Genomic DNA, 72,089 nt, shown 5'->3' on the forward strand with positions numbered 1-72,089 from the left:
TTTTAATGCTCTGCTCCCTTGATATTATTTAAAATAAAAAATTATTAGAAGAATTTGTGAACAACCAGCTCCCCATAAATGTGGGAAAAAGAGAATAGGTAATTAAAGTGCAGCTTTTCTGGCTGAATGTAATAAATGAACCCTTAAACTCACAATGATAAGTTATATTAAACATTCATTGGTAAATTAAATTTCATTTTCATTAAATAATATCTTCTATGCACTATGAAGTCAGAGGTCCTTTATATTCATTTATGGCAAATTCTACTTTTTCAAAATCTTCAAAAATCTTCTTTATGCATCAGGATTTTCATATATTTTATCATATTTCCTAGAGATATATTTGTTGGTTGGGAATTATTATGTTAAATTAACTGCAAAAATTTCCTTGACTAAGAATCATACAAGTATTTATTGCTGATCTGATCAGTGTCTAAGGTAATAGATTTCCCCCAGGTTTTACATTGTTGGCCAACAACTTTCTTTTGGGTTCCTCATTATGAACCCTGTTTCTTGCATCTTCCTGGCAGGTGGGCAGCCATATTGCCTACACAACTAAAGGGTCCATCTTCCACCACCTAAGTAAATAGGGCCTGTTATCTTGATGATACAACTAAGTAAAGGGGAACTCTGGGGTATTTATATGTTAATATATAGAGAGGGCTGTATTTCATTATTTTTATCTCTGAAAAGTTGTATGAGTATAACCAGATGAACTTAACCATTTCCTTATTGCAGTGTAATTATATTCTCCACCAATATTTCTTATTTCAAATTGTGTTTCAGAAGCATGCTTGCACAGAATACTTTGTGCTTATTTGTATGTCTCTAGAACACTTAAATGTAGAAGTACTTTTAATCCCCAGGAGATATATTCCTTCCAAATGTTGTACACAGCTTACATCTATCCAGGGTGTGTAAATGAATTATATTAGAGCAGATTTCTTAGCCTGGCCCCTGGCAAGCTCAGTGCAATTCCACCTCCAGCAAAGACATTTGAGAATCACCACAACAGGCCCCTCCCCCAGAATATCAGCAAGAATATCCAGCCAAAACCAAGCACTAATCAAGGAGAATAGCAGAACTCTGGAACTAGGGGAAAGCAATGGATGGAATTCATGGCTTTCTCCCCATGATCGTTTAGTTTTACAAAGTTAAATTAAAAATTTTTAATTTTATTTTTTTTTATTCTAATTTTTTTTAACTTTTCCTCTTACCTCTTTCAACATTTTTTAGTTTATCTTAATAATAGCTTTCTTAAAAAAACTTTTAAATCTTCATTATTATAGTCATATTTTATCCTTCATTGTATTTAACCTTATTTTTCGTATACATATAGGGTTTTTTTTTTTTTCTAAAAAATTTTGGTATACAATTTCTTCTAATAGATCAAAATATACCCTAAATCTAGCACAGGGCTTAGTTCTAGTCTCCAGTCCAAGCATATTCTCCCTCTTTTTTTTTTCTTCCTTTTTCCAAACATCTTATCAATTCCTTTTTAAGAATTTTTTAAAATTTTCATTTTTACAGTCATATTCCATCCCTTCATCATGTTTACCCTTATTTTTGTATATATATAAGTTTTTCTTTCTTTAAAATTTTGGGAGGGTGTTTCTTCGAAGAAACCAAAATACACCCAAAATCAAGTGGTGGCTCTGTTCTATTCATAAGTCTATATATATATATATATATATATATATATATATATATATATATATATATAATTATATAAAAAAGAAATTTAAAATTATATAATTTTAAATTTCTTTTTACCCCCCTTTCTCTCTCTCTGGTTTGGAGTCTCTTCTGATTTGGTTAGCACACATTTTTCTGGGGTCTTTGCCACCCTTTAGTATTTTATTATCTCCTTCATATATTCTTATCTGGATAAAATTACAAGGCAGAAAAACTCACTACAAAAAAAACAAAACAAAACAAGAGGCAGTACTGATGCCTAGGGACCTAATCAATCCAGACACTGGTAATATGTCATATCAGGAGTTCAGAATGACAATTCTCAAGGTGCTAGCTGGGCTCAAAAAAGGCATGGAAGATATTAGAGAAACACTGTCTGGAGAAATAAAATCCCTTTCTGGATTAAAATCTAATGAAGCTGAAATCAAAAAAGTATTAATGAGGTGCAATCAAGAATGGAGGCTCCTACTGCTAGGATAAATGAGGCAGAAGAGAGAATTAGTGATATAGAAGACCAACAGAGAGGGAACAAAGAAGCTGAGCAAAAGAGACACAAACAACTACTGGACCGCAAGGGGAGAATTCAAGAGATAAAGTGATACCATAAGACAAAACAGTATTAGAATAATTGGTATTTCAGAAAGAGATGAAAGAGAGAGAGGGGGGCAGAAGGTATATTGGAGCAACTTATAATAGTGAATTTCCCTAATATGGCAAAGGGAACAAGCATCAAAATCCAGGAGGCACAGAGAACCCCCCTCAAAATCAATAAAAATAGGTCCACACCCATCCAATCTAAAACTGCTAGAACTCATACAGGAATTCAGTATAGTGTCAGGATATAAAATCAATGCACAGAAATCAGTTGCATTTCTATACACCAACAACAAGATAGAAGAAAGAGAAATTAAGGAGTCGATACCATTTACAATTGCACTGAAAACCATAAGATACCTAGGAATAAACCGAACCCAAGAGGCAAAGAATCTGTACTCAGAAAATTATAAAGTACTCATGAAAGAAATTGAGTAAGACACAAAGAAATGGAAAAATGTTACATACTCTTGGATTAGAAGAACAAATACTGTGAAAATGTCTATGCTACCTAAAGCAATCTAAACATTTAATGCAATCCCTATCAAAATACCATCATTTTTTTTAAAGACATAGAACAAATAATCCTAAAATTTATATGGAACTAGAAAAGACCCTGAATAGCCAGAGGAATGTTGAAAAAGAAGCCAAAATTGGTGGCATCACAGTTACAGACTTCAAGCTCTATTACAAAGCTATCATCATCAAGACACTATGGTGCTGACAAAAACAGACACATAGATTAGTGGAACAGAATAGAGAGCCCAGAAATGGACCCTCACCTCTATGGTAAACTAATTTGCCTAAGCATGAAAAAATGACCAATGGAAAAAAGACAGTCTCTTCAACAAATTGTATTGAGAAAATTGGACAGCCACATGCAGAAAATGAAACTGGAGTATTTCCTTACACCACACATAAAAATAGACTCAAACTAGATGAAAGACCGTAGTGTGAGACAGGAATCCATCAAAAATCCTTAAGGAGAACACAGGCAGCAATTTCTTTGACCTCAGCTGCAGGAACTTCTTCCTAGAAACATTGCTAAAGGCAAGGTAAGCAAGGGCAAAAATTAACTATTCGGACTTCAAGATCAAAAGCTTTTGCACAGCAAAGGAAACAGTTAAAGAAAAAAAAAAAGACAACTGACAGAATGGGAGAAGATATTTGCTAATGACATATCAGATAAAGTGCTAATATCCAAAATCTATATAGATGTTATCAAACTCAACACTCAAAGAACAAATAATCCAACTAAGAAATGGGCAGAGGACATGAACAGACATTTCTGCAAAGAAGACATCCAGATGGCCAACAGACACATTAAAAAGTGGTCCATATCACTCAGCATCAGGCAAATATAAATCAAAGCCACAATGAGATATCACCTTCCACCAGTCAGAATGGCTAACATTATCAAGTCAGGAAATGATAAATGCCAGCGAGGATGCGGAGAAAGGGGAACCCTCCTACACTGTTGGTGGGAATGTAAGCTGGTGCAACCACTCTGGAAAACAGCATGGAGGTTCCTCAGTAAGTTGAAAATAGAGCTACCCTATGACCCAGGAACCGCTCTACTGGGTATTTACCCTAAAGATACAAATGTAGTGATCCAAAGGGGCATGTGAACCCAAATGTTTATAGCAGCAATGTCCATAATAGCCAAACTATGAACGGAACCTAGATATCCATTAAGAGATGTAATATATATATATATATATATATATATATATATATATATATATATACACATATATATATGTATATATTAGAATACTATGCAGCCACCAAAAGAAATGAAATCTTGCCTTTTGCAACAACATGGATGGAATTAGAGGGTATTATGCTGAGTGAAATAAGTCAATCAGAGAAAGACAACTATCATATGATCTCCCTGATATGAGGAACTTGAGAGGCAGAGCAGGGGGTTTTGGGGGTATGGAAGTAAAAAAAGGAAACAAGATGTGATCGGGAAGGAGACAAACCATAAGAGACTCTTAATCTCACAAAACAAATTGAGGGTTGCTGGGGGGAGAGGCAATATGGAGAAGGTGGCTGGGTTATGGACACAGGGGAGGGTATGTGATATGGTGAGTGCTATGAAGTGTTTAAGCCTGATGATTCATAAACCTGTACCTATTGGGGCAAATAATACATTATATGTTAATAAAAACATACTATGTATACAGTAACTAGGAAGGGAGGGATTTTATGGAGGACATTGCATAAGGGATAGACTCAAATTATACCTATGAACCTCTGAGTTTTCTAATTTTTGAAAGGAAAATATATAACAAGTTAAAATAATGGCTGAAAAGAGTAAGAATTACCGTTAACATCTACCCACATAGACCTTGATATGGAATGAGAAAAAAAAAGAAGAAAAAATGTATGCAACTACTTAAAAAAAAGAAGAAAAAAAGATGTAACTACTTAAATTGAAGTTAAAATGATAAGATTGCTGTTTTTGAAGATGGTTTCCATAAGTCAAGGAAAGAGGAAAATATCCAGAAGCTAAAAAAGGCATGCAGCAGAATTTTCCCAGAGCCTCCAGGAAAAAATACAGTCCATGCTGACGACAAGTTGATTTTAGCCCAGTGATCCCTATTTACATTTTGACTTTGTAAAATGCAATGTAATAAATCTGTGTTGTTTTGAGATGCCTGGGTGTCTCAGTCTGTTAAATGGCTGCCTTTGGCTCAGGTCATGATCCCAGGATCCTGGGATTGAGTCCTACATCTGGCTCCTTGCTCAGCAGGGAGCCTGCTTCTCCCTCTGCCTGCTCTGTCTGCCACTCCCTCTGCTTGTGCTCTCTTTCTCTGACAGATAAATAAATAAAGTCTTTTTAAAAAATTGTGTTGTTTTAAGGCACTAATTGTTGTACTTGTTACAGCAGCAATGGGAAAATACTACACATACTGAAATAAGCAAGTAAATATATACTTAATCTCAGTAGGTGTGTGATTGAGGACAAGGAAAACAGATGAGGTTTTAAATGGGACTCTCCAATACAGCAGTTATCAGCCATGTACTTGAGCAGAAAAAGAGAAAAGAGATTTTGTGTAGACAACTGGCCACTTTCATCACAGTAATACTAATAATTATTCAAAATGGCAACATAACCAAAAAAGATCCAAGGCTAAAAACAAAATGAGACAAAGAGTGATATGAAATTTTGATATAATGAGTTTTCCACCCAAGAGATTAAAATGATTCTAGATGCTGGAGAACATAATGGCCTGATAATTTTTGAAACAAAACCATAAAATGATACATAAAAGGCTGACAAATTCAATACACTTGTAAGATAAAATATAACTCAAACAAAAATAACAAGTGACAGAATGGGTGAAAATATGTACAACATACAGCACAGTTAAAAGATCTTATCCACAATATGTCAATGTTTCAGTAAATGGAATCTGAAACAAAAGTAAAGGAAACAAAAGCAGAAAAACCAAAGAGGCAACCTGCTGCAAATGAATGGACATTTTGTTGAAGAGTAACAACTGACCAATAAATGTATGAAAGCTTTGCCAATGCTAACATTACTCCTAATGCTACATCTAAAATTAATTCTTGACAATTTTATGACTAGTCTAGGTTGAAAGAGAGAGCAATTTGTATTGTCTAGGAGTAAATTACTAGTGTCTTGATTTAGACAGAATATCCGAGATAAAACAGGAGAAGCAGACATCACTTTCTGAAAAATTTCATTACTTGAACCTGTGAAGAGTTGGAAGATAAAATTAAGCTAAATTGCTACTTTATAGCTCTTATCTTTAGGCTGACCAGAAAGATGAAGTCCAAATTTATCATACTGCTAAAGGATGAATCTAAGATCAGTGATATTTCCCTTGTATTTCTTTCCTTTTTTATATAGGAAGGAGATACTAGACATATACTTAGAAGCTGGATGGCGAGCCAAATTTAAAGTATATGAATTGACATTTTCATTGTAGAATATTTTTGTTGATAATATAAACTATTCTTAACACTGTTAAATTATTTTTACCTTGAATTTTATTTTTCCTGGCATCACAGTACAAGAATCTGAGAACACAAGAATATTGTCCAGTAGTAACTTTTCTAGCTGAGATTTTTAGGAGGCATGAAATAAGTATTCTGTTAAAAAAAAAAAGTTCCTGTGACCTATTTTCATAATGTTCTGAATATTAAGTTAGGCTGATACTTTAGTTGTATCTAAATTCTTCTGCTTAATATTTTTAAGAATATTTTGGGGGCGCCTGGGTGGCTCAGTGGATTAAGCCGCTGCCTTCGGCCCAGGTAATGATCTCAGTGTCCTGGGATCAAGCCCCACATCGGGCTCTCTGCTCAGCAGGGAGCCTGCTTCCCCTTCTCTCTCTGCCTAACTCTCTGCCTACTTGTGATCTCTCTCTGTCAAATAAATAAATAAAATCTTTTTTAAAAAAAAGAATATTTTGTTCATAATATAAATGTGCTCATTATTTCAAGTATTTTATGCCACTCCACATTTGTTATAAATATGTCATACCTTTTGTTACTGAAAGTAGAGAAGGTAAGAATTAAAAACTGATAATGTACCCAGGTTAAAAGCTTAGTTCAGAAAGTTAAAGAATCTGAATATATTGTACCTAATTTCTAAATCTACAATAATATAGCCTTTAAAAATGTTGAATTTATTTTGCCTTAAATTAGAGTCTTTAATTTTTATTCCTTAAGATCAGACATCTGCCTTAAAGGTTGAGCCAGTTGTGATATCATGGCATGATAGATTTTTGTTCTTGTTTTTAACACTAGTCATCTCCTTTATTAGTAACTCCTAATCCATTTTTCTTTTTGACCTCTCCACTGGTCTTTGGGGAGCCCTGTTATCTTGTCATCTGCCTAGCTTTCAATGTTATGTCCACAGTATGTCCAATCTCATCTTAAAAACATGCTTTATCTCTTATCCTCAGTGGCTCCCTTACTTTAACTTGTTTTCTTTTCTGAAGCTGTGCCCTGGGTCTGATGTTGACAATTATTTTGCTACAATCACTTCTGTATCATTTTCCCTCATCAGTACTGCAGGACTGATCAATGTCCCAGTCCCCATATCCCAAGACTAATTACCTTACAGTAATCTAAATTGAGTTAAATTTGCTATCTCTTAGCACAACCAACTAAAAAGGAAAATACTGTGAAACTTCACTATTACTAGTGGGTATAACATTAAAAAAGATGGAAAAAATATTTTACAATTAAATTTGAAATGTACCATGGCAAATACACACCCACATACCATTAAAAAAATATAAGAAGTACTTCATGATTGTTTAAGTAACAGTTTTGTATCACATAATTCTTTTTCACCTATAAAGGAACCTACAATGTTGGGCACTATGAACTATTGTCCTGACTTTACACAAAGCTTTCTTGGAGCAATTTATATTGTCTATCTATAACACCCCTCAGAATAGCACATTGCAAATACCTATTGGGAAAACAACCTATCTCAGGCAAGCCATGTGTCCTCATCCTCATATGCTCTACTCTATTGATTTAACTTTGCATACTTTAAATCAGTAGCTGTCAGTGTGGAATATAGAGAGTATTTATATATTAAAAAAAATCACCAGGGGAGTTTTCCAAATTTAGCTTTCTGGGTTTAACACCACTTCCCAATGATTCTGATTCAGTAGGTTTAGAGTAGGGCTAAGAATATGCATTTTAGGGGTGTCTGGGTGGCTCTGTCAGTTAAGCATCTGACTTTTGATTTCAGCTCAGGTCATGATCTCAGGGTCATGGGACTGAGCCCCTCATCAAGCTCTGTGCTCCATGCAGAGTCTACTTGTTCCTCTCCCTCTGCTCTTCCCCTGTGCACACACTCTCTAAAATAAATAAAGTCTTTAAAAAAAAAGAATATGCATTTTAAAGCACCCCAGAGTATTTCTTAGGTACTCTGACATTTGAGAGCCATTGAATTACCAGTAAATTCATTCATTTACACAAAAGAGTTGTTTCCAAGGCACAAAACAAATTGTGGTCTAGGGGATGAATATAAGGCCTTCTATTATTATTTTTTTAACCTAAAAATAAGATAGAACTTAGGCTTTAATAACATTTAATGTATTGAATAGAACTAGTCTCCTTACGTACTCACACGGCCTCTTGGTTTGTGAGATATCCTTAAGTGTTGGGTTTCCACAAAGCATAGGAGCTGTATGGGCCATTTTACCTTACTTTTCTGTAAGTTGCATTGTAAGACAGTTTCTTTGTATTCTGTTAAGTTGTTTCATAAATTGTGTTCTCTAGACCTAACCAATATTTAGAAAATGGAAAGCTGACTTAATAATCTTTCTAAAAAAAAAAAAAAAAAAAAAACCAGTAATAAAGAAGGATAAATATTTTAGAACATGTTACCTATTAAAAGAAGTGGTAGATCCAGTGTTTCTTAACTGGACAACTACACTCAAAGAGAAGACAAAAACCCACTGGCAATTTTTCAGAAAAATAATGAAATTTATTTTCATGTTCCTTAATAATGAAGACAAAGGCCATATACTATTGCTGAAACATTTACTGAAGCATTAAAATTAGCTAGAACAGTACATGGAAAACAAAATGCTTTCTTTTGTCACTATACGCTGTTGACAGGCACAAGAATATATTATTGATGAGTTTAGAAAAAAATTGCAAGGAAATTATGCACTATGGGAAATTTTACTGTAGAGTTACATGACAGTCCGAATATTTTTAATGTGTCTCACTTTATTTTCCAGATTTTGGTTCACAAACTCATATCTCAAGAAGTGCTTTTTGGTAAGCTACTAAAAGAAAGGTGAGTTGGAAAAAATATGTTTTTTAAAATAAACAATACCTAAAAAGTATTTTGAGAACAAGCTAAATGTTCTAGGTTCAAGCTGCAAAGGTCATACCAGGCATGAATTTCATTCACGGTATTTTTCAGAGAAAAGCAATTGTCCCTTCGCTCAGGTAGAAATCAGGTGCAAAAATTATACATGCTAACACCCAGGTCATTAATTTCACAAAATGAGATCTTTAAAATGTATAGTAGACTTATAAATAGTTTATAAGTATACAGAGAATAGCTATGAAGATCTTTTTAACCACAGATAAGTATTCTGGTTATCTCTTAGCGAAGTAGTTAAAATAATTGAATAAAAATGAATGCCGTTTTTTTCTTACAAATATAATTATTCCAAATACATTGATTCTTTTTTGATGATAAATATCTTTTAGTAGTATACTACTTGATAGATGTTTTAGAAAATATAAACACAATCCATCCCTAAAATGTAAAGGTCATGCTTTAAAAATAATGTTTGATGAAAGAAATTTCTGCTAGTAAGAAACACTTTAGAAATATAAATATTTGAGTATTTTCTAACATTTTATGGTTTTATTAAATAAAATAATTTGTATGATTTCAAGCAATATGTTTAATCTATATACTTTTAATAAGGTTGAAACATATTCTATTTTAAAATGTTTCAAAATTACTATCTTCAATAAACCTTGAAGCCACTTATTCATATAAAACACACATGTTTTCGGATTCATTTATAAAAGAATATATGTTTTTGAAAATAGGATTTTAACCTCTCAATTTTCAGAGAAGTTCGTACATACTTACACATATAGCATACTTTCAAAAATAATATTTTGAGTTTTATCCAATACTATTCTTCTAGCCATATAAATTTATGCATATCATATATCTTTTGATATATCATTTTCAGCTATCACAGCTAATACAACCAAGTTTCAAAATAAACTAAACTTAAATACAAGCCTTCAAATTACTTTTCCAATGTGCTAAACATGAATATTCAGAAATAATAGAGCACAGTGCTGGTTAAAATATTAAATTATCTATAGTGTTGTGATAAAGGAAATTTTCAACTTTTAATGTTTGTGGGTCCTGCTTGTTCGCTCCCCAGGAAACTATACTTAAGGATCAGAAAGACTTCATCAAATTTTAAAGCATAAGCTCTATTCCTGCCCTGAGCACACATTGTGTATCTGCTCCTTAGCAAGTAACCTAAAAGAAATATTTCAAACAAAAGAGTAATAAAATATCTTCCTAATTTCTGTTCCCATACCTCTGAAGCATGCAGGAGCATAAAATAAAGTTTATAATTTTCTGAAATGTCCTTTTTCATGATGATTTGTAATTCTTGATGTAAACACCCCCCCCCACACACACACACACACAAAAACCCCATATATAACCCTGTTCTTTTTCCAGAACACTCTTTCCTTCTCCAGGGCACTCTCTTCTTTGTGAAGATTGTGTATCATGGACAGTTGTCCTCAGCTCAAATAAAGCCTCTTGACTTGAATTTTCTTCTCTTTTAAAAAATTTCCTTTCAGTATTGAATTAGTACTTTGTACATGTTTGCTTAGTAAATGGTACTTTCTAATTCTAATCATTTTCACATTCTAAATTTCACAATGTAATCTGTAGGTACACATGATTTCTAACTATGTTTGATAGGAAAGAGTAGGATACGGAAAGTGACAATGGGAGGGAAAGCATATTTCTGCAATAAAGAGATATTTTAATTCTATGTAATGATAATTTTCAACAGAATTAGCTTAAATGTTTGACTGAAAATCACTAAGAAAACCAAGTATGACATACATAAACTTCCCATCAGGATAATTTTACAAGGATACATGTAAAAATTTTCTCTCTCTCTCTCTCTGTCACACACACACACACACACACACCACATATTCAATTAGAGACTAGCTATTAAGTGTCTTGAATAAGTTCCCTTGGAACAAATCAAAGACAGAAAGCACTTTACTCTCATGTGAACTAATTTCTATTCCAGTGTTTTTCCACTAAGCAAATTATGATTTTTCCTTTCTCATTAAGGTTAATTTAGAAAAGAACAGAGTGTTTGATTGCTGGTGGGTTCCTCTTCAATACGCAGCTCACATACAAGAATCAATTACACTTGGCTCATCCAATTCTTAAAAATGGTTTTAGATTGCTTTATAACTCCAATCTATTTGTCAAATTACTCTGCCATTATCTTTGTGTTCACTGAAGCTAGGACAAAATTGTGTTTAAACAATGGTTTACTTTAATATCCTAAAGTTCAAAAAAAGATAATTGAATGAACACTATGCAAATATATACTTTGAAATTAACATCCCTGCTTACTTTGTACTAGAACTACTAGTGCTCCCGAATTTTACTTACATACAATAGTACCCTTTATATGATAAGGATAAGCCATATATAACATTAACTACTCTCAAATATTTTAACTGAAATATCATGCAATCTTCATTTTACTGACTGAAACTACTGTCAGCAAAAGATAACTAAATTGTCATGCCAACCGACTTTACATGGCAAGAGAAACACAATAATTCACAGATAATTGCATGAGTCTTCTAACTTGGACTGTCTCCTTCCAAGCCTATTCTCCTGTACTCCATTGTCTACACTGCTGTCAAGTTAATTTTCCTTTTTATAGCCATTGATTTGCTTCCTTATTTGCCCCCACGTATAGAATTTCTATCTAATAAACTCTACAGACCGTCAAGGGCTTTGACAACATAGCTTGAAGTGAATCCTTCCTTTAGTAATTCACTCAACTATTGATTCATTCATTCCAAAAGATTTTTGAGCATTATTTACTAAATATTTCCTAAATATTTGTGACTTAAAAAATATGTAATTTTTTAGAGCATGTTTAGTTTCCTTGCAAAATTGAAAGGAAGGAACAGAAATACTTCATTTACTCTCTGTCACACATGCTTAGCATCCCCATGATGGACATCTCCCATCAGAGGGGTATATGCATTATAACAGATGAACCTACAATGACACATTGTAATCACTCCAAGTTCATAGTTTACATTGAGATTCACTCCTGGTGTTATATACATCTGTGGATTGGGACACATGTACGATCCATCATTACAATATCATACAGAGTATTTTTACTGCCCTAAAAATCATTCGTTCTCCACTAACCATCCCTCTCCCCCTCCCATCCACTCTTAACCAGTGATTTTTTTTTTTTACTGCCTCCAACTTTGCCTTTGTTACGTATTTGGAAAGATATTGTATGTGGCCTTTTGGGATTGGCTTCTTTCTCTCAGTAAATGCATTTACAAATCCTCCATTTCTTTTCATAACTTGATAGCTCCTTTCTTTCTAGTGCTGGGTCATATTCTATTGTCTGGATGGAATTATCTCCATAATTCAACACATATTTTGATCTCCCTATGTATATATATCTCAGATACATTGCGAGACATTGAGGAGAAAAAGATGTGTACCTGGTAACCTTGTAAAGATCACCTTTATGAATCTTTAATTTAGATCATAACTTAAAACCTATTGAGAGCAAGAACTAGTTTATACTTGTTTGCAGCTTTGAGGAAAGCAGGGTAATTAAAACATGTAAATGCTTTAAAAATGTGTGTTGCTGCTTTGTATGGTGGTAATTATCATGCAAATAATAATGATAACAGATAAAATGACGGGTAATAGAAAATAAAGAAAAACTCTCTGATTTCACCACTACAAATCATAGAGTTAAAAGGATATGAGCATTGTACATGCTAATTCTGATACCCTTACAAACCTAAGTGACAAAAATCTTTATTTCTAGGTAAGCTAAGAACAATCAATATTACAGTTCATATTATCTTGCTTTACAGAATACAGAGACTTTTAAACACTTTATAATGCTGAACAAAATACTCTGAAAATTGTAGTATTTCTATTTGAAGGAAAAGATCAAAGGTATATTCATCTCTCCTTTGTCCTTATTGGCAGAGGACAATGTGATGATTGTTAAATACTTATAATTCAACTCTGATATCAATTCAGGAAACTGTGACCTAACTTACGATCTCTATAAAATGTCAGCTCCTTTATGTAGTCTCTTCTCTCTTTATGTTAGAATGGGGATCAGATATCAGGATTCTTTGCATTTGTTTCAACAGCACATGCATGTTATTAAACCTTGGATTCTTCTGTGTACTCTGTATTTTTTGACTCATTTCCTTCTAAACTTCTATTCTAATAGATTATATATAATACATTCAGGTTAATCTTCATGTTCTATTAGATTTGTGCCCCTCTCAGCATCTGAGAAATCAAGACTGTTGTAAATGTCAAATAAGAGCATTATAAATCAAAAAGTGATTTACCACTTCCCCCAAAGCTAGTGTCAAAGTAGAAGTACTTTACAAAGAGGATAATTATTTTCACCATCAATCAAGAGTTGTACGTTAAAAAAAAATTGTAAATATTGGGAAGCGCACTAGGATCTTCTTTCTTCTTCCCTTTGGCTCCTCCCTGATCTTATGGGGTTTTTTGTTTTGTTTTGTTCTGTCCCCCCCCCCCCCCCCCCCCCCGCTTTGTGGTTTGTTTTGCCTACTAACTTTAACATGGAGCTTTGGATTTAGAATTTTTAAGATCCTGATCATCTGGCCTCTTCTCTTTTGTATTGTATTTGGATAGAAAGACCTTCCTTCAACAAAGCTACATGTTATTCTATTTCTAATTTGGTTACGCTTTCTTGGAAAGCAATTAATATGGGGTTATATACCTATCAACATTCTGACTTTCTGGTAAGTGACCTAAAGCCACAGCTGTGTTAAATCTATAAACCTGATTTCTAGGAAACAAAATAATTTTGAGCTGTTTCAATAGTAAATATTAAAATGTGTCAAATTGTGTATCAGGCATGGGGATCAGCTGAATTCTTATTAGCAATCACTGTATCCAACACTTGCTCATTTCATATTTTAACATATGTCACAACAACCCACTTGAAGGTATATATTTTTTATCTTCATTATAGTTATTTGACTATAAGCAAAGAAATGGTCTCATTCTAAATTACACAACCAAAACCACATTAAACAAGTAAATTTAAAATATGAGATAAATCACTGAATTAAGGAAAACCACTAGGCTGTTAGAAGTGTAGGAACTGAGACAGTTTTAGGATCTTAGTACCAGGATATTATGAGCCATTCTTTTTTTTTTTTTTTAAAGATTTTATTTATTTATTTGACAGAGAGAGAAATCACAAGTAGGCGGAGAGTCAGGCAGAGAGAGAGAGAGAAGCAGGCTCCCGCTGAGCAAAGAGCCCGATGCGGGGCTCGATCCCAGGACACTGAGATCATGACCTGAGCCGAAGGCAGCGGCTTAATCCACTGAGCCACCCAGGCGCCCCATTTTATTTATTTATTTTTTTAAAGATTTTAATGAGCCATTCTTATAAAACTGCTGCCAATGTGTTTCTCATCTCTAAACTGATTTTTTCACTCATATGACCAGTGGGCAAGGTCTTCTAATTGCCCACTTTATGCCCATCCACAGGGATGGATGGGCATAAAGATAAAAACAACAACAACAAAAAACAAGAAGTGAATTATTACTAAACATTTAGTGAAATAATTTTCTTTTAAAGATCTTATTTATTTGATAGAAAGCACAAGCAGGGGAATAGGCAGGCAGAGGAAGAGGAAGAAGCAGGCTCCTTGCTGAGCAAGGAGCTAGATGTGGGGCTTGATTCCAGGACTCTGGGATCATGACCTGAGCCAAAGGCAACACTTAACCAACTGAGCCTCTCATGTACCCTAGGATAATTTTTTTTAAAAGATTTTATTTATTTACTTGAGAGAGAGAGAGAGGGGGAAAGAGAGAGGGAAAGAGAGAACGCAGGTAGGGGGAGAGACAAAAGGAGAGAATCTCAAACAGACTCTAGGCTGAGCTTGGAGTCCCATATGGGGCTTAGTCCCACAACCCCAAGATCATTACCTGAGCCTAAATCAAGAGCTGGATGCTCAACTGACTAAGCCACACAGGCACCATTTTAGTGGAGTAATTTTGGAGAATTATAGAGAGAGGCATTTAGAGAACAACCCTAGCATAAAGAACAATTTCTTCACTTTCTTAAAATTAAAAAAAGAAATAAGAAAACAATTCTACTATTTCTTTTTAAAAATGAAATGGTCTATCAATGCTACACAGAAATCATATGTTCACTAACTGTGCTTATTCTCTACTTGTCACCATCAATGTCCTCATTCTCGGCACATGACATCACTTTTAATTTTTCAGAGTAAAGGAGCTATTCATAAAAAAAGCTGCAGCTGTTCCCATGTAAGTTTTCTCTTTGTCTTCTCTGCCCCTTCATGTGGGGTGTGTCCTTTGTTATTTAAGGATAATCTCTCATCTGGTAATTCAGATTTGTCTTCTTCTGTCCTCATGTAGATCATACCCTCTCTTTGTTGTATCTACCATCTATTCTGCTTCTAACGTGTTCTTTCCATTGGTATACGAATGATTCTGATCTCTCCCATCTTCCCATGCTCACACCCATGTGCTCTAGCCAGAGCGTATCTTCTTCAAACCACGGCTTTCACTTTCTCATCTCTGGCGTGTCACCACCAGGTGCCCTGAAAGTTTTTCATGGATCCACAGCTTCCACATCCCCCATTTGTTTTCATTTCTCTATTGACTGCAAACTATCTTCTGCTCTAGCACTAGAAGAAAGCTTTCTTTCCTTTTCTTTTTTTTTTTTTTTAAACTCATGCTTTCTTTTTCCTTTCTCTTTTCCCAAACCAGTACACCCTTCTCCCCCCAAATGCTTATTTCACCTTCTGTGTTCTCTGTGTGAATGAAGGACTTTCATCTATCCAATTAGTTGTTCAACACTGAAGCCTGCGTAATATTTTTAATCTCTAGCTCTATGACCCTAACATCCAATTAATTATCAACTTCTCTCCACACTATTCCTAAAGAATATCTAAAATGTTTGTGTACCACAGAAAATATATCCAACACCTGGACGAAAGAATGGCATGAACTTTCAATGTCATGTAGGGGGCATTTTTTAACAAGCCTAACCAAGGCAATTATCTAGGAGAAAGTTCCTGCATTTGAAGCCTAGACACAATGAAACTGTAACCTGAAGATATGTGTCTGGGGAAAAAAAAGAATGACAAAAGTTGTGTTTTTTTTCACCCTGTCAGACATTAACTGGTTTTGCATTGCACCTGAATCTGATTTTTGTATTCCTCTCTTTAAAATAATGTCTATAAATAGCCAGTTCCTCAATATGGTTTTTTTTTTTTTTTTGGTGCTTGCTGTATCTTTTTTTTTTTAAGAGATTTTATTTATTTTTTATTTATTTGACAGACAGAAATCACAAGTAGGCAGAGAGGCAGGCAGGGGTTGGGGGAAGGAAGCTCCCTGATGAGCAGAGAGACTGATGCGGGGCTCCGTCCCATGACCCTGGGATCGTGACCTGAGACAAAGGCAGAAACTTTTACCCACTGAGCCACCCAGGTGCCCCTTGCTATATCAACTTAATGCTTCATCTTAATGCTTCTCCATCAGTTAAATGAATAAAAGTCTGTCCTGAGTTCCTTCCTAAACTAAGGCTACCACTGTATCTCTCCTTAATTATTACTGCAAGTTCTTCCTAACTGGTTTTGCTGTCCAAGGTTACCTGAATCCAACCCATTCTTTGCAGGATCATTACTGCAGATTACTTCATCCAGTATCATTCAGGACCATGATATTGGTTATTGTATAATACCAGGATACTGATTCTCAATGTCTCACCTTATATGTCCTTTCTCCTTGAAAATAATCTCTCAAGAGTAGATGAAGAGGACCCTTCCATGTGATTTCCTGTGCTTGCTCTCAATGGCACTTAAGACAGTACATTATGTTTACTTGTCTCTATCCCCTATCAAAGACCTTTACTATAAGAAATCTGCATATCTTATGTACCACACTGACCTCAAAACCTAATAAAGTAACTGGTACACAGTATATCCAATAAGTACTTAATATTTAAGTTATTAAATATTATTAAAAATAGTAAAATTGGGACCTCAAAAGTTTAAGGGTTTTACTGTTCCACATCTGATTTTGTTTTCACATACATAATAACAGCTAAAATGAGACCCCTACCTTCTACTCTTTTGCTTTTACCAATACACATAATGCTTCTATATCTCATTTGTATTAAATCACCCAAGTTTTAGTAACTGAGTACATGTTAGCCATGGTGATATCTACCTTCAGTTAATCATCAAATCATCAAATCATCATTTATCTTAATATTTGATCTTCAAGTAGGCAGTGAGTCTGATAGTAGAGGCTCTGCTTTACTAGGAAGAAATGATAGCTTAGACTATTGTAACATTCCTGGCAAGTATTAGAGACAAGACTGGAACTCCAGTTTAATAGTTATACTACATTATACTACAACTGTATACTACCATTACACTACAACTATAAGCAAATCCTGGTGTCTGACTCATCACATTTTGAGTTATATTTATTCATTTAATTAATTGTATTTGTCCATCTGTAATTGTATCTTCTTTTTTTTATTTTTAAAGATTTTATTTATTTATTTGACAGATGGAAATCACAAGTAGGCAAAGAGGCAGGCAGAGAGAGAGGAAGGGAAGCAGGCTCCCTGCTGAGCAGAGAACCCGATGCGGGGCTCAATCCCAGGACCCTGGGACCATGACCTGAGCCGAAGGCAGAGGCTTTAACCCACTGAGCCACCCAGGTGCCCCTGTAATTGTATCTTCTAACTTAAGTATTTTTTTCACTAAGCATACACTATATATCAGCTTTATCCTAGGTATTATGCTTAGTATTAGATAGTAAATAATGAGAAATGTAGCTCTTGCTCTCAGGAAATATATAGACTAATGGGAGATTAACACAGCCTATGAGACTAAGACAGGGTTATGTACCCTATACTATAAAGACTCATCCAAAGGCCATTTGGCCTAGATTTGCAAAGGGTCTGAAAACTCAAGGAAAGGACATCTTGGTTCCAACCTAAAGGCACTATGGACACATGCAAGATGAAGAGAGGTTGCATATTCTGTTTAGGGAGTAGGATTACAGAATGCAAAAACTGAGACAGAAAAAGTCATCAGAGACTAGATAGCAAAGGGCTTTATATTATATGCTTGAGCACATGGAATTTATTTTCAGGGAAAATAAGAGCCTGGCTTTAATGTAAATAAAACTGGTTAATGTAATACATAAATGTGGATTTCTCAGTGGCTAAACAATATATATATATTATTTCTAGTTTATACCACAGTTCAATGTGTGTATTCCTGGTTGAGGGGCATTCCCTGTGTCCATTTAGAATTTCAAGTTCAAGGGTGCCCAGGTGGCTCAGTAGGTTAAGCATCTAACTCTTGGTTTTGGCCCAGGTCATAGTCTCAGGTCCAGGGATCAAGTCCCACACTGGGTCCAGCATCAGGCGCCTAAATTTATGGGGAGTCTGCTTATCTCCCTCCCTCTCTCTCTCTCTCTCCCTGCCCCTCCCTGTTTATGTTCTCTCTCTCTAAAATAGATAAATCTTAAAAAAAAAAGAAAAGAAAAGAAAAAAGAATTTCAAGTTCAACCACCTCAGTGCTTGTGGGTCCTCTCCACTCAACTAGCAGAAAGGTAAAAAGAGGGAATAAAAGATTACTCATGGAAAGGAGTTTATGTGGATGGTACAGATCATAGCTCCAATCAATTTTTGTTCAAGATTTATTTATTTACTTTAGAAAGATCATGCACATAAGCAGGGGGAGGGACAGAGGAGAGGGGGGATATCAAGAAAGAGAGAACGAGAGAGGAGTGAGAAAGAGGGAATGAGAAAGAAATAGACTCCTCGATGAGCATGGAACCTTACTCTGGGTTTGATCTCACAACACTGAGATCATGATCTGAGGTGAAATCAAGAGTCAGAGGCTTAACCAACTGAGCCATCCAGGTACCCCTACCATCACTTAAATTTTTTTTTTAAATTTTTTTATAAACATATAATGTATTTTTATCCCCAGGGGTACAGGTCTGTGAATCACCAAGTTTACACACTTCACAGCACTCACCATAGCACATACCCTCCCCAATGTCCATAACCCCACCCCCTTCTCCTGGCCCCCCTCTCCCCAGCAACCCTCAGTTTGTTTTGTGAGATTAAGAGTCACTTATGGTTTGTCTCCCTCCAGATCCCATCTTGTTTCATTTATTCTTTTGCTACCCCTCAAACCCCCAACATTGCATCTCCACTTCCTCATATCAGGGAGATCATATGATAGTTGTCTTTCTCCGATTGACTTATTTTGCTAAGCATAATACCCTCTAGTTCCATCCACATCACCGCAAATGGCAAGATTTCATTTCTTTTGATGGCTACATAGTACATCCAAAACCATAAGATACCTAGGAATAAACCTACTATCACTTTTAATAACATCTACTTAGTTATTGCACAGACATATGGCTACATCCAACAGGAAACATAACCTAGCTATGTGCCTGGAAAAGAACACAGGCTTATATAAAACAAAGTAGTATAAGCCTCTAGTGAGAGATAAGTTTTGCACCAAAGATTTGATTTCATTTTTTAATAATTTGGCAGTGCCTAAGTGATTTCTAAGCAGACATATCTAGCAGAATATTCAGTTACAATTTTGGAACATGTGGGATGAATAAAGTCTAGGAAGATAACTACTCACCTGCATTTCTTAGCTAATTGAATTTACATTGTCAGAAGACTGAAATGAGAAAGGAGCTTGTGTAGACTCCTAAGAAACACTGTACTGCCTAGTAAGGTGTAGTTCTAGGAAACGAGTCAAGCAGGAAATTGTGAAGGAACTGCCAAATAAATATGAGGAAAAAACAAAACAGGAAGTTTTTATGAATAAAAAAAGAAGACAAGATCTTAAGTAGACTGTGAACAACAATGTCATGCTTCCTTTTAGATAGATCTGAGGGAAATAAAATCACTAAAGATAAAAAGCCTGAAAAGATGTCACCGATATTCTTCAGGTTATCATTGTCACTGAATATTTCTCTTTGCATTTAGAAATACATAAAGAACAGAACCTCCATGAATGAGAAAGGGAGTTACCAACTGATCTTACCTCAGATTTACAAGATTTCACTTACACTCTATTCCTGAGAGAGGTATGTAGGCCACCTTAATGTAAGAGGGAAATAATAAAATCATTTCCAAGGAAGGGAGGAGACATGGATTTTCACAAAGTATGGCAGCATCCATTCCATGAATGATTGATTAACAGGATGGATTTAGAGAAAGACTTTATTGGATGTCAAGAAATAGTTTTATGAGTATAAATATCTGAAGTGAATGTAGAGTGATAGGACACATATATGTATGCCATACCTACATGTGATATTGCTACATTTTTTCTTGCTCTTTTTCATTAAATGTCAGTAGCAAAACAACTCTTTTCTACATATACTATACTCACATCATATTAATAGAAGGTAATTAAAACAATTTGAAACATTGAGTACTAAAAACCACAAAGTTTGAAATAGCCCTTTAACCTTTGTTTTTCATTATCATTGTTCAGATATAAAAGATGTTCTTAAAAAAAGATATATATATATATATATGTATATATATATATATACATATATATATATATATACATATATATATATAAATTTCTTTTCAGTGTAACAGTATTCATTATTTTTGCACACACCCAGTGCTCCATGCAATCTGTGCCCTCTCTAATACCCACCACCTGGTTCCTCCAACCTCCCACCCCCTACCCCTTCAAAACCCTCAGATTGTTTTTCAGAGTCCATAGTCTCTCATGATTCACCTCCCCTTCCAATTTCTCTCAACCCCTTTCTCCTCTCCATCTCCCCTTGTCCTCCATGCTATTTGTTATGCTCCATAAATAAGTGAAACCATATGATAATTGACTCTTTCTGTTTCATTTATTTCACTCAGCATAATCTCTTCCAGTCCCGTCCATGTTGCTACAAAAGTTGGGTATTCATCCTTTCTGATGGAGGCATAATACTCCATAGTGTATATGGACCACATCTTCCTTATCCATTCGTCCGTTGAAGGGCATCTTGGCTCTTTCCACAGTTTGGTGACCGTGGCCATTGCTGCTATAAACATTGGGGTATAGATGGCCCTTCTTTTCACTACATCTGTGTGTTTGGGGTAAATACCCAGTAGTAAAATTTCAGGGTCATAGGGAAGCTCTAGTTTTAATTTCTTAAGAATCTCCACACTGTTTTCCAAAGTGGCTGCACCAACTTGCATTCCCACCAACAGTGTAAGAGGGTTCCCCTTTCTCCACATCCTCTCCAACACATGTTGTTTCCTGTCTTGCTAATTTTGGCCTTTCTAATTGGTGTAAGGTGGTATCTCAATGTGGTTTTAATTTGAATCTCCCTGATGGCTAGTGATGATGAACATTTTTTCATGTGTCTGATAGCCATTTGTATGTCTTCACTGGAGAAGTGTCTGTTCATATCTTCTGCCCATTTTTTTTTTTAAGATTTTATTTATTTATCAGAGAGAGAGAGGGAGTGAGCACAGGCAGACAGAATGGCAGGCAGAGGCAGAGGGAGAAGCAGGCTCCCTGCCGAGCAAGGAACCCGATGTGGGACTCGATCCCAGTACGCTGGGATCATGACCTGAGCCGAAGGCAGCTGCTTAACCAACTGAGCCACGCAGGCGTCCCTCTTCTGCCCATTTTTTAATGATTGTCTGTTTTGTGTGTGTTGAGTTTGAGGAGTTCTTTATAGATCCTGGATATCAACCTTTTGTCTGTACTGTCATTTGCAAATATCTTCTCCCATTCTGTGGGTTGCCTCTTTGTTTTGTTGATTGTTCCTTTGCTATGCAGAAGCTTTTGATCTTGATGAAGTCCCAAAAGTTCATCTTCGCTTTTGTTTCCTTTGCCTTTGGAGACATATCTTGAAAGAAGTTGCTGTGGCTGATATCGAAGAGATTACTGCCTATGTTCTCCTCTAGGATTCTGATGGATTCCTGTCTCATGTTGAGGTCTTTTATCCATTTTGAGTTTATCTTTGTGTATGGTGTAAGAGAATGGTCGAGTTTCATTCTTCTATATATAGCTGTCCAGTTTTCCCAGCACCATTTATTGAAGAGACTGTCTTTTTTCCACTGTATATTTTTTCCTGTTTTGTTGAAGATTATTTGACCATAGAGTTGAGGGTCCATTTCTGGGCTCTCTAGTCTGTTCTACTGGTCTATGTATCTGTTTTTATGCCAGTACCATGCTGTCTTGGTGATCACAGCTTTATAGTAAAGCTTGAAATCAGGTAATTGATGCCCCCAGTTTTATTTTTGTTTATCAACATTTCCTTAGTGATTTGGGGTCTCTTCTGATTCCATACAAATTTTTGGATTATTTGCTCCAGCTCTTTGAAAAATACCAGTGGAATTTTGATCGGAATGGCATTAAAAGTATAGATTGCTCTAGGCAGTATAGACATTTTAACAATGTTTATTCTTCTGAAAAAGATATATCTTTAATAGGTATCTAGGGTCAACTTGTTGAGCTGGTATTGGAATACAATAAGAAAATTAATACCTTGATATTCCTTGTATTTGAATTCCTTACCTTTTAGTATAATTTATTTTTCTCGGTTGTTTGCTTTAGGCAAAATTACAATAATAAAACATTTAGTGTGATGTGTTAATTGTAATAGACATTGAAGGCCTTTCTTCCCATGAATACTGCTTTAGAGACATTAGAGTTGTTACTCTTTACACATTCAGTTCTATAATTTTGTAACTTGATAACCATATAAATATAGTTCATCAAAGAATACATACAATGTACCTTTGGCAAGGCAAGTCAAATTTTGCTTTTAGTTTCCCTTTCAAAGAACTTTGTATCATGGAACCCAATAGAGCAGGGGCACACAATAAGTACCTCTCAACTCCTGGTCTGATTTTGATTCACTACCAAATTTGAGGACTATTTTCTAAAAGGTAACCTGCCTGGGAATATTTCAGTTTTTCAACTAATTTAAGTAAATTAGAATTATTATATTTTTCTTGAATGATTTTATGTTAATCAGGGCAACTTATGTGAAAAAGCTTGCACTTTTGTTTCCAGATTCAAAAGTTTTCCTGATATTTGACACACACTCCTTGTAATGGAAATGTATATATCTAGCTGCCTCCTTTAGTGAAATTTCACCTGACAAGCCTATAGAATACCTTTTTGCTTTAATTTTAATTTTTGTTCTTCCAGCTGCTTTGAAAAGAATGAAAGGACAGAGAAAATGGGTGAAATGTCACTATTTTATATGGAAAGAACTGAATAGTTCTTTGTATTAGAAGATAAGGCCCTATACCTTTTTAATGGCTTTCATTTTTTTTTTAAAGAATCAGTGAATTTATACAATGGTCCTACTAATCATACATGTAAAGAAAAAAAGAATTTTCTGATAATTTCCTTTAATTTTAGAGTCCCATTTATCATATCTGTGATTTACTTCTAACAAAGTTATTGGTCTTGGATTTTTTCTTTCATTTTCTTTTTATTCCTTAAAACTTTATTTAACATTTATAGCTATTCTCAAACTGTAAAGTAAAAGGGCATGCTTCTCCAGTTTTTCATTCCACTGCACCAGAGCATTCATAAATTTTTTCGCTCCCAAACTCTTGGACCTCTGAAAAAGACAGTAAAACAGAGAAGGAAGAAAATCAGAGAGAGAAGAAGAAAATAAGAAAAGGGACATACAACAGGGAAGTTATGTTCAAATGAAGTAAAATAAGAAAGAGAAACTCCCCTAATAAATGTTTATTACATTTAATTTCATATGAAAATACAACCTTACGCCTCAAACCATCCTATGTTTTACTTTTACCTTCTCCAAAATGAATTCAACCAATAAAAATAAATATTATTGTTATTTTCCTGAGAGGTTATTAATATTAAGGTGTTGGGGTTTAGTAACAGTTTAGTAGTAATAATCAAAAGAGAATGAAAGGCATATTAACTTTTTACTCTGTGTGTCTCCTTTCTGGGGCCTCGTTAGAACTCTGCTAGAATGTCACTTGTCCCAACACATGCTTTTCCTAGTTGGCAATAAAGTTCAGAGATGTGTAAGTGCTAGATACCACAAACAAAGTGCAAATAAATGTTCATTTGTCTTTTAAAAGATAAAGAGAAGGATAGATAATGAAGCTGAGTAAAATTTATAAAAATCATTTTATGAAGGAAATTATAATTTAGTAATTTCTATTGTATCATTTTACACATATACACTTTATATATATGTATACATATCTGTAAACATGCATGTGTGGACATGCTATTGTTCTTATAGGTGTTTTATAGTATTTGTAAATAGTATCACAGTGTTATCATACTATAATACATAATGTTCTGCAACTTCTTTTGTGTTTTGTTTTTTTTTTAAAGATTTTATTTATTTATTTGAGAGAGAATGAGTGAGAGAGAGCATGAGAGAGGAGAAGGTCAGAGGGAGAAGCAGACTCCCCAAGGAGCTGGGAGCCTGATTTGGGACTCGATCCTGGAAGTCCGGGATCATGACCTGAGCCGAAGGCAGAGGCTCAACCCACTGAGCCACCCAGGCACCCTTCTTTTGTGTTTTGATATCAAGAGTGTGTTCCTGGTAACTATCCATATTGCCATATATGGATATCATTCCATTTCTTCTTATGTATTCATAACCAGCACAGGAAAATTAGTGCAAGGAAAAATGCTTACATATACACAGTGGTTTCCTCAGGGGGAAAACTTACTGGTCATTTTCTAATTCTTTATAATTTATGTAGCTTTTATCATTGTATTAAATATGCATTATTTTTGTAACAATAGAAATAGCTTTTACTAGATTCATTACTACTAGAGGTTCATTATACAAAATAAATTAAGATATATAATATTTTAGGCAATTTTGGTCATATATAGTCAGATTTTTTCCATTTCTCCAGGTCCCTTGTTAGGGACTATTCATATACATATATACACACACACACACACACACACACATATATATAATATATGAATAGTATATTCATATATACTATATATATACAGTATATTCATATATACAGTATATTCATATATATTCTATATATATATATGAATGCAAAACTTATCTGGGATATTATCAAGATGTGGATCACTTAAATAATCACACACTTAAGCCCACAATATTACTTATGCCTAGTATCTTTTCAAACGATACTAACCTTCCAAGAAGTGCTGGATTTACCATTTGTGCAATCTTAACATTCGAAGGACTGCATCGAAGTAGTTACAAACCTTTATTCTTTCATGGGGATCTCAACAGCTGTACAGCATTTCTGAAATCACTTTCACTCTCTAGTCTCTGTATTTCATGCTCCCATCATATGATCTTCTATTGAGCCAGAGAAGATCAAATTTGAACTTTTATTTCTGAGTTGGAAAGTGTATCTCTTGTAAACATCCTCAAAGTAAACTCAAGCTGTCATTTTTATGAGATGCTTATCTGGTTCCTCCACCCAGCCCAGAGTCTGAGCAGAGTTCAACTCTTTGCCCAAGCCACTATACTTATGTTTCCCAAAACACACTAGAACTCTCACCCAAGCTTTTATGTTTTCAAAAATGATCTGCCTACTGCCTCTGCTGATATCTACTTGACATACTTCAAGTGTCTCATATACAATGTCATTACGTGATTAGTTAGGGCATTATGAAAAAGAGGTCATGGCCATGCTGCCAGCTCCACTGCAGCATTTCAGAAACTTTGTGATTAATAACCCTAACCCAGGCTCACTCCCTGTCAGTCTCTATTAACAGTGAGGTGCAAATAGAAAGAAAGAGAGATGGTGCCTATCCATCACGTAGACCAGAAAACTAAGTAAGCCACAGGTCCCATGGAAGCAGACTCATTAGAATTTGTGCTTTTCATGGCAAATAGACGACTTTAGTGCTGTTGATTAACTTACAAATAACCCCCATCAGAATTACAGTTGCCAAGGAATTCTCCTGACTCTGTCAGCCCCTGACCCAAGAAGGGGAAGAACTTGGAATGGATGGAAAATGCTAACTCTTCTATCCTGGGAGATTTCACAAGGCAAGTTTCTGACTGAGAACTAAAATCATACAAACTTTGGGGTTCTAATCAATACACAGGAGATGTCCGGATACATGATGATGACCCTTCAGTTAAATGGGCTCATGCTTATCTTACCAGCCCAAATAACTGAGAACAGAGATGATATTTTCCACTGAATGATTTTTGCTCTGAGATAGCAGAAATAAAAGTGCTTAAGAACCGACGAAATATTTGGCAGTTAATTCAGCTGCCCGTTACAGCTGCTACTGCATAAACTTCTCTGGAATTCATAATCTTCTCCTATGGGTTGACTCCTAGAAACATACATCTTCAAGTAGAATGACTTAGTTTGCAACTTTTCATTCTATACATTCCAGTCACCTTCATTCCTACAGTTCCCTCTGTGTCCCAGTGGGATGGTTAGGAATCAGCAGGAGCTCCATCAATCTGGACTTCACAAAGATTATTTTCTCAAAATTCTAAGGGCATTCCAAAGTTAAGCAGACAGATAGGTTCTTTATATACAGGGCAAAGTAGAATGAATTCAATTACATGTCCCATATAGAGAAAAAGTAATCTGAAGGCAGGTATTATTTATCAGGAAGATGATATTTATAATTTAAGTGTTGATATCTTAGGAGGTGAATCTTCTCTTAATCTCTTTCATTGACCTCCCTATAAGAAGTTTTACCATTGTGTGATTTTCACTAATTTTAAACAGTGATTTCTCTCTATATCCATATTAAACTAGGAACAGGGCTTTCAGTATGCTTTCTTTAGCATGGAATCATTGACTTTGAAAAATGTAGAAATTCTAATAAACAGAAATTCTCATTTTCATTAAATACATTACTGAGTAGAAATGATGACCTTGCACCATGTCTTTCCTTCCCCTGGGGTGGACTCTAGTTTACTGAACTGGCTAAGTTACCCGTCTTACTGTGTCAGAGGTAACAGCTCAGTAGAAGCAGATGCAACACAGGTGTAAAGAGTTGGACCGACCCGTGTGTTTTTCTTGTGCAGTAATGGCACTTGCTTTGAATACACGTGAAAGTTCATATAAAAATAACAATTTTTTTTAAAAGATTTTATTTATTTATTTGACAGAGAGAGAAATCACAAGTAGGCGGAGAGTCAGGCAGAGAGAGAGAGAGAGAAGCAGGCTCCCGCTGAGCAAAGAGCCCGATGCGGGGCTCGATCCCAGGACACCGAGATCATGACCTGAGCCGAAGGCAGCGGCTTAATCCACTGAGCCACCCAGGCGCCCCAAAAATAACAATTTTCAAAAAGAATCTAAATAAAAGTCATTTTTATTGTCTTACCTATTAGAACTTGAACTTCACTCAACATTCACTTCTTTATTAATAGTAAAAGTCTTTCTTGAATATTGTTGGTAACTCATCTTCCCCCCTATATCTCTGTATTGATGAAAGTCCTACTTATATTACATTTACTGGCCATAAAATGTCATTGTCCAATCCCTCCCTCTCATCCTCTACCAATAAGGTGAGTTGAATTTAAAATTTAAAAAATTAAAATTTGCTGCAAGGAATTAATTAAAAAAAAACAGGTAAAACAAGAACAGAATGAATTTTTGGCTACTACTAGTCTTACTCAGTCACTTTTAAAATTTAAATACACATGGTCCTACATCTTAAATTCATTTAGAGAACAGCTATGTTAGGTGTAGAAGATGTATTAACTTTCCTTTCCTCCTTTTGCAGAAAATTGCACAGCCTTGGATTGCAAAGAATGTGCAGATGTTAAATATTAAATGGTTTCTCTATGATTTTTCCACAAGGCTCTTTCTTCAATATTCAATATTCCATTTAGCATCTCAGATAAAAAGGTTTTTATGGCAAACATTATTACTTTATCAGTTTTTACCATAATAAGAACTTTCCAAGATAATAATGAACATTTTTACTTTTATAAATTGATATTACCCTTTTTGAGGGAAAATGCTTTCTGAGAAAGGCAATTTTCCCTTGAAATTTTGATTTACCTCTATTGTGTCCATCCTGATATCATTTATAAGTCAATGACAATGTGACAAGCAAAGAATTAAAACTATTATATTCTAACTGTAAGGTCCTTGAAACATATTTAAGTGGCTTGAATAACTTATGGTTTTGTATGAGTTATTATCCTTTTTTCAAACTTTCTGATAATTTTTTGATATGAATTTAATTTTTTTTTTTTACAAAGGTTGCCAATATTTTTTAAGGACAAGGGCTTAAAGGCAGTATGGAACAACAACAACAAAAAAATCCATATAGTTGTGAAGGAATAGATAGTGTGGACAGCAAATGTGCTAGTTGTATGACAGAATCATGGCAGATTTTCATTATAGATTTTTCTTCAGATATTCTAAATTGGGTGAATTGGTACTTTTCCAGAAATTTGAACCAGATTTACACTAAACATTCAGCAAATGTTGTTAGTAGAATAATTTAAAATTTTCTTAAGGGAAAACTTTTTTTTTTTCAGACAGATACAACAGAATATTTTGATAGTAGGTACAGATCAATAATGGATGGCCCACCTATTAGATACTGTTTTGTATAATACCTGTTCATTTTGTTCAAACCGGTAAGATTTTACCTTTATTGTTAAGTATAAATACTTCAGGTGGTACTGAGACCTGGGTCTCCAAAGGGCTGCCTTATACCTTACCTGGATGACTACCCACTGAAGGAAACTTTCTAGTCCTTACAGAAGATTTGAAGAGCAGTAGCCTCATTCATCTACTCCCTGTCTAAACAAAATTTATAGGCACCTCTTAGCAGCCAAATAATTTTGTTGACTCCCTGTTACTTCTTTGGATGTCTTCCACTCATTCTTTGGATATCCCTATCTCCTTTAATGCATCCTGTCTCCTTTGTTTTTGTTTTTGTTTTTTTTTTAATGTTTTATACTCAAGTGAAAATGATTCTTAGCATCTCCTATGTCCCAGACACAGCCAGTACTGTTTCTACTTTAAACAAGCCCCAAGCACAGCATTTGCTTTTTATTTTTCAAACTGTCCAGACTAATTCACTAAATTTATTTCTATTTCCTTGGAAATCTTTTGTGAAAAATTCCTCTTGAGATTTAAGGTACCAAATGCCACAAAATAGGGTGGAGATCAGATAATTAACGTAGATTACTAGTAATGTTCAGAACTAGAGAATCTTCATAAATCAATTGCTGTCACCCTGGAGAGAACTTGTCAGAGGTCCTCTCTGTTCTTTTCTACATTTTTATTAGTGATATTAATGCAAATTCAGAATTTAAAGGACAGGTAATACTTCCAGTAGTAACATATTTTTATTAGAGTCTCTGATTGTTTCATGATCCAAAACAATTTCAATAAGAATAGAAAATTTCAGATCAAATCTAAAAATACAATATTTACTGTGGATATGAACCTTAGAACCAAACATAAATTTGCTAAGGACAAGGGGTAGAGGATGTAAGGTTTATTAGACGAATTAAAAAAAAAAAGTTTAGGATATTAGAAGACATTAAACACAATTAAAGTTAGCAATTTAACATACCTTATTTTTTAAGTGTTTGTCAAAAACAATTTATGCAAATTAGGTTATATTATTGAAAACTATGCTTTCAGGAAACACAGAACTTCAGAAAGAAGAAATTCTTAAGAGGCATTCTAGTTAGCATTCATTTGAAAATGAGTAGAGAAAAATGGAATGGATTCAGCAGTTACAAAAAAGTCATTTAAAGTTATTTGGTTTTCTTCAAATATTGACATTTGAAGTGCTGTATATAAGTAAGTAGGTTGTATCTGCATAGCAAAAAATAAATAAAATCAGGAAAAGTAAATAGATATTTCCAGAAAAAAATCTGGGATTTATTAAATGAAACCTATTTATTTATTTATTTGAAAGATTTTATTTATTTATTTGAAAAGGGGAGAGAGAGAGAAAGAGAGAGCAGGGAGAGGGGCAGAGGGAGAAGGAGACTCCTAGGGGAGCTGGGAACCCATGAAGGCAAGATGCCAGGACCCTGGGATCACTACTTCACTTAACCAACTGAACCACCCAGGTGCCCCCAAATGAAATTATTTTATACCAGTGAAGTGTCTACATTGAAAGAAGTGAGATCAATGAGGATAAGTCTCCTGATCTGTGAATTAAAATGATTTTGCATAATACCTGGATATCTTTAAAGGCCATTATGCCGTTAAATGCATAATGCAGTTAGAATGACTTTCATGGTTCCTACTGTGTTTGTAAAAGTTTGAGATTTCGTTTTGCATGCTAGTTGAAAATTAATACGTTTGATAAATCTTTCCCAGTGTGATTTTGAGCTTATCTAACTAGAAAATACTTAAAATAATAATCTAAAATATGACCCTAGCAATTCTTTATTAGTTTCTATGACTTCCATTTGCTGCAGTTACAAACTAAAAATCTTAGGAGCTTGTAGTAAACAAACAGATTTTATGCTTCATTAAGTCTGTATACATATCCATCACTGATTAGGTTCCTTGTTACACCTGTCTTCACTCTAAGACCCAGGCTGTGAGAGCAGACATCATCACTAATGTTGCTGGTTGCAAGAACAGAGAAAAAGAACATCCAGAATACCCCTCATACCATCAATTAATGCACTTGTCTCAAGGCCCAGTTCAATCACAAGGGAGTCAAGAGGTGAATGATTTAAAAATTCTCAGGGTTTAAATTCTCATGATTTAGTAACAGGAAGTAATCTGAACACAGACTTCTTTAAGTTCTGCTTTCTGAAGTTTAGACTTGATAAAAATGGGTTTCACTGCAAGAAGTCCATTTTATATGATGCTACAGGATATCAAGGAGAATTTATATGAAAACTGTAGATGATTGATCACTGTTGAGGTAGGAATATGTGAATTAAATGAATTGAGTTTTAAACTAATAAAGAGCCATTTCAATGCTTATTCATTGCTTATTTCAGTTCATATGTGAACACAAATAAAGATGATACACTTCACATTCTGAAATAGTCACTGTCCCTTTTTATAAAATTAATACCCCTTTTTATTGAAAAAAGAAAGAAGGGAGATGAAGATATAAATAATACCATATATACAACAGAGCTCAAGAGAGAAAATTTATGGTTTTAATGTTTTTTAAAGACAAACATGTTAATCATTATGATAAGCAAAATTACTATCTTAAATATCTTACTATTATGAATTCCTCTCTAGATTTCAAAGTCATTAAAGACTTCACTGCAAGAACTATTTCATAATTCTAAGAACATATCTTGCTATTGAAAAATTTCTAAATATCCATTTCTCTGAATTAGACTATGTACTGAATTAAACATATTGTCTAGAAATATTTTCAACATATTTTTCCTTCATAAATCTGTTACAAACTTTTCTTTTCACTGAGTATATAATTACCAATTAAACTTTACATAATCTTTCTATATATTTGTAACTTAATAATTTGATTTCAAAAGTAGTGCTGATCTCTCATACCATTACAAAAACCTAAGAAATATGTTGTTGGAAACAAATTGTGTCATTTTAATTAAATCAACCCTCAGGGCAGACTTTGTCTTCTGGTTGACTTAATTCTAAACTTGGACTAAGTTAGCAAGAATGACAAACACAGTGCAAAATACATATAGAAGCCACAGTCCATGTCTGACACTTATGCTCAGAGTGAATAAAAGGAGAATAAATTAGAGTAATAATGAAAATGCAGCTGTTCTCTATTTTTCCTATTTTTTTTAGCCTCAAAACTGTTTTTAATGTAATGCTTCTCTGTTTTGTAATGGAAGCACTCTTTTCAGTAGCTTGCTATTTTTCCCCTAGAAAGGAAGTATAATAGGTATAATCAAGATGATAGAGGGGTTATAATAGAAGGGGGAAAAAGTGATGAGATAAGAGATTGCAAAGTGCATGAAATTTTTCCAATGCTGCAATTTCCTTTTAAATGGTATATAGAGAAAAAAAATTAAGACCAATGTTTTAAAATTGATTCGAAGGCTTAAAGACACCAAAAGAGTACTGAAACTTGTGTTAGCATCATTCTAAATACATACTCTAAACCCAGTAGTGTGTTCCTGCTGGGAGAATCCTTGCTTTAGAAATTTAGTGGAGAGATAAAGAAAAAGAATATAAACTATTTCAGAATTGATTGAAAGTAATGACTAAAGACAAAGGAATTAATTTAGAAGTACTAGAAAATCATATTATTTATATATTTCCTCTGCAGTTTAAAAGTTTATATGAATATGTACACTATAATGCAATTAAAAGTGTGTCGCAAGAACAAAACGTCATTTATATTCATTGTCCTCATCTTTAACAGTGATTCAAGTTAACTCTAGGTAAAACTTGGTCTATATGGATACATTTTGACATCTTACATTAATATACTTTAGTTTACCTTAATTTACATTTTAAGCTGAAAATAGTTCAGGATTCTAAAAATACTGTCTGTAAGAATTTTAAGCATACAATGTTTTGGTATTTCTTTGATCATGAAAATATTTGTGAGAATTCAAAACAATCAGATTGTATTTAGAGTAACAGGTAAGAAGACAGTGATTATCAAAAGTTAATTTTTAAAAAATTTTAATGCATAGCCTCCTCCTCCTGGAAATATTTACTGGGATTATCATATTCACTAACACACTCGATTTTACTTCCCAATTTTATGATATTACATTGTTTCAACCACTTAAACTTATAGATTGGTATAAAAATAAATTCAAGTATATTTTACATGGAATTTTTTGCTAATTTTTATATTGTCATTCAATAATTTTTAGCTAAAATACCAATCTCTTAAAATAATGCTTCAGTGATTTTTACTTATGCAAATGGTTTGCAGTAGATATTGTATTATATGCAATAAAACATAAAAGTCAAAGTATTCTGTGATCCATTTTTTGTATTATTTTTGGACCACTTTTCATTTTAAAAACAAAAAGACTAAGTCATCGGGATGGAGTATTTTTACCTAAAATAATAAAATTACTGATTAGTATTACTTAGGGATTAGGGAGGAAAAGCACACAGCTATTTATATTTGGTAATTGTCTCAATATTAACCATCTTTCCTAAGAATTAAGTATTCAGCAGAAGAAATTCTAATTTTTTATATTTCTGTTTTATATTATAGTTAATTTTGAAAAAGAGAAAAATACAATTAAGATTTTAAAATATGCTTTTCCCCATCCACTTCCTCTTTCTTTTCAAGCTCTATGTTTTAGAATTTATTTCTTCTTAAAATTTTATTGATATATAATTCCCATACCATAAAATTCACTCATTCCAAGTGTAAGATTCAGTGTTTTTAAATTATAATCATAATTGTGCAACCATCACCATAATCTAATTTTAGAACATCTACACACTCTATCAAAAAGGACACTGCTCCCAGCAATAACCACTCACTATTCTTCCTTCCCTGAAGCCCTAAGCAGCCACTCACCTACTTTCTGTCACTATAAAAGTGCCTAAGCATTTCATATTGAATGGAATCCTGTAATATGTGGTCTTTTGTGACTGACTACTTTCAGTTAGCAAAAGGTTTTCAACCTGCATCCAGGGTGTAGCATGTTATCAGTCCTTCTTTTCTTTTTATTATTGAATAATATTCCATTGAAAGGATAAGCCACATTTTGTGGTTTTCATTGATTCATGAATATTTGAGTTGTTTCTACATTTTGGCTATTATGAAGAATCCTACTATAAAATATTTGTGTACAAGTTTTTGTGTGGATGCATGTTTTCATTTCTTTTAGGTATATACCCATGGGAAGGAATGACAAAGTCACATGATGACTATTAACATTTTGAAAAACTATAAAATAGTTTTTCCAAATTGCTCTACCATTATGTGTTACCACCAGCAATTTATGAGGACTCTGATATTCCAATATCTTTCAACACTTTGTTGCTGTCTATTTTATTATAGTTATTTTAGTGTGTAAAGTCATATCTTATTGTGTTTTTAAAAATATTTTATTTATTTACTTGGGAGAGAGTGAATGAGAGAGAGAGAAAGAGAGAGAGAGGAAGCAGAGCGAGGGAGAAGGAGATTCCCTGCTGAGCAGGGAGCCTGATGCAGAGCTCAATCCCAGGACCCTGGGATCATGACCTGAGCCAAAGGCAGATGCTTATCTGACTGAGCTACAAAGATTTAATTTTATTTCCCTAATAACTAATGATGCTGGGCATCTTTTTTACCTGAATATTGGCCATTTATATGATAATGGTTGAATTTGAAAAATATCTTGATGAAATCCCCTGGAGACAGGAGCTACGGTACAGAATAATTCCACAATATTCTATAAGCTGATCTTTGGCAAGACACTTTACTATCAGCACCTGAGTATGATAATTTTAAAATTGGGTTAATATTAGCATCTGTTTTATGTGATTATTATGTGGATTAAGTAGGGTAATGTGAGAATTTTAGACATTGTCTGATATCTAAAATATTTTCAATAAATGTTAATTTTTATAGCCATCCTCACTGTCATTATCAATTTCAAGTCTCCCACATTATTCTAAGACATATTCAAATGTAATCATGATTAAAATCTGATTTAGACAAGATTTTTTATAAAATTTCAGAATCAGAACATTTCTAAAACAGAAGACAGAATGATTTCATATTTAAAAATATTATTTAGATTACTAGTAAATATCTATGAGTACCTTTTAAATCTGCACATAAAAATACTACTATATGTATAATACACATTTCAGTACACTGATTAATTTTTTTTAAAGATTTACTTATTTATTTATTTGAAAGACAGATCACAAGTAGACAGAGATGCAGGCAGAGAGAGAGAGAGAGGAAGAAGCAGGCTTCCCATTCAGCAGAAAGCCCGATGCAGGGCCCGATCCCAGAACCCCGGGATCATGACCTGAGCTGAAGGCAGAGGCTTTAACCCACTGAGCCACCCAGGCGCCCCTACACTGATTAATTTTTAAAAAATTAATGTAAATTTTGGCAGTTCAAGCAGAAATAAAAGATATTTTAAATTTTAATTTACTAAGGCTTACCCTATTTTAGATTAAAAGAATAAAGAAATATTAGACTTACTACTATAATTTTTCAGTTAATTGCTTCTCCTAAACTATGAACCAAGATCTACAGAATTCAAAGAAGGGATTTTTGACATCACTTAATATGTACTAAATCAATTATGGTATATGTGATATGTTGGTGACATGCCAAATGATTTTCTTATTACTTGACCACACATTTATAAGAGAATCATTATCTTGCCTCATTTGCAACACATTAAAATAAATTTTAACAAAGTAAATGATAGTTTAGAGTGGAACTTCTCTAATTTTACAGATAAATAAACTGTATCCTTAAGAGATAAAGGGGATTGGGGCACCTGCATGGCTCAGTGGGTTAAAGCCTCTTCTTTCAGCTCAGGTCATGGTCCCAGGGTCCTGGGACTGAGCCCAGCATTGGGCTCTCTGCTCAGCAGGAAGCCTGCTTCCTCCTCTTTCTCTGCCTGTGTCTCTGCCTACTTGTGATCTCTGTCTGTCAAATAAATAAATAAAATCTTAAAAACAAAAAAAGAGAGATGAAAGGGATGGGATGAATTGACATTGGCCTAACAAATGCTCATGATTGAGCTCTAGATATAACACACAGTGCTAGAATAGGTTTTCTCAAGAGGTAGAAGAAACTGGACAATGAACAATTGCATTTGGTTGGACTCAGGCATGCTCTCAGCATTAATTATCCGATTCTACAGAGGGTGCAGCTCTATGGAGAAAGTATGTATTTTTCTGGACTGGTTTTGCTCAAATATGTAGACAGTTACGGTCAAATGATCCTTGTATTTGTAGTTTTCTATTGTAACCCAGTTAAAAGACTTCACAAATAAAATTAACCAAAGGTTGAGGCATCTTTCAAATATACAAACAATCTGAAATATATAAGATGATTTACCAAAAAATTAGCTCAAAGATATAAATGGTCTAAATTACGTGGGGAAGATAAATTGCCATAAATTACGGATCAAAAGGAAAAACCATCAATGAGAATAAAAACCACAGTCTTTGTACATATCATTCACCAGACCGAGTATGTCTTGGGTAAAAACTCTGCAAGGACAGTGACTAAGCATAATTATTAAATCTATTTGTTGAGTCATGTCACAAAGGTGATTTTGCAAATTTGCACATGGAATGGAAATAAAATTTAATGTTTCTTCCCACAGGTAAGAGTCTGTGATATTTTAATAGCTTCATGTTTATAGTAAGAGTCTAGAATATCTTCAAGGAAATTAGTTACATCTATACGCACAGCCAGAGGCATCATGTGTCTGCAGAGGCTGATTCACTTTGCAGTGTTTGCAACACACAAACTCTACCAATAAAATTTACGCTACCAGAATTTTGGTATAAAGCCCAATAAATATTTTAATACTTAATTCGACCACTTGTTATTTTCATGAAACTAATAACCATCTGTTCCCCATCTGTCAAAAAGGCATGGAAATTAGATAACTGCTATCAATATAGTTCATGATTCAAAAGGGAGGTATTTATTATTGTGAACATAAATCAAAACTGCTTCCTCTTGCTGGACTAGCATCCTCCAATACCCTTTTCTGAAGCAAATTAGAGAAAAACACTTCAGATTTCTTAGTATCAACAACAGTGCACAGGGCCTTAAATACAGAAAGTCAGTATACTAGGAAATAGGAACATTGGGGTCCCTAAACTAGTCCTCCACTAAAAATATCAGCGCCTTTGAACAGGTCACTTTATCCTCCAGAAAAAGATTGGATTAAACTGATCAGCTTATGGACAGGTAATAGAAGGAAGTCTATAGTTATCCCAGTAAAATGGAAGTTAATCACTAGGAGACATCATTAGGAAAATCTGTTCTAGGTTTTCTGCTATTTAACAAGCAGGCCTGACAGCAGAGTCAGAAGGGGTAAATCACCCAAATAAAGAGCTGCTGCTCCCACGAAATGTTCCTATACACTTGAAATGGCAACCCTAAACAAGGAGTTGATTGCCTCAATGCCACTTCTTCCCATTAAATATAAACCAGTGGTTCCAGTCAGTGAGAATATAATACATTAGACAAGATCTGGGCTTCCTACATGCAAAGGCTATAAACGCATGCTCAGGACTTTCTAAAGTAACTACCCCCACAAAGGAAGACTTACTTTCTTGATACCTTTATGCATAATGAAGTTTTTTTTATAATTAAACAAGAAAGTCTGTATGTGTGTCTATGTCTGTTTTTAGCAGTGACTATAGAGGGAGAAATGGGACATAGGGTCTTGTCAATTGAGAGGAAAGCCAATTTTGGTTGCCTGTCCTGTTGGACTGCAAGGCTAAAGCTAAGGGCAAAGGTTAGAAGGTAGATTATTGTATGGACTGAAAGATGAAAATGGAATTAGCAGCTACTTGCTAGCAGCTACTAGCTAGACACAAAAATTGGCATGATCTAAAGAATATTACACTGAAAATCAAATCTATTTCTCTTTTATTAAGCATTCATATCAAAGTCTAAGCTACTTTCTAGATGTATGAAGAAGCATGATTCATTTTTCATTCTCTATAAAAGTTATCCATTTAGCAAGAAAAGAACTTTCTATTCATTTAAAAGTGCTGTTGTACTAAAGATAGAGGGCACAGAACACTGTATCTTGTGAGATCAGGAAAATTTTTCTAGGGTGATACCCTTATGTGCTGAATCTTGAAGTATGAGTAGGCATCAGCCAGGTGGACAAAGAGGGATTGGACATTATGTCTCAATAACATATTAGGAGATGAACCAGTAGAATGTGATTAAGAAATATGAGCACTGGGGCGCCTGGGTGGCTCAGTGGACTAAAGCCTCTGCCTTCGGCTCAGGTCATGGTCCCAGGGTCCTGGGATAGAGCCCCTCATCAGGCTCTCTGCTCAGCAGGGGACTGCTTCCTCCTCTCTCTCTGCCTGCCTCTCTGCCTACTTGTGATCTCTGTCTGTCAAATAAATAAAAAATCTAAAAAAAAAAAAAAGAAAGAAATATGAGCACTGATTTTTCAGTAGAGAATGCTCTTGAGATCCTAAGGGAGAGTGATGTGGATAGTATGGTTAAACAAAACATACCATGCATTTGAGTTTGAAATCAATCTTTTTAATCTAATCTTTTATTAAAAGGGAGTTGTCATCTAGGTTTGATGAGTGTAATTCATTAAAATGACCCATGTTGTTTTTTTGATAATTTAGGGAGTGGTGCAGTTTATGGAATATTTTATTTGCGGAATGAAGGTGCTTGAATTAGACCATCTAGAACTAGGAAGTTCTTCATCAGTTTTCCCCAGTGGGAAAGCAGAAATGCAACAGGGAGCTGAACTGCCCAGAGTGATTCAATTTGAACAGGAAAGAGAAGAAAGAAAGAGAGGAAGAAAGAAAGAAAGAAAGAAAGAAAGAGAGAAAGGAAGAGGGAGAAAGAAAAGAAAGAGAGAGAAAAAGAGAGAAAGGAAGGAAGAGAGGAAGAGAGGGACGGAGGAAGAGAGAAAGAGAAATAAAGAAAGAACGGAAGGAAGGAAGGAAGAAAAAGAAAATGAAAATTTTGCTTCCCATCCTAAAATGGTACCCCTGTCAGGTTGCCACATTTCACAATTAAGAACTGGCTTTGGGTTAAATGTTAGATTTCAGATATGCTACATGATGCGGTATTTATATAGAAGTTAACATATCAGCACACTTAACACCTTAGCATGGTCCGGTAGTTCAGTCTCAAATCAGGGAAAGTTTCTCTGACTCCAAATCCTACGCAGAGAGAGCATACAACTAAGAACTCTGAGAAACCAGGACCTTTTAATTTCTAATTTTCTTTGATAAGTTAATTTTATAACATGTTTGGAAGAGTAAAGAGACATGGAAGATTTTTCATATTCTTTCTTTGAAATAAGGGTCACCAAAAAGAATACCAGTGGGCATATTCATTTTTCATTTCAAGTTTTGAAATGATAACCTTCACAATTAGGAATATGACCAACTGAATAATTTTTCATAAAAGCATTCATACTGCAAAATGTGCAGAGAGGATTACATACAGGCTTCTCTTGACAAGAATAATGCATTTTCTAATAAGGAGAGAGAGAGTGAAGAGAAGAAGAAATCTAGCCAAGAAATAGTGAGAGCAATGTAAATGTTAATGAGAAAGAATCCATGAATATATTAAGAAAAATGAAGAAATGGCATTGATTTTACAAATAAAGAAGTCAGGTTACTGCAATAGTATTCACACAAGTTAAATTAAATACTTTTGTTACTGAGAATTTGATTTTTTTGTTCTTTTTATATGGAAACCCTGGGAATTTAGCCTATTGCTGACTGTGGTTGTAATAACAAATTAATATTCATTTAAAAACATTTATTTTAAAATTAATGTCATTTTATGAAAGTCATGGTGATTTCACTAGTATAGTAAGATTAAGAGAGTATAGAAACTAGTTATTTTACTCATTAGTCCGAAAAAGAGTATAAAAATCGTTTTTGATTTTTACATATTTACATACATAATTTTAGCTGCTGAGGAGATAAGAATTATTTTATATAATTGTACATGTCTGGAGAGATACATAGAAAGGAGACACATATCCTTATTGTTAGGATTTGGGGGAAAGGACACTACAGAGCATTAAATAAATAAAATACTCCTTTGAAATAGCTCTTACATTAATATAATTAATGAGAGCCTTTGGATACTAAAATTTGGTATTAAGAAACTGTGAAAAAATATGTAAGAAAAATTAGAGGCTATGGTGCAACTTATGAGAGTTCCCAGAATAAATATCACTTCTAAAGTGCACTATTCACATCAATTTATAACCCATTACTATTTAAAAATAATATTTGTGAGAAAATGTGGGATTAATGATAAGTTTAAATCATAGTATAAGTTAAGGTCATTACTGGGAGAAAATTATGCTTATCGAACGTGTAGAATTTTTTCTTTCCAGAGTATGCTATCGGCTTGCCTACATACATAAAAATATTTGAAACTTTTTCTATACATCACCATTTTTTTAAGGAAGAATAATGAATTTTACTCTGCAAAATCTGGAATGTTATCGAATATATCTAAAAGAACTCACTATCCGTGAGTAAGAATTGAAGGACAAGGCCTGATTTATTTAAATATCTGTGTAAAGTGTTCATTTCAGGCCATACCTATAGATGACTTGGGAAGATTAAAATGGATTCTACTGAATTAATCCTCTGTTTCAGAAAAGATTTTGTTGGGGTGACTAGGTGGCTCAGGCAATCATCTGACTCCTGATTTCAGCTCAGATCATGATCTTAGGATTGTGGGATGGAACTCCATGCCGTGCTCTGTGTTCAGCTCCGAGTCTGCTGGTCTCTCTCCCTCTTCTCGCTCCGCCCCCACTAACTCTCCCTAATAAATAACTCTCCCTAAATAAATCTTAAAAAAAAAAAGTTTTTGCAAATGATCTCTATACTGCATTTCTGCAAATAGATATTTAGATAGTGTAGTAAATTAATGAAGCTTTTAATGGCAGTAGTCACTGAAGACCATGAGTACTCTTATCCCATTATATTGAAGGAATAGTTTTCTTTTGGAAACGTTGTGATATAATGAAGACAAAAATTACCTAATTGAGCTTGAATGGGCTTGCCAGTGTTTAAAAAACTGAAGACAAGTTTTACTTTGCTGGATAAGAAAAGTTCATAGTGACAGCTTTTATTTATCCATTAGTATGTATTTTATGGATTTCTGCTATGTGTCAGACATTGTTAAAATCCAGTACTCTTAATTTATCTTTATAGTGTTTTACTGACATGTCACTCCTCACTCTGAACCTTAGAAAGGAGGCCAACAACATTGGGCAGTTATTTCATTTTTTGTAGAAACTCTGAAAGGAGGGGCTTCCATCAGGACCACAATATGGGTATTTCTTTTGGGACCCCATATAAAAGATCCCATTATTTGAAAGGGCTGAGAATGGCTCCTCTCCTCATCCTATCCTGCCCTATTTTTTTTTCTTTTAAAATTGTTTATGACTACATTACTGCTCTGCTAAAACATGCAATGAATAATGCTATTTGAATATTTTAATTCTCAAATGCATTGAGTGGACCATCCCAGAACTTTCTTGGAACTAATTAATATGCAAGCTTTGATTCCAGTGTTTAAAGAAAAAGTTTTTTAAATAGCCACCTTTAAATTAATCATCAACGAAAATACTAATTGTACACATAGCCAAACATGCATTCTGAGCTTAGCCTGCTTTTAGAGATAGCTGTTATAGCAAATGGATTTCTGTTTCCATAAATGTGAGTTATTAAATGTTTTTATGAATATCCCTGACACTTCCACTCAGTCTCTTCTGTCAGCAGGAAAATCAACACACTTTTGAACTGTAAATATTGTTTTCACTCCCGTAAGTAGTATGATATCTAAATATATTTTATTGAAAAAGAGAAAGCAAGCAACGCTGGTAAAACAAAGAATACACTTCTACGGCCAAATGTTTTTACAAATCCTGTTACTCAGCAAGACCCAAATTCATTTTTTAGCAACTATTTAAACAGTCTGATCTGCTAATGTGAAAGGCATTAATGTGGAATTTAATTAATTAATTAAATTTTCTATTGAAATTATATCATTGGGAAAGAAATTTATAATCAGGTCTATTTTATAAGAACAACAGTAGCACTAGCAAAAGATATTCTTTGGGACTGATAGCCAGCTAGAAAATGGAAAATAGTGTTCAATATTGTGCTATTTTTATTTAAATCACAGAGTGTCAGCTATAGCATATGTGTCTCCAAAATGCCAGTGTTTAATGAAGATATAAATACTGGAAATATAATTTTATGGTCACCTAAACATTACAGGAATATTTTAGACTTATATTCAATTCTAATAAAGAAAAAAAAACCACTTCTTTCATGTGTATTACATAAAAATGCATTATACATAAAAGTTAAAATTTCATACAAAGCAATTAAATGAACGTATTTGGGGAGAAAGTCATTCATTCATGAGAAGGAAAGAGAGAGAGAGAAAAAAAGAGAAAGAGGGGAGAGGAAGAGAAAAGGAGAGAGTTGAGTGCCAGCAGGGGGAGTGGCAGAGAAGAGGGAGAGGCAAAGAGCCTTAAGCAGACTCTGTATTGAGTGCAAGCGCAAAGTGGGGCTCAATCTCACAACCCTGAGATCTTGACCTGAACTGAAACCAAGAGTAGATGCCCAACCCACTGAGCCACCCAGGTATGCCTAGGGAGAAAGTCCTTTCAAGTAAGAATTTTTATGTTGAATTAGTTTTTTCTCCATCCTCTGTGTTAAATGAACTTTATCATGCTGATGATGGGTCTGCCCTGTCTTTCTCTTTTTTCTATACTTTTTTTTGCATGATTTTCTTTTCATCTAAATAAAAATAAAGGATAAAGAAACTTCCCAATCACCTTTTAACACTTATTTTCTGAATAAAATATGTAAATGATCAATTATGGAAAATAAAAAAAAATGATTCAACATTAAAATTTTATCTCTAGTTTTAGCACCAGAATAAAACTATTGTTAAACTTTCATTTTATTTCAGAACTACATTAAACTCTTTTATGCACAAATACTTGACTGTACCTATAGAGATTCCAAAGACTGGATTCTTGCCATGAGACAGCTGCATCAAGGAAAAAGTCCACTTGTAAGATGCTATCCATCTTCCCAAATAACTTCCCAAATAATTTACCTAACCTACTAGCAGTGTGAAAAAGTGCTCACTTTTGTCAACATGAGCTTGAATATTGCAGTTCTAATAGTTTACATAGTAAATACAATATACTATCTCATTGATTCAAATATCTGTTTCTTTCACTGTTATTGAAGTTGAACTTTTTCTTACAACATATTTTTCTTTTTCTTTTCTGTATGACCTCTTTTTCTTTTGGGTATGCTAGAGCTTATATTTTATAACTATAATTAATCTTTATAAATTAAGGATACCAATTTTTGTCACATTTACTCAGATCATCATAATTTAACAGTTCACTTATATTAATCATCCATCACTTAATCACTCTTTCAGCAAATATTTACTTCTGGTTGGCTGTGTTTATAGTTGGCAAGTACAGAATTCAAGAGTTAAAACATATATATATATATATATATATATATATATATATATAATATCATAATGCTTTTCCTCTGGACTATACAAAAACTCTCAACAAAATGGTTTGAGAGGAAGCAAAAATAAATATTCATTTTATCTGCATGTATGTGTGTTGGGAGGGGTGTCCCTGCAGACATGTCACTTAAAATAACCCAATGGAGAGAAATGGAGTGTTGAAAGGTAGATATTGGAGTGGAAAGGAATTGTAAGTTGAAAGAGAGAATAAACAATCATGGGGGTTAAAAGGAAATTATATATTTAGGAAACATATAGTCCACATATAAATACTATAAGGAGCACAGAAGAATAAAGCAAACTATGTATAGAAAGCTAGACTGGGAAAATATTTGGAACAATTTGAATGACACTTAAACGGTGTTTGTGACTTCATTAAGTAGACATCATTTTATATCACATGTGCTTTAAAAATGGTAAAACTGAATTAGAAGCTGCAAGCTACTGGGGACATCAGTAGTTTTGGATTCTATTGTGACACTTCAGAAGGAAAAAAATATAATAGACATCTTGGGGGAGGAAATAACAGGATACATACAGATAGCTATTCCTGATTGGGTAGGAAAATGAAGGAGTAGGGAAATCTTTACTGTAACATCCAAGTTTCTGAACCCACTTGGCTGAGTATGATGGAAGAGAACACGAAAAGGTGAAGAGGAGGAGGTGTTCTGCACTGGCCATCAACACTTCAGAAATCCCCCACTGGTAATCAATTTTACTGATATCTATTCAAAAGTCACTAGAGTAGAAATGGCTTTTCTCAAAAGAACATTCTCTTCAGAGTTTGGTGGGGGGTGGGGGGAGTGTGTGAAATAAGTCAGTTACAAATTTCTTAAGTATATTTAAAAAATCAGTTTCTATTCTCGTGGTCATATAAATGACTTCTTTATAAGCAATGTAATCAACTGAAAATCATAATGACTGAAGAAATACCTTTAACAAGAGCTCTCAATCTTTATATTGACTTAGCCAGATAATTCTGCTTATCACTGAAGCAGAAAAGTGTGATCACTTTTTTCATGAGTGAATAAAGATTAAGTTGTTTTGTTTTTTGTTTTCTATTTAAATTTTATTTCTGTCATCCATCCTTCAAACTAAACCATAGTTGATTTTGTTGTAACTGGGACTATTGAAGGATACTTATACAGGAAATGTTATTTTGGTCCATTGCTGAGAAAGTATTAATGCTTTAAAGGAAAGTCTCGTATTTTTGTTAGGTCTACTTCTCCAAACCAGTCATAGCATATATACATATGGCCCCTATATACAAAAATAATAAACAATACATAGGCATAAATTTTGTGCAAAAATAATTTAAAAGACCTTTTAAAACTTATTTCACTGTCCAATTTATTCACTTTTCCAAAGTGAATGCATTTTGGAACACCAGAAATGTAGCATAATGTTGGAGACCCCAGATCTTCACATCTATATAGACAAAATATATTTACAAACTGTTTTGGAGGAGAGAAAATCTATTTATGTTGTACCTGATTCTTATAAGGCATGCCAGAAAAATTGGAGAGAGGTTTTGAGAAGATGTTGCATAGCACAATCAAGCATTTTCTTTTATTTGGATTCCTCTGAGCACAAAATAAAATATTGAGCTCTCTAGCACAACGTGTTAGAATAAAAAACAGAGACCAGCCTTGAGAATTCTCTAAGCAGACAAAACCATTTTAATCATTCAAAGCTTATTTTGGCTTATTTTGCAAAACTAATTTGATCTAGGCCATTTCTTCCTGTCATTGGAAATCATAAAAAAAAAAAATTTAAACTGTTTTTCAAGGTTTATATGAGGTACTCACTGACCAATCCCTATCATTTAAGAAAATGTTAATAATATAATGAATCCCTGTGAAGAATAAACAGTTAACTGCTTTCTCACTATGTAAGCTGCTTTATAAAAATACACCCCTGAGCCCCATTCTGTGTTTGGTTTGAGTATTCTCAGTTTGCAAACTGTCTTTTTGGCGTGTGCACAATAAACTTTTTAATCACTACTTTGGTGATTCATTAACTTGGTCTGTGTTATTTATGAATTTTGATAAGGGCTTGATAATAAATATGGGTTGACCATAGGTTAATTTATTTTTACTTCCTGGCTATTGTGCTAGTAAGTTTTAGGTATCTTTCTATAAGTTTCCTTACTCTTTATGTTTATTTAAACCATCATTTTTATGCAAGCATGGAAAAGGCTTTTAATAGTTATTTATTTACTTTTACACTTGAAGACTCACTGGTTTTCCTGTTTTTAGACCCCCTAAATATGAACAGACACAAATTTGGACTTGACTGTTTTCCTTCTTTGTTGGTTCCAAGTCAGTTAAAAGTGCTCAAAGCTTCCTAGGGCCCCATGTAGCAATAACACTGTTCTTACTTTAATCCAATTTCAATGACTTTTCCTGCAGTTGACAGTAATATAGCCCTCATGATGACCAATTAGGTATTCCACATAAAAATCGCAGCTGCTTCAGTGGAGAAAATGATTACTGTAACATCTGGTATTGTACTGATAAGGTTATCAAACAGGAAACTAAATCTTGAAAATCAGCTGCTCTTTATTCCAGCTTCTTTCAACTCCCAAAGAACTATTAATTCTAGGACACATACAGGATGAGTCAGCTCAAAGCAAAAAGAAAAAAATCAAGCTGCACTACAGTAGTTCATTTTAAATATGTCTACAAGTCAGGCAAGACATAAAACATGAATTAAACCTCTCACACTTCCCAAAGAATACTGTGTTAGTCAGAAATTTATAGAATAATGATATTGGACACTCTCCTTGGAATGCACTGTACAATAATACATGTGAATTGATGTTTATTTAATATGTGCTTGAAGAGTGGAAATAAAGTTATAAAAAATAAATGAATATGATTAGGAATATAATTATTCCTAATCTCCAGTAGAAGACACTGTATTTCAGAAACAAAGAAAGGTACTTAAAAAGAATAAAGTTAGATTGCCTACATTTTACTAAGCAAGACAAAAATAGATATAATCATGGACGAAAGTGAAAATGTGAAAAATTCAACAATAAAAATATTATCAGAAAGTATAAAATAATATTTTGTGTTCATGGGGAACAGAAAATATTCCTAAACAAAACAAATGAAGCACATAACCAAAAATGAATTGGGATTCTTGATCATGTTAAGCTGTTTAAACATACACAGTCAATAGATACTTGAAAAATCAAAATTATATTCCAAACTAATGATTAGTGTCTTGATTTCAAGTTAAATTGCTAAAACTTATACAAGTCCAAACAATCCATACTGAAAGGAAACGATAAAATGCATAGTCAATGAACATTTGAAAAGAAGCTCATCCAGAATGATAATCAAGAAGATTCTAGTTGTCTAGAATTATATACAGATAGACAGGTTTTTTTTTTTTTATTATACTGGCAAAATTTTTAAATAAAATTAAACTCAAGGGTTCACAGGATTGAGGTAAGATGAGTAATTTCACATGAGCTAGTAGGTATGTATATCTGTATATAATTATGTATATATGTGTAACTATATAATTTATAGTTACATAGATTTTGTGGTAAGATCTTACATTGAACTTTTTGTTTTTAAAAGAATTTTATGTATGGGATGACATTTATGTTTAAAAATGTCCAAAAGTTACTAAATATTTTCTACTGGAGTATATGTAAATATGGAGAGGGAATAAAAATCTGGAATAATGATGACTGGTCTGATACTTACTAGAGGATGAGAGAAGGGAGTAGGAGTAGGGAAAGCTAAGGGTTGGGTGTTGGTCAACAGGGTCATCAGCTTTAGCTGATTTAGTTTATATGAGAATGCAGCTATTTGTGCAAGACCACATTTTTTACCTAACATTTTAAAATACAATAATGAGAATTCTGAACAAAATCTGAGACCACTGATACCTGTGAAATCATAGGTTATAGGGGAAGAATATCAACTAAGAAAGAAAGGGAGGAGGGAGAGAAGGAAGAAAAAGGGAGGGAGACAAGAATGGAAGGATAAAGGTGAGGAAAAGAAGGAGACATTGCCAGGCAGCAGAATATCCCTAATTTTAATAGGTATGATATAATTTATACTTCCTTTTAGCTATGGCAAAAAGAAAAAAATACACCAACTTATTTAACTGACCTAGAACACAAATTAATTCCATTATTTTGGGAAATATTTTCCAATCCCAAACAAAATTTACAATATTGATCCTGCTGTTTCTCAGCAAAGGAACATTAGCAAACACAGAGTGTCTCGAATGTAGTTTTAGAAGATAAAAAAAAAAAAAAAAAGAGTTTCTTTTATCTATCCTCTGTCAATTTTGATTATATTACAATAGAGCAGGCCTTTTTAAAAATAGATTTGTCACTGTGACACTTAGTTACCCAGGGGAAAATATATGAAGGATCTAAGCATGTATAAATGACATACATGACATCTATGGGATGTCTGACATCCCATAACTAAATCTAAGCATGGCTAAATAACATATATGACAGACTGTTCTGGGAGATATCAGACTTTCTAGTTGAGCCTGGCTAAGTACTGCCTTGGAGAAACTATGAGTTTGAGTTGCTAATTAAAGGCTTTACATTGTAGATTTTGTTGGCTAACATGAAAGCCTTTTGTTTTGGACAATATACATGTGAGAAGAAACTTGCCATGCTGTCACTAAAATTTGGGAATCTGGTTATAGTAATTTCTACTGAGAAGGCAACATCCCTGTAGTGGAAGAGTTGGGGTTAGGGTTAGGGTCATACACTTCATTTCCTCAAACATTTGCCCAGTTAATTGAGACCACATATGTTTTCCATATCAAAGAACATAAAAGAACTATCTAAACTATTTGTTAATAGTTAAACATCATATGCTAAAAAAAGCCCCATGAAGCTATAATATCTTTCCTACAGACCAACTGTAAGCATATTTTTATGTTTTAATTAGTATTGCCTTCACATGGACTTCTAAGCCAGAGGCAATGAGAGTCTATAACCACACAAGCTAAGTTAATGTAGTATTTCTCACCCCTGGATGACCATTAACATCAAGTGACAAGCTTTAAAAATAGAATTCTATTGTCAGGATTCCATCCATGAATAGTTCATCAGAACCCTGGTGGACGGGTCATGGAGTCTGTGCATTCAACACTCTCCCTAGGTGACTACAGCAGACAGCCAGGTTGGCAACCCCTGCAAGTTGATGTGTTCAACGTGATATTAATGTTTGAATGTCAGTTGGTTCCATTTAAATGACAGAAAACTGTTTCAAATTAAATACTTCAGTTTAAAATGAAAAGAGGCTATGTATCTAGTTCTTTTGCCAGTAATTAAATAATGGGACAGTTTACAACAACCCTGTTAGAGATACATTATTGTCCTCAGGAAACAGATTGAGAGTGGTTATATTACTTATCCAAGACCACATATTTAAAAACTACAAACCTAAACAACTCTGCCTGTCACTGAGGCATTGAAGTCGACCCCACTATTTTACCATATGCTATCTTTCATATTAATAATATTCTACTTTTTAAAGATTTTATTTACTTATTTGACAGTGAGTGGGAGAGCAAGCAAGAGAAAGCACAGTAGGGGAGCAGCAGAGGGAGAGGGAGAAGCAGGCTCACCACTGAGCAGGAGCCTGGTACAGGACCCTGGGGTCATGACCTGAGTCAAAGGCAGACACTTAACTGACTGAGCCACCCAGGCACCCCAATAATATTCTACATTTAACAAAGAATACCAAAACTGCCAAAACCAAATCGTTACTTTTCAGAATCAAAATAGATTTTTAGACCTCAAAGATTTCTACATATTTTTTTAAATATTAGGGGAATGTGTTTTCTTCCTGTTCTTCTTTTTTTTTTTTTTCTCTAAGGTTTTATTTTTATTTCAGTTAACATAAAGTGTGATATTAGTTTTATTGTACAATATAGTGATTCAACACTTCCATATAATACCTGGTGCTTAACACATAAACGTACATTTTAATCTATCAACTATCCCCCCCTCATATAACCTCCCCTCTGATAACCATTCATTTATTCTCTATAGTTAAGAGTCTGTTTTATGGTTTGTCTTTCTTTCTCCTTTTTTTTGTTTAATCATTTTGTTCGTTAGTATTGCTTCTTAAATTCTGCATATGAGTGAAATCATATCGTATTTGTGTTTCTCTGACTGGCTTATTTCACTTAGCATCATTCTCCCTAGCCTCTCCAGGTTCTTGGAAATGTCAAGATTTCATACTTTTTTATGGCCATTTTTCACTCAATGAATGATCCCTGCACTACCTTCATTCCAGGAAAAAATTCTGACTCCCTTCACATATGCCCCCATAATAATTTTTTACATAATTTTTGCAGTAGTGACTGTATTATTTTATTGAATCTAAATACCTATCATAGAGAAATATTAACCATGTCCTAAGCATGTACACACTACCCAACCTCAAGCTCAACAGAAGCTTCCTAATCTAATCTCAGTTCCTGAAGACTCTTTTCTTGAATGAAAAGTCTCTCTCTGGTTTAGTAATAAGCAAACTAACACGGTGGGGGGAGGAACAAAAAGAGAAGCAGACATGGGAGAAGAAGTCCTGATGAGGCACTGGACCCTGTAACCTTAGGATCATGACCTGAGCTTAATTAACTGAGCCACCCAGGCACCCAACAATATATATTCTTTATTGTTTAGTGGAGTATTTATGTATATCAGTCAGAAACTGTTGGTTGGTTGTGTTTTTCATACCCTCTAATCCTTGCTGATTTTCTGTTTAGTAGTTGAGAGTGGGCTGGTGAAGTCCCCAAGTATAATTTGATATAGGTTTATTTTTGCTTTCAGATTTATCAGTATTTGCTTCATGGCTTTTGAGCTGTTTCATTCACACACATTTAAGATTGCTATGACAACTGGGTGGATTGATCATTTAGTTTTTCTGTAATGTCGCTTTCTGTCTATTAAAGTTCTCTGATCTAAAGTCTATTTTTTTGCTGACAATAAAATAGCCATTACTAGTTTTGTTCTTGAGTTTCATGTTATACTTTTCCCATCCTTTTACTTTCAGCCTATCTACATGATTGTTTTTGATGTGTGTTCCTTATGAACAGCCAATAGTTGAGTTGCGGGGGGTTTTGTTTTCCTCTTGGTTTTATTTTTTAATTTCTGTCAATATGTTAATCTCTGTTTTTGAAATGGTGTATTTAGACCATGTACACTTAAGGGAAGTGATATGTTAAGGCTTGAATCTACCAGTTTGTGCTCTTTTTGTTTCATGCTTTCCCATTCTTCTGTTTTTCCTGTGCTGCCTTCCTATGGGTTTGGCCAAGGTTGCTTTTAAGCCCTCTGTTCTAGTAACACTGCTGGCTTCTCAATCCTTTCAAGTCAGTCCTGTGTCCTGCTCTGATTGCTCTTCTATTGCTCTTAACAGCATAACAGGACACTTAAATAGCCATTTAAAACTCACAGAGTTGACTGTGATTCACAAGAATTTTAACTGGCTGTCACTTTCCCTAGTTCTCTCCATTAATTTTGTGACTGCTCTTAGATTTTTCTTATATCCTGGATCTACCAGTTTCCTCTGATTGTTCCCCACCAAGATCTCCATTATTTTTAATGATACCCTTAAGCATAATGAGCACTGATGTTGGCAGGCATCAGCCTCTGTCTCCTTGGCTTCCTTCTACTGGAATGGAAACTTCCTCCCTATGAGTGAGCTGAAGTAGGGAAATTAGGACCTTATTTTCACCCCACTTTGGAGTACAAAGTCTTCTTGGCCCTACCTACCCAGAACAGAGACTTTCCAGCATAGGGCTGGGAAATAAGAAACATCAGCAGCCCACCCCAGCTAAGGTAAAACTGTAGCCTCACTGGGAACTAGAGGGAGAGGGAATCCCCTTATCTTCCTCACTATACCTGGTAGGAAGAAAATACCTGGGAGAGAGCTCCTGTAACATGGATCCTGGTAAGGGAGCAGGTAAGGGAACAGGTCATTCTTGTTGTCCTTACCAAGATTTAATAGATTTTTTTAAAATAATGTCTTTCCATTTGTTTTATGCCCTTAGGACAATTTGCGAAGAATTTAATTGTTTTAAAATAATTTTCAGCAGTTAAATTATTGTTTTGGTAGAGAAAGGGTCTGCCAAGCTCATTATTCTACTATTTCAAAATGCCAACCTTTAGCTCTCATATTTTATGAAATTATTTTAGTCAACTTTACCAGCATGTCAGTATAAACAGACACACACACACACACACACTAAAACACAGATTTAAAATTAATCAATAAAATTTTTTAAATTTTTAAAATTAATCAATAAAACATTCTTAAATTTTGAGGAAAATAATCTACATAATTATCTGTTTTAATTTAGAAAAAATAACATAGCATTTTTCTCAGCAGTTTTGCATTATAGAGTTCTACACTATTTCACAATAGAATACTTAATATTTCAATTAATAATCCTAATTTATTTAAAAGATGAAATAAATGCACCTAAAAATTATCATAAATATCCATGACAATCAATGTATAGAAATCTATTTCATTTCTATATATTGTTAATGAAGTAATAGAAAGAGAAATTCAGAAAATAATCCCATTTACAGTTGCACCAAAAGTAATAAAGATGCCTAGGAATAAACTTAACCAAGGAGGTGGAACACCTGTCCTCCAAAACTGTAAAACACTGATGAAAGAAACTGAAAATGACACAAACAAATGGAAAGATATTCCACACTCAAGGATTGGAAGAAGAAATATTGTTAAATTGTCCATTCTACTCAAAGTAATTTACACATTCAATACAATCTTTATCAAAATGTAATAGCATTTTTCACAAAAACAAATAATTCAAAAATTTGTATGGAGCCACACAAGAATCCAAATAGCCAAAGCAATCTCAAAAAAGAAAAACAAAGCTGGAGGAATCACAATTGCAGATTTCAAGTTATACTACACAGCTGTAGTAATCAAATAATATGGCACTGGCACAAAAATGGACACATAGATCAATGGACCAGGATAGAAAGCCCAGAAACAAACCCAGAATTTCATAGTCAATTAATGTTCAACAAAAGAGGCAAGAATATGCACTGGGAAAAAGACAATCTCTTCAATAAATGGTGCTGGGAAAACCAGACAGCAACATGCAAAAGAATGAAACTGGACCGCTTTCTTACATGATACACAATAATAAACACAAAAAGGATTAAAGGCCTAAATGCGAGACATGAAATTATAAAAATCCTAGAAGAGAGTATGGACAGTAATTTTATTGGCACCCTCCATAGCAGCATTTTTCTAGATATGTCTCCTGGGACAAGGGAAATAAAAGCAAAAATATGCTATTGTGACTACATCAAAATAAAAAGCTTCTGCCCAGTGAAGGAAGCCATCAACAAAACTAAAAGACAAACTACTGAATGGGAGAAGATATTTGCAAATAACATACTTGATAAAGTGTTAATACCCCAAATATATAAAAAACTGAATCAACTCAACTCTCAAAAAATAATTAAAAAATAAACAGAAGAAACGAACAGGCATTTCTCCAAAGAAGACATACAGATGGCCAACACACACATGAAAAGATACTCAACATCACTCGGCATCAGGAAATCACTATATTATACCCCTGAAACTAATATAACACTGTATATTAACTACACTGGAATTAAAATTAAAAAATAAACAGGGTAAGAAGGAAAAAATAAAAAATATGACGAAAAATACATGATATAAAATTATTAAAATATATGGGAAATGAGGGAGGCCTGTGAGCATGAGCCCCACTTTTGCAGACCTTCTCAGCAGACAAAAGGGCTTCCAAGAACTGTTATGAACTAGAAGGTGTTATGCAGGATGTTATAGCCAACCGCAGATAGACCACCGGGACATGGGGTACATGCTACAAGCAACATCAACAGCAGCAGACGAGCAGCCTCGCACGTACAACAGACCGCAGATTAACCGCAAGCGCCCTTGACGCAGTGACTGAACTGGCATATAAGCAACACTGGCCCTCTGCTTGTCAGAGTGTGCTCTTGGGACACTCTCGCTCAGATCATCCTCCAGGTCGATGCACCCAAAAGGTGTGCTCCAGAGAAGGGGATCGGGCGGGAGTACCCTGGGTCCTCTCCCTAGCCCATGCGGCTAGAGTTGTCTGTCTTGTATTAGCTATTGTGTGATATGCGCTAATAAACAGCTTTCGCTTTCAGTTATTGTGTGTGACCCGTTTGCTCCCACCATCGAACCGGCTCACTCCCCTGGGAGCTACGTGAGCGGCAGAGAGCTCCCAGGAAATACAAATCACTTCACCCTAGAAGGTTTGGAAAATAACTATATGTATTTCATTTAATTTGAGAGGTTCTAATTTAAAGAAATTTCACGGGCTTTGAATTGAAAAAGAGGGATATAGAAAGATGAAAGCTCTTAAGAAAAACAGGACCTTCCTTTTTTATCTCATCAGAGATCCCTGATTAAGGAAGAAAATCAGTGAACAACAACCATAACTAGACAGAAAACAGTCGGTGAGGCTTTTCTCCAACTCTTTCCAAGTTGCAACCATTCTTTGACTATACCTAAAATGAGTAGTCGCATGATTACTTACGACTTCCAAGATAGGTAAGATTTAGGGAAAAATTCACATTTGATGTGTATGAAAATGTTGACTTCTGTAGATGTACTTGCTAATGCACTTTCCAGTCATCCAACTTCATAAAACAATCTTAATCATGGCCAACATCTACTGAATGTTAACTGCAAGTCCAAGCGTTAACCTAGTGTTCCTAATATATTTCATTACATAAACCTAATCTTCTTTACCTTCATATGGGACTACTATTATTTCATTTGTCTACCAGTAGAAGAGAAAATTGAGACCCAGAAAGAAAACCCAATTTTCCATAGTCTCATTCAGACTCAGCATTTCAGCATATTATAGCTCCAGAGAAAACATTATGTTCAATGTTTGACAGTGCTTCTCAAAAATTAGTATTAATGAGTATTAATTTAATTCTCCCCTTGCAGAAAATATGTGGCTCTATGACTTCAGTTCTACATACCAGTCTTCTAAAAGTGGGACAAGTACACACATTCTCAGAGGGGGGAAAAAAATAACAAGCCATTTGCATTTCCATGAAAAAGTTGTCCTAATTCTGTCCCTTGCAAAAAAGTAGCTATTAAATCTTCCAACCCCTAGTTTGAGAATCAGATGACCAGAGAGATATGTCCAAATGTTAACTATATAAGTTGATTACTTTTATTATGGTATGATGAAAAGTTCACTGAAGTGAGGTAGTGTTTCCAATTAAAAAAAATGACTAACTCCTAGAGTATAAACATATTGCACTATACTTAATTACAGCTATAAAGTTTCATGTTATATAACACTCTAATGACCATTGTATAAATTATTCACATTGTACTTTTACTTAAGAGTCACAGTACCGGGTGTTTATTAGTAATTTTTGAAAAGTCTAATGAGCATGAGTTAGGACTAAGACTAAAAATATTAATCAATCATTTCTATGAAAGATTAAAGTGTGAGCGACAAAATAATATAATTTTTACTTGTTGCATCACACCTTTCACTTAACAAGGCACTTTCATAATCCCAGTGCAGTGTAATGAAAAGTAAAGAGTCAGGCAGATATGAATTTGAGTTTTGGGTCTATTACTCATTAGCTAGGTGACACTGGGTATATTACTTATACCTGCAAAGTTTAATTTGCAGGTATTAAAATTTTAATTTTCCTCAATTGGAAAAAAAAAGAAAATTATAACATCTACCTGTAACATTATTATAATGTTTCTAGAGAAAATGTACAATAAAGTACCACATATGGTTAGTTTAATTTAAAAGCTCCCAAACTTCATATTTGGGGGGCTATACATGACTGTAAATGGATCCACACTACCTACCATTTATATCCACTCCTGTCTGGTTGCCTCTAACTTCTACACAGGACCTCTGCTAGCTTTTCACAGTGCCCCAAGTTCTTCTTGTGAGCTATGTGCAGACACACTAAGGGAAGCATGGCAAAACCGATACCACCTCATGTATATGGGATGGCTAATGAGCGCTTTTGTGTTTGGTGCTTTGGGGTGTGCAAGTTGCCTTTTGTCGTACCAGGGAGTACTGTTATGACCAGGGTACAGACTCTGGAAACTCTTACATATTATACACTTAAAGCAACACTGTGGCAAGGCACTCCCTCCAAACTTCAGTTCCATGGTGTCTAGCTAAGTTACAGGAGAAAGAGGAAAATATCTTCCTTGGCTCCATTCTGGTGACCCAAAATAGAGGCTATTTTCCCCACGTTTTTTTTTTTTTCTTTTTTTCTTTTACATCTCTGGCCTGAATCCCTTTGCATGTTTTTAAACTTTCTTCTCCATGACCTTCTCCCCATGCAAATCCCTAGTATCCTCAACCACATTGACTGAGTGACATTAGGGTTGAATATAATCCTCTATTGGGGAAGCAAGGAAACGAGATTATACAATGACTTATGTGAGGTCACATTAAACAACAACAACAACAACTGTTGGTATTTAGATATTAGGTTCTTATTACTACACCTTAGTTATACGAGCCTCTAAATCTTGGAATTTTGTATTTTCCTAAAAGAGAAAGGATTGTTTCATCACCAGTAAGTGAGAACTTACTGGAAAACTGGCTGTGACTCTACTAAGCACTCTGTATATTTTTTTGTTAATCTTACAACAAACCCATGGAACGGGTATGATGATTATTCTTGTTTTTATAGATAAGAATGTGAAGATTTTGAGAGGTCAAGTGAGATGCAGGAGTGAGAGGCTATGGAATAATTCTGTGTGCAGGCAGCCCTTCTCGACTTGACAATGCCTTACAGGACTTGACTCTGTAAACAGCCATTGCACTGAACAACATGCTAGCATGATACTGAGCTGTAGCTGACTGTCTTTAGGTGCGGGATTAGTGTAATAGAGTGGCTAAACCAAGGACTTCACAAAGAAGCTTTGGGTATGTTTTAACTCTGCCTTTCTTTCCATTCAATCCCATATGCCTTCATGGAAGAATCTCATAATCAAAGCATCTTCAGAAATAATTTCAGTGTGCACATGTGCTTTCTTCATACTGAAAATAATATTTTGACTATTAAAAAATGCTCCTCTAAACTATTGTAAACCATAAAACACAACATAAGAAACAGAGAGTGAAGCAGATGGTGAAACTCAAGTTTTCATCAAATACAAAATACCTTTCATACAATTAAAAAAAATCACAGTGAAAAAAAAATATGGGTGAAGAACTCTTCACAAATAACTTATATTTCCTCTATGTTCCCTAAGTATAATAAAATAGTTAGCATAGTGAATTTGTACCTAAAAGATTTATACAAAATGATAAATCACCAAATATTTATAAAATAATTAACATCAGTTTTCCCAGATTTGCGTGATTGCAAACACATGCTGAAACAATCTTGATTTTATTCCCAGAGAGAAAAATAATCATAACAGCATATTTTAATTGCTCAAAAGTAAAGACATGAAAGTTTCACACATTAAAAATACGTGTCTTTGTGTCATGAATTTTGTATTTTCTAAAATGGAAGAATGACATTTAGACATTGCAGAGATTCTCTACTTTTTTTTTTTTAAAAGCTTATTCTCCACAGGTGCAATTGCAGAAATTCTGCATTGCTTGTAGTAAATAATAATCAGACTTTGAGGGTCTGAGATTATCTAAGATAAAGGAATACGTAGATTAAATATCAGTAATGCAAACTAATACTGATAATAGGAAATAATATATAGCACTTGATTTAACATGTACACCACTGGATTTCCTTTAAAGATCAAGCCAAACCCATTATCAAGTTTCCCCTAGTTGGATGGAATTTTGCAAAGCTAGATTATTTTTTTTCAGCATTTTAAAGTATATTCTTTGTACCAGTTGGTCATAAAAATCCTCCTTCTTGAAATTATTTCCATTTTATTTTATTTTCACTATACCTTGTTTTCACAACTCTTCTCTTAATCTGGTCAACATTTAATGATTTTTTTGTTGTTGTTGTTTGTTTTTTTTTTGCCTTCTTCAGTGACTGAGGTTTTTTCCTCTACTAACCAATAAGAGGAATACCATTAAAAAGGTGCTTCTCAAAGTTGAAAGGAAAATCTTGTCATCCTTTTACTATCCTATCATCCTTCCTTGACAATTTTCTCTACTCGCATCATAGGAGCTATACATTGTTTACATTGTTTCAATATGACACCTAAGTCTGGTCTCTTTTAGAGTTCTATTTTATTCCAGCACATATTTTTATCTTTTTTGCTAAATGGTGCTTCTTCTTGATATTTTTCCCAGTTACCGATATCAACATACTTCCAATACAGCAGAAATGAAACTGTGACAATAATTTTCAGTTTCCCTATATTGCCAAACTCATGGCATATCTTTAACCAAAACTCATGGAATACTACCTCTGAAAAGCTTTTTGAATATCTTCCCTCTTCCTTGCTACAGACACTTGTGCTTGCTTATTGAGATTATTAAAAATATTATCTTTTGCCCTTAATTTGTCTCAAAGTTTTTGTTCACATGGGCATGGATAGTTTATGGAAGCATAGAGATGAGCTATTGTCTGGGTAGAAAACCATTCGATTACCCATTGTGAAACCTCTTATCATACTCATTGCCCTCCAAATTTCAGTACCAAAGTATAGCCTGAGTCTCGATGTCCAAAGGATCCTGCCCGATCATATTTGCTCCCATCACGGTGTTGTGGACACTTAATTCTCCATGAATTTCTCCCACTCTTGCCTTTCCTGATAATGATCCCATTTCTGAGATGATGTCACTGTCTTGTCACTGGAACTCTATGCTCCCGTAAGACTCCAAGACAAATGTCCTCTCCCTTGCGAAGCATTATTTTACTCTAGCTAGAATTATTTTCCTCCTTATCCATGCTCTTAACAAATTTCTCTGTAGGCACTCTTCAAAAAGTCTAGATCTAGAGTCTATACCTTAAATTAAACCACTGTTTATATTAAAAATTTAATAAATATCAATATGTTCATCTTAGTTTTACTTTAAAGGTAAATGATATGAGCAGAATAGTGTTGCCTATAACTCAATAAAAACACAAGACTTTTTTTTAACATAATGGTTACTAGTTCGGATATAAGTATTTGCCCTGAATATTTACCTTAAGGAATTTCTTAGCTTTATCCTCCATAATCAGCGATTACATTTACATAAATTTAGAATTTAAGAATTTAAGAATGAAAATATTTACTATAAATCTAGATTATTTTTAATAGTGGGGAAGAAGAGACATATAGAGCATATATACTTCCTCTTTTTATAATAGCCATATATCCTATTTTTAGGTAAGGTGAAAATATGAGCTTGAAAGAAATTAATTTCCTTTCTCATGGTTTAAGAAGGCACAAGTCTACTATTCTCAGCTACAGGAAAACAAACTAATAAACAAAACCAAAAGCATATACTCTACAGATATGCTACAACATATGTCCCTCTTTAACTCAAATGAAAATGAATAATAGGATAGCTTTATGCAATTATAACATGATGTGGTTGTTAAATTCATAGACTTTGCAGTAGGCACCAAGATTTGCATCTTATCTCCTCCACTGGCAAATGACGTGATTTTGAATCTCCTATTTTGAGGACAAGCTCACAAGATTACATAAGAACTACAGGGAATTATGTATACAAAATCAGCCACATGTATCTACATCAACAACGGAGATCCTTAACTTCATCAGCTGACACTGTATGAGGATACAGACATGACTATACAGCATAAGGTGAGAGAGAAAAAAAGATGGAGGAAGTCTAAGAATGATCAGACACATGAGATAAAAATAACATTAGCAACAACTACTACTTTTCTTGTGTATTTATTCTATGCTGAGTTTCATATAACTTTTCCAAATGTTAAATCCTCTAAATCTTGCTACAAATATTCTTTGAAAATATTCAGTTTTATAGAAACAGAGTGAAATACAGGTGAGGTAATGCACACAGGTAGATGAATGGCAAATCACCAATTTGAACTTGGGCCTAATCAGTTCCAGATATCACAATATTAATCACTGAAGACTGAGAGGTTATCCTGATGTCAGAATCATTTTATAATTATGAGAAAGTTCAAGTATTTATATACGATCTGCTTATTTTAGGGTCCATATATCCTTATCTTTTAAGTCTTAAAAATTTTTATAATAGTTAAAAGCTTACAATAAACTTGAGAGGGAGGTTCTGAGGGTTCCCATATACCCCCTGCTCCCATACAAGCATAGCCTCTGTTATCAACATTGTTCACCAGGGTGGCAAATTTTGTACCAAAAATGAATCTACATTGACACATCATAATCATGCAAAGCCCATAGTTTACCTAATGGTTTATTCTTGGTGTTGTATACCCAGCGGGTTTGGACAAATGTATAATGATGTGTATCCATCATTATAATATCCTACAGAATATTTTCACTGCCCTAAAAATCCTCTGTGCTCTGTCTATATATTCAAACCCGATACACCTACAATATCCCTTGCAAGCACTGTTTTTTATTATCTCCATACTTTTGCTAGTTGAAGCATACCATACGTAGTGTTATAGATTGGCTTCGTTCACTCAGTAATATGCATTTAAATTTTCTTCATGCATTTTCATGGCTTGATAATTTTTTAAAGGTAATTTTTTAAGAATAATATTTCTTAATGTAGATATAGCACAGTTTATGTATCCCTTCACCTACTGAAGAACATCTTAGTTGTTTTCATGTTTGGATAATTGTGAATAAAGTTGTTATAATCATCTGTGTGCAGGTTGCTATAGGAACATGAGTTTTCAATTTTTGGGACACCTGGGTGGCTCAGTGGGTTAGAGCCTCTGTCTTCAGGTCAGGTTATGGTCCCAGGGTCCTGGGATAGAGCCCAGCATCGAGCTCCCTGCTCTGCAGGGAGCCTCCTCCCCGCCCCCCCTCCCCCCCACCTGCTTCTCTGCCTACTTGTGATCTTGGTGTGTCAAATAAATAAATAAGATCTTTAAAAACAAATGTTTTTAATTCCTTTGGGTAAATATCAAGGCACATGATTATTGGGTTATATGGTAGGAATGATTAGCTGTGATTTAATTTTTTTCTAATATATCCATTCAATGCTATAAATTTTTCTCTAAGTACTGTTTTCACTGCACACCATAGATTTGGATAAATTGTGTTTTCATTTTATTTTTTCAAATTTTTAAAAAATATTGTATTTATTTATTTGACAGGGAGAGATCACAAGTAGGCAGAGAGACAGGCAGAGAGAGGGGAAGCAGGCTCCCCACTGAACAGAGAGCCCTATGCGGGGCTCACTCCCAGGACCCTGAGATCATGACCCGAGCAGAAGGCAGAGGCTTAACCCACTGAGCCACCCAGGTGCCCCTGTGTTTTCATTTTAATTTCATTCAAAATATTTTTAGTTTTTGTTGAGATTTGTTGCCTTGTGTGTCATTTAGAAATGTGTTAAACCTCTATGTATTTGGGGAGTTTCCAGTTATCTTTCTTTTTTTTAAAATTTTTTATTTATTTGAGAGAGAGCTGCACATATGTGAGAGAGAGGAGGGTGAGAGGAAGGGAGAGAGAGAGTGAGAGAGGGCAAACGAGCAGGGGGAAGAAAAGGGGCAGTGGGAGAAGCTGACTCCCAGCTGAGCAGGGAGCCCAACTCTTGGGGCTCAATCACAGGAGTCCAGTATCATGACTTGAACCAAAGGCAGATGCTTAATTGACTGAGCCACCGAGTAGTCCCTCCAGTTATCTTTCTGATACTGATTTCTAGGTTAATTTCACTGTGGTCTGACAGCAGACATTGTACTTCTATTCTTTTAAATCTGTTAAAGTGAATTTTATGGCCCAGAATGTTATCTTTATTAGTCAATATTCCATGTGAGCTTTAGAAAAGCGTGAATTTTGATGCTAACAGATGAAGTCATCTACAGATGTCAAATTATATGCAATTGATTGATGGTGTTGTTGAGTTTGATTGTGTTCTTACTAGTTTTCTGTCTGTTGGATCTATTTCTAAGAAAGAGATGTTGGAGTCTAACAGTGATAGTGAAAATAACTATCTCTCCTTGCAATTTTATCAGTTTTTTCCTTATGGTTATGGTCCCAGAGTAGAATTTAGAAGAAGAGAATAGAGTAGCCAGAGATGATGACGCAGGAGTCTAGCTTGAGTAATGGGATGGATTGAAATAATATTTAATACTTATGGACCACATTCTATTTTCCATGCAGTATTCTAGTATTAGTATTAGTATATATAGTATTAGTATACATGTATCTAGTATAAGTATACATGTACTAATTTAATGTTCACAACAACCATTTGATAGAGTGTTATTTTACAAATAAGAAATGTGAGGCATAGAGATTAGTCAGGATTACATAGTATAAATAGTAGAACTTAATTAACACCTGGCTCCTTCAGAGTTCAACCATTTAATTATTTTGCTCTTTTGCTTAGATTGCTGTGATATTTACTGAGACAGAAATTTTGGAGAAGTATTCAGTTTGGATTTCCGAGATGAATTCTGTTTTGGACTTTTGGATTTTGAGGAGCCTGTGATAATAGACAGATGGTGATTTCCAATGACTACTTCAGTTATATAATCCTACAATTCATGAGGGAACAGTGGCTGGGATATTTAGATTACAGAGTTTTCAGTAAACAAGTGGATGCTGAAGTCATGGAAGTAAATGATATTGTCAAAGTGAGAACAGATGATGGAAGTCATGTATCCTGCCCTGTTCATGGGTTTTAAAGGAGATATAAAGATGTAAAACATAATCCCCTCACAGATTTCCATCTCATGGGAGAAATACATCACTAAACACACTATTACAATATGGAGTGATAAGTGCTCAATCAGAAGGCCAAATCACTGAAAATAATTTACCTCCTGTAAGCGAAGGCCATGGTCCATGAAACTAATTCCCAGAGGCTGCAATGCCCGAGCTAAGTCTAGAATTATGGCTTGGAGTAAATCAGGTGAAGATGAGTAAGTATCAGATTACCTGGGCAGTAGACCTTTAGGTAGTTTAAGCAGCCCAAGAAAAGCTAGCGACAGGGCCCCAGACAGGGATGCCTCTTGGGCAGTGTAATTTCTGTAGGATGGTTGCATTGTGGATGTCTGGAAAGGAAGGGCTGGGAGGTAAGCAGTGGGGAGCGTCCCAACTGACAGAAAGCCTTTCAAGTAATAACCTCTGTTCTCACTTTATCCAGCTTGTGCCTTGACAACACAGAGTTATATCCTATGTAAATGTGAATATTAAAATATTTTGAATAAACCTTGTATACTTCATTTGTGTATTCAGATGAACTAAGGAATAAGTCACAATCTCATGCTTAAGTAACCAAACAATAAGAGCCTATTTTTCTTCCACATCTTAAATAATATTTTACATGCTATCCCTGAATTTTATCACTTAAAAATATTGCCACGATAGAAAGAGTTCAAAAAGCAGTGGGTAGGAAACAAGATGCCAGTTTGTGTTTCATTAAAGAAATACTAACATACTTGCCCTCCCAAATTTTAATTCTGTTGTCATAATATACTTTACCTGGAGTCACGCCCCTGGTAACTGGAAATCTCTGAAAGCAGAAAGTAATTTGTTCCCATGCATAATTATGTGAAGGAGTCTGACCACAGCGTTGGTGGTTACCTAACACTCTTCAAGTTAAATTCTAGACAGTGTTGCAATAAAAATCTAGATATCTAATTTTTTTTAAAAATTGATTTCTCAAAATTGCACTGTCACATATTCTTTTTTTTTTTTTTAAGATTATTTATTTATTTATTTCACAGAGAGAGAGAGAGAGGTCACAAGTAGGTAGAGAGGCAGGCAGAGAAAGAGGGAAGTAGGCTCCCCGCTGAGCAGAAAGCCCAATGTGGGGCTTGATCCCAGGACCCTGAGATCATGACCTGAGATGAAGGCAGAGGCTTAACCCACTGAACCACCCAAGCGCCCCTCACAGATTCTTAAGTTTTGTTGAAAAAAAAAAAAATTACCAAATTGACAAAGCGTACTTCCCAAATGCCTGAAAAGACAAGTAAATATTTTTTTTTATTCTTACTTTTCATAGCACTAGCTAATATTCTAAATCATGGTCAAATAATTTGTCCCTAGTAAAATTGGCAACAACATTTGAACAAATCTGGAAAAAAAATCTGGAAAGAGCACAAAAAAAAAAGAGAAACATCTGAGTATTATATGATTTTGCAAAATTATAAATGTATTAGCAAGTATAATTTATGAGATTCTTTTTATTTATGCTAATGTATTACTCAAAGTGTTTTCTAACTTCTTATTTGGAATGTAACAGAGGATTTCAATATGATTGACACAGACTTTATTCTCCCTGTCACAACTAGTTGTTTTTCTCATGCATGTGTGTATTTTGCAGGGTTCCCACAGAGTTGTTAATGAGCCATCAATTATTTGTGCAAATTGGAAGAAGAAACTAAAAATCTCTCTACTTAAGGTATTAATACATGAATTTATTTATTTTTTTTATTAAAGATTTTATTTATTTGACAGAGAGAAATCACAATAGGCAGAGAGGCAGACAGAAAGAGGGGGAAGCAGGCTCCCCACTGAGCAGAGAGCCTGATGTGGGCCTCAATCCCAGGACCCTGAGATCATGACCTGAGCCAAAGGCAGAGGCTTAACCCTCTGAATCACGCAGGTGCCCCCATGAATTTAAAATTGAATATGAGAATATTTGAATTTGAACACAAGTATATTAATCCTTGTACCCAGACATATAGCACTTTAAAAATATTATTTTATGCTTTAAAGAAGTTAAATAATCTTTCAGTCAGAGATTCCTTCACAGTGAGCAATTAGGCTACATTTGATGGAGGAGTAGAGAGCTGTGTATTATATATACACCAGTTGAGGCAAAAGATCGAAATGTTATGCATGAAAAGAGGAGGGGAAGGAAAGTTTAAGAGGTATTGTGGTAATTTGTGACTGTTCATGATATTCTAGACATGCAAATAAAGAAACTAGTTATTTTGTCGACCTCTGGGGAAGATGACAGAGAAGGAGGATCCTAAGCTTACCTCATCCCAGAGATACACCTAGCTAACACCTACATCAGTATAACTAACCCAGAAAGACTGGCTTTCTACAGAAACTGACTTTCTATACTTGATTGCTTCATCATGAGTGATCCTAAGATTCTTCCCGAACACATTCCCATCAAAAAAGGTAGGGAAGGGAGAGGTACCTTTGGGAAACGAAATAATCTGTGAGACTAAACACAAAAAGTAGGGAAGAGGAAGAAAGGAATCAATCTCATTAACAATTGAACCAAATAAAATACCTAGGAATAAACTTAGCCAAGGAGCTGAAAGACCTGTACTCTGAAAACTATAAAACATCAGTGAAAGAAACTGAAGATGACACAAACAAAAGATATCCCACACTCATGGACTAGGAGAAGCAATACTATTAAAATGCTCATACTGTCTAAAGCAATCTACACATTTAATGCAATCACTATCGGATACCAACAGCATTTTTCACAGAACCAGAACAAGTATCCTAAATTTGTCTGGAATGACAAAAGACCCCCAAAGCAATATAGCCAAAGCAATATTGAAAAAGGAGAACGAAACTAGAGGTATCACAAGTCCAGGTTTCAAAATATACTACAAAGCTGTAGTAATCAAAACTCTATGGTGCTGGCATAAAAACAGACACACAGATTAATAGAACAAAATAGAGAACCCAGAAACAAACTCATGATTATATGTATGATCAATTAATCCATGAGAAAGGAGACAAAAATATACAATACTGAGCCTACACCAAAATAAAATCTTTTGCACAGTGAAAGAAAACATTAATAAAACAAAAAGATAACCTACTGATGGGAGAAGATATTTGCAAATAACATATCCAATAAGGAGTTAATACGTAAAATATTTAAAGAATTCATATAACTCAACACCTAAATAAATAAATACCCTAAATAAAAATGGGCAAGGGACCTGAAAAGACATTTTGCCAAAGAAGACATACACATGGCCAACCAACACATGGAAAGATGCTCAACATCCATGGATCATCAAGGAAACGGAAATCAAAACTACTATGAAATACCATCTCACACCTGTCAGAATGGCTAAAGTCAAAACCAGAAATAAGAAGTGTTGGTGAGGATGTGGAGAAAAAGGAATCTTCATGTAGTGTTGTAGGAATACAAGCTGATGCAGCCACTGAAGAAAACACGATAGAAGTTTCCCAAAACATTAAAGTTAGGATTATTCTCTGGTCCAGTAATTTCACTACTGTGTATTTATCCAAAGAGTACAAAAGCACTAATTTGAAAAGATACACCTACTCCTATATTCACTGCAGCATTATTTACAATAGCCAGATATGGAAGCCGCCCAAGTGTCCATGAAAAGATGAATGAATGAAGAAGATGTAGTACAAAAGGTAACACAATATTACTCTGTCATAAAAAAAAGGGTGATATAATGCCATTAGCAAAAGCATGGATGGATCTAGAAGATATAATGTTAACTGAAATAAGTCAGAGAAAGACAAATACCATGTGATTTTGCTAATATGTGGAATTTAAGAAACAAAACAAGGGGTGCCTGAGTGGCTCAGGCAGTGAAGTGTCAGCCTTTGGCTCAGGTCATGATCTCAGGGTCCTGAGACAGAGTCCTCATCAGGCTCCTGGTCAGCTTCTCCTTCTTCCTCTACCCCTCCCCCACAGGGCTCATGCTGTCTCTTGTGTTCTCTCTCAAATGAATAAAAAAAGAATCTGAAAAAAAAAGAAAAGAAAGGATGAAAGAGAAAAAAAAAAAAACTGAGAAATAGATTTAACTACAGAGAATAAACTAGTGTTTGCCAGAGAGGCTGCTGGGCTGGAGGTGGGGGTAGGAATGGGTGAAATAGGTGAAGGGGATAAAGATTATACTTATTAAGAGGAGTACTGAGAATTTACAGAATTGTTGAATCACTCTATTATACACCTGAAATTAATAACACTGTATGTTAATTATATAATAAATAAATAAAATTTTAAAAGAGAGAGAGAGAAAGAGAAAGAGACTGTAGTTGTTTTGATGTGACTTTAATTCTTTGGTCTGATCACAAAAATGCTCCCTGAATGAATCACAAGAATTATGGCTTACTAAGCATGAAGTCTCAAGGACTCTGCCATATCTTCATCACGAGTAATCCTAAGATTCTTCTTGAACACATTCTCCCTCTCAAAAGGGTATTTTTTCCAAGTCAATAAAATCCTGCCTCCCTGTTTAAAAAAAAAAAAAAAAAAAAGTATTTTTTTCCCGCAGAGCACATTTTATCTTTTTTTCCTCCTTTGTTCACAATAGAACATTTTAATCACTGTGAGCTCCAAGTAAAACTGCTGCTTCCTGCCATGTATCAAGGCCTGGAGGGAATTGCAATTAACAACCCAGCATGCAGACAGAAAAATCCTCGGAGTGCAGGCCCCAAACGCAGCACAGAAGTTCACATAGGTGAAGAGAGCAGTCTCCACAAAGCCAGCAGAGAAGAAAAATTAAAAATTGGGTTCACATGGGGCACCTGGGTGGCTCAATGGGTTGAGCTGTTGCCTTCAGCTCAGGTCATGATCTCAGGGTCCTAGGATCGAGTCCCGCATCGGGGGATGCTTCCTACTCTCTCTCTCTGCCTACTTGTGATCTCTCTCTGTCAAATAAATAATAAAATCTTAAAAAAAAATTGGGTTCACAGTGTTAGAAGAGAATTTCACTTTCATTAAAGAATATTATTAATGCAAGGTGCTGGGTGGCTCAGCTGGTTAAGTGGCCAAGTTGATTTCAGCTGAGGTCATGATCTCCTGGTCCTGGGATCAAGCCCCAGGTCAGGTTCTGCACTCAAAGCAAAGTCTGCTTGTCCTTCTCCCTCTGCTCTTTCCCTGTAGTCTCTTTCCCTCTTTATATAAATGAATACAAATTTTTTTTTTAAAAAAGAATATGATTAATGCAGTCTTCCAATTCTTCTATTTCAGTAATGATCAGCATTCCAATAGTCACCATTTGGACCCCCCTTTATTATTCATTCATGCTTAATAACCATTTCCTGTATCTCTATAAATAAATATATATTTATACAATAAAATTAAATATTTATTAATTTAAAATGTTATTAAATGAAAAAATTATTTAAAAATTTAATGGCCACAGATACAACAAAGTTTGCCATTTGATCTGCTTTATTGATGATTTTCTATAACTTTTATAGAAACTTACAGAAACTTTTATAGGTCTGGAAAATCAAATAACAAGCGAAGTCTTAATCTGGAACATTTGACTATTCTGCGGTATAAATATTACAACCAAGGTCAATTTTAAAGTTTTTTTTTTAAAGATTTTATTTATTTATTTGACAGAGAGAAATCACAAGTAGATGGAGAGGCAGGCAGAGAGAGAGAGAGAGGAAAGCAGGCTCCCTGCTGAGCAGAGAGCCCAATGCGGGACTCGATCCCAGGATCCTGAGATCATGACCTGAGCCGAAGGCAGTGGCTTAACCCACTGAGCCACGCAGGCGCCCCCAAGGTCAATTAAATTTTTTTTTTTTAAGGTCAATTTTAAAGCTATTGATGTAATACTACTGAATATAGAGTTCAGAAGACATATTTAGAATCCAACTATTATATAATTTTTAAATGTCACATAGGTAACATATAAAAAGGTAAAAAACCCGAAGAGCAGAAGTAATAGTAAAATAATTAGAAAATGATTAGACTTGATAGTGATATTGATAGTTTTGAGTATTTATTAAACTTTAGCATAATTACTTAAAGTAGAAGTCACATAATTTAACCTTTAATAATGACTGTTTAATCACTGACTTGTAAAATCCCTGAAAATTTAACTGTCAGGTGTTGTGAGCCATCATGAGCCTGCATTCACACTGAGCAAATGGATGGTTATAAAAACTCTGCCTGGGGGGCCTGACTATCCACCAATTACAAGTAACTAGTATAAAATAATGCCAATATATTCTTTGTTAGTTTTCTCAAGATAAATGGAGAGAAGTCATTTTTCTAGAAATCTCTTAACTGTCTTAAGCCTTGAAACCTGTATGAGTCTCAATCTGGCAAAATCTGTGCATTTATAATCTTGGGACATGCTCTTCTCTTTGTTACATCTATTCACTTTTGGATCACTTCTTACCTACCAAAGATATTTGGTCTTGGATCAGTGTTTCCCCCTTTACCCCACAATCACCATCATTTTTTAAAGAACATTCTAAGTGCATTGTCTGTCATTTTAGGCTCTGAGTGTCATGACCTCAAATCCAGTGAGGTCTCTTTCTTCAATTTCTAGAATATCTCAAACTTTGTCATCACGACTACCTACCTCAGTCTCAAAGTATCTTTAACAAACATCCCATACTTCATCCATCAGCTCTAATACATCTATCCCACTCCTACTAATATCTCCATTAATCCAGAGATAGCACTCAATTCTCCAAATCTGTAAGACTTCTCCTACTTTCAAATCTCTCATTTTATAGATTTTTTTTAACTTTAAATGTATTTTTTCATCAGAGATAAATAGCATGCACACAAGCAGAGGCAGCAGCAGGCAGAGAGAGAAGCAGGCTCCCTGCTAAGAGAGGAGCCCGATGTGGGACTTGTTCCCAGGACTCTGGGATCATGACCTGATCCTAAAGCAGGTACTTAACCGACTGAGCCACCCAGGCATTCCACATGTAAAAACATTTATCCCACATATAAAAAACATTTTATAGTTTTCAAATAACCTCAATTCCAAGTAGAGTTCATTTCAGCAGTGCAAGGCTGTTTCAACATTTTAAAATTAATCAATATAAAGTCAATCATCAATTTAATACAGTATTAACAATATATAAATAAAAACTGTATAATTAATACCATAGATTTGAAAAAATTCAATATACATTTATAGTTCAAAAAAGAAAAGTAGTAATAAAGAGAACTTCCTCGATCCAGAAAAGGACATCTACAATACACTTGTAGTAAATATGACTCTTATATGGAAGCTTTTTCTCTAAGACTGGGAAAAATACAAGGTTGTATACTTTTGCTACTTCTATTTAACATTGCCTTTTAAGTTCTAGTCTATCCAATACAAAAACAAAAAGAAATACAAAGCACAAAGAGAAATTAAAAAGGAAGACTCTTCAAAAATTACATGATGGAGAAAATAATTTAAAAAAAAAATCTAGAAACAGGGACACTCAGGTGGCTTAGTCAGTTAAGTCAGCCTTTGCCTTCAGCTCAGATCATGATCCTGGTTTCCTGGGATCAAGCCCTGTGTTGGGTTCCCTGCTCAGTGGGGCCTGCTTCTCCCTCTACCTCTGCCCTCCCTGTGCTTGTGCTCTCTCACTTACTCTGTCATGCTCTCTCTCAAATAAAAAATAAAATCTTTTTAAAAAGATTTTAAAAAGTCTTGAAACAAGTTTCTTGAACTAATAAGTAAGTTTGGCAATATCCAAAGCTTCAGGACACAAGGTCAGTATATAAAAATGTTATATTTCTTAACAATAGGAAGGAAAATTAGTAAATTACTTTTTAAATAATTATATTACAATAGCATAAAAATATCAAATACTTGGGAATTAATTTAAAAAATGTGTGTAGGAACTGTATACAATGCTTGTAACCAAGAATAAGAAGAGATTTCTTAGAACATATAAACAATGAACAACACAAATTGATAATTCAATAACTGTTAAATTTCATCAAATTTTAAAACATTTGTTTTTCAATGATACTGTAAAAAAATAAGAAAGCATATCACTGAAAGAAAATATTTGCAAAAAATATTTATAGTAAAAGATTTTTGTAATTCAACGACAAGAGGACAACTCAATTTTTTATGAGACTGACGCGCTACCTACTGCACTAACGAGGCACCTTCAATTTTTTAAATTAAATGATTTGAACAGATATCTCATGAAATACGATCTACATAAGGCCATATGAGTGGACAGTAAGCACATGAAAAGAATATATTATTAATCATGAGGAAAGTACACATTAAAAAACCCATCAATATACCATTTTATTCTCACTAAATTGATAAAAAACAGAAACCTGAAAATGTCAATTGTCGATAAGGATGTGGAAGAACTAGAACTCTTACACATTAACTCCAGTACTTGTTGTACTGGAAGGAATATAAAATGGTGCAAATGTATAAAATAGTACAATGAAAAATAATTTGGCAGCTTCATATAAAATCAAACATATACTTAATATCTGACTGTCAGAGGCAGGCCCCTGGCCAGGGCGGCCTCCGCCATTAAAAGATGGCGCCTGGCTAATTGCCAGGTTAGGATTGCCTCGTGAGACTAAGCAGAACGCCCAAAGAGGAAGTAAACAGCATTGGTTGCTAGCGAAGTTGTTCGTTTAGGTGCACAGTCTGATTCGCTCCCTCCTGTACCCTGCTCGCTGATTGGTCATGTAAGCGTATATAAGTGTGTAGACTTGCGGAAATAAAGAGAGAGAAGAGAGAGAAGATGCATCCGAACCAGGCTTCTTGTTGTCCTTGCGGGGCGAGGGCGATAAATGGTGCCGAAACCCGGGAACTAAATAAAGGAATCTTGCAAGGTAATCCGCAGGAAAGCAGGGAGTAAAGGTCCGCAGGTAAGCGGGGACATTAGCACGTTCAAAAGTGGGAATTCCGCGGTAAAGCGGGGAATAAAAATAGAAAAACCTTGCAAGGGAGAAGTCCGCAGGTATGCAGGGTAAAACGACGACAAAGGTGGTGGGAAACTTGTACAAGACCACAACAAGAAGCGGGGCGGCCATAGAGCCGGGATTTTCTTATCGAAACTGCAGGTAAGTGGGGAAGGGACCACGATCAAAGTGGTGGGAATCTTGTACGAGTCCGCAATAAGAAGCGGGGCGGCCTTAGAGCCTGGATTTTACAAGTCCGCAATAAGAAGCGGGGCAGCCTTAGAGCCGGGATTAACTTGTACAAGTCCGCAATAAGAAGCGGGGCGGCCTTAGAGCCGGAATTTAGTCGCGAGTCTTTAACGTCCACGTAAAAGCAAAAACTGCTCGGGCCTTTTTGAATACAGTGGAAAAGGTGGCTCCATGGTTCCTAGATGAAGGCTTGCTAAACATACCTCAATGGGACTACTTAGGGGAGGATTTGCAGAAACAGGACAATAAAACGCCTTTGCCACTAGGGACCCTGGAAATATGGACCTTAGTCCAAGGATGTCTGGTGGGGCCTAAACCCAAATGTGAATCAGCTCTACAAGAGGGAGCAGAGGCATTGGAGGAAGTGAAAGAGGAGCAGTCTTCTCGTGCCTCAGAGGGGGGTAGTTCTAGTGAAGAGGAAGAAGAAATGTCAGGGGAGGAGTTAGACCGTAAAATGCACTCCAAGTTTGAACAGTTGAAACTGTCGACTCCAGCGACGCCTAGTGCCCCTCCGCCGTATAATCCTATGGCGTGCCAAGGAGTTTGTAGCTGCTGCACCACATGTGGTAGTGGCAGGGTTTCGAGCTGGAGAGATCATAACCTGGCCTCTGCCTTTCCGGTTTTAGAGGACCAAAACAACCAGTGGTATCATCAGCCTCTTGATTTTAAACTAGTTAAGCAATTAAAGGAAGCAGTCATGCAGTATGGCCCTCAGGCAGCCTTTACGGTATCTTTGTTGGAGACCATAGCGGGAATGAACTTAGTCCCTGAAGACTGGGGTA

The sequence above is a fragment of the Mustela erminea genome, chromosome 1 (assembly GCF_009829155.1).
Source record: "Mustela erminea isolate mMusErm1 chromosome 1, mMusErm1.Pri, whole genome shotgun sequence".
NCBI classification, from domain to species: Eukaryota; Metazoa; Chordata; class Mammalia; order Carnivora; family Mustelidae; genus Mustela; species Mustela erminea.